At 38.5% G+C, this 72089-nt stretch overlaps 2 protein-coding genes and 1 pseudogene across 6 annotated transcripts; 1 reads left to right on the top strand and 2 right to left on the bottom strand.

Moving 5' to 3' along the window:
* The window catches only part of LOC130216848 (FERM domain-containing protein 4B-like), a 30158-nt pseudogene extending 13816 nt beyond the window's left edge, over positions 1-16342 (top strand).
* Positions 16343-23006: 6664 nt separating this feature from the next.
* Positions 23007-56948, bottom strand: rbm10 (RNA binding motif protein 10). 5 transcript variants are annotated; one of them, XM_056449442.1, is made up of 23 exons: positions 56871-56948; positions 55165-55232; positions 54140-54632; positions 52475-52645; positions 49600-49669; positions 48074-48147; positions 42792-42878; positions 41704-41764; positions 40422-40580; positions 39556-39716; positions 37240-37337; positions 35263-35350; positions 34037-34184; positions 30963-31051; positions 29940-30027; positions 29755-29846; positions 27734-27901; positions 26219-26386; positions 26067-26129; positions 24693-24875; positions 24408-24473; positions 23553-23641; positions 23007-23218 (listed from the first exon to the last, which is right to left on the bottom strand). In XM_056449442.1, the coding sequence occupies exons 2-23, from the start codon at positions 55179-55181 to the stop codon at positions 23143-23145; spliced, it is 2709 nt and encodes a 902-aa protein (XP_056305417.1). In that variant the 5' UTR covers positions 55182-55232; positions 56871-56948; the 3' UTR covers positions 23007-23142. The 5 variants fall into 5 exon arrangements, with proteins under 5 accessions (XP_056305417.1, XP_056305418.1, XP_056305419.1 ...); XM_056449443.1 differs by having other exon boundaries at positions 23007-23215; XM_056449444.1 differs by having other exon boundaries at positions 30963-31048.
* A 3474-nt stretch (positions 56949-60422) lies between these two features.
* rhoac (ras homolog gene family, member Ac) lies at positions 60423-70134 on the bottom strand. The gene is made up of 5 exons (XM_056448939.1): positions 70034-70134; positions 68164-68319; positions 64350-64470; positions 62409-62539; positions 60423-61283 (listed from the first exon to the last, which is right to left on the bottom strand). Exons 2-5 carry the CDS (start codon positions 68317-68319, stop codon positions 61110-61112), a joined length of 582 nt encoding a protein of 193 aa, XP_056304914.1. The 5' UTR covers positions 70034-70134; the 3' UTR covers positions 60423-61109.
* Between the last annotated feature and the right edge of the window lie 1955 nt (positions 70135-72089).

Genomic DNA, 72089 nt, shown 5'->3' with positions numbered 1-72089 from the left:
CGAAAGAGTATCCGCTTATTAAAGGAGAAACCCCTCCTCATGTGCGCAGGAGAGTCGGGACGGCCTTTAAACTGGACGACCTTTTCCCATATAATGAGGTGAGCCTGAAACACACAGCAACGCTTCCTGAACTGAGAAATACATCAGACCCTGAGGCTTTGGCTGAATTACTGAGACACTGCAGCTCATCTGACTGACGGACTGAATAAACAAATAAGAAATGAAGGAATAAACAAATCAATGAAGGAATAAATAAACGAGTGAAGGAATAAATTAATAAACAAAGGAATGAATAAATTAAATGAACGAACAAAAGAAAAGTAAAAACTAATGAATGAGCAAATGAATGAATAAACAAATAAACAGACGAATATATGAATAAATAAAGAAACAAACGAATGAACAAATTAATGACTAAAGAAAATGAATGAATGAATAAACAAACAAAAAACTAATGAACAACTGAGTGAATGGAAAACATTTTAAATAAACAAATAAATAAACAAACGAGTGAGCAAATAAATAAATGAACAAACAAAAGAAAAAACAAACAAATGAATGAATTAAAAAATTATAAATAAATAAACAAATGAACAAATGCATGAATAAATAAACAAATAGGGGCAACGCAGTGGTGCAGTAGGTAGTGCTGTGGCCTCACTGCAAGAAGGTCGCTGGTTCGACCCTCGGCTGGGTCAGTTGGTGTTTCTGTGTGGAGTTTGCATGTTCTCCCTGTGTTGGTGTGGGTTTCCTCCGGGTGCTCCGGTTTCCCCAACAGTCCAAACACATGCGCTATAGGTGAATTGGGTAGGCTAAATTGTCTGTAGTGTATGTGTGTGAATGTGTATGGATGTTTCCCAGAGATGGGTTGCAGCTGAAAGGGCATAAGTTGGCGGTTCATTCCGCTGTGGCGACCCCAAATTAATAAAGGGACTAAGCCGAAAAGAAAATTAATGACTGAATAAAGGATGAATGAATGAATAATTAAACAACTGAACAAATGAATAAAATAAACCAATAAACAAAGAAAAAATAAATAAATAACTAAACAAATGAATGAATAAATAAACAAATGAATGAATGAATAAATACATGAATAAACAAATAAACAAACAAATAAATAAGCAAATGAATGAACAGATAAAGGATGAATGAACGAATAAATGAACAAATTAATGTTTGAATGAAAACAAACAATAAACAAACGAATAAATAAACAAACAAACAAATGAATGAATAAACAAATAAATGAATGAAAAAATAAACAAACAAATGACTGAATAAATACATGAATAAACAAAAAAATAAACAAACAAATGAATGAATGAATAAATAAAAGAATGAATAAATAAACAAATGAATGACTGAATAAATACATGAATAAACAAATAAATAAATGAACAAATAAATAAATAAATAAACAAACAAATGAATGAATGAATAAACACATGAATAAACAAATAAATAAACAAACAAACTCTAGCATGTGTCCTTGCATTGGAGACCAGTCTTGCTAATATTTCTGTAGATTTCTGCTAATTTATTGGGTGGGAAAACAAACCCTGATCTGTTTGTAATGGTTTATGGCTTGAAAGACACCACAGTGAGAGTTATATCATGTGTCTTATGTCACAGTGTGATGAAGCCTATTACCATACACAGCAAAAAATGCTAATAATTCAGGAGGGCTAATAATTCTGAGTTCCGCTGTACATATTAACATGTTTGGACATGTTTATGAATAAAACACATATAAATGACTGACTGATTGGCATTTCTTCTTCTTCCTCCAGGACCCGTATCTCAGAAATCTGGAGAGCCGCTTTGCATTGCAGCAGAAAATCGTGGAGGCGGCCAAGAAGCTGGCGGCGGAGCCTGACATCTCCAAATTAGTGCGGAAAAAAAGACGGAGGAACTGTCTGGACGCCATGCAGAAACTGCAGGAGATCGAAGATGAAATGAACCAATACAGGCTGAAGAAGGGACAAAAACCCACGCAGAGAGCCTCTGTGATCATCGCCGGTGAGAGAGAATTCATCATATCTTTATCTGCAGGCTGTCTCTTAGTCGTATCATCAAGGCCGTGTCTGTATTTCCAACACCAAGAGAAATGTGCATGTAGTGTATTCTGATCAAAAGTTTGCTATAAAGTACCTGCTGTGTGTTCATGATGAATCGCAGAACATTTTTGCTGCTGTTGAGGTTAAATTTAAGGACAAATTTAGAAGCGTATGAGTTGGTTAAAGCATAGAGCAATGCCATTTTCAACAACTCTCAGCTTTGCGAATCTGCAAAAAAAAGTACTTTAACATACATTTGACTGCAGTTTCTGGGTGAAATGAACACTAGGGGGCAGTGTGGCGGCAACTACTTTTGTTGCTTTTCACACTACAGATATTTACAGGGGGATATTGTTGATGAATAAAGGATTATTTTCATCCAGCTGTTTGCACAACATTGAGTAAATAACCAGAAACACCTTCGGTCTATGATTTGTAGTTGAATATGTTTGTATCCCCAATCTGTCTCCTTTTGGACACTTTTCTGGCATGGTCAGTTTGTTCATAGCTCATTTTTCATTTCATTGCACAGTGTTTGTGCTGCAGAGCGCTCGGGTTCGAGTAAAACTGTGATTGCAGTGCACTGTTCTGTTACGTCTGCTTATGTAAACACTATAGGGTTTAGGTTAGGGCTTTGGTCAGTGGTTCGCTAGCTGATCTGTATGACTAGCGCCGCATTCTCCTGGACGTGTACAAGGATGTGTGTCTGAATCGTACAACTAAATGTACACTAAGGTACTTCAGATTAAAATGTAGACCGTGCCCTCTAGTGGATCTGTGATCTGAAATGTGCAATACAAACTACCCTAAGTAATGTATCTCACATTCGCAAAAATGTTAACAATGCTCTCCAGTGGATTTGTCATCTGAAACGTACAACAAAATGTACTGCAAGTAAAGGATTTCTGATTTGCAAAATGTATACAGTGCCCTCTTGGGGATTTGCTATCTTAAACGTACAAAAAACGTACCCTAAGTAACATACCTCACATTCAAAAATATGTAGACAGTGCCGTCTGGTGGAGTTTTCATCTGAAATGTACAATAAAAAGTACCCTAAGTAGTGTATGTTAGATTCATTAAATGTAGACAGCGCCCTCTAGTGGATTTGTCATCTGAAATGTACAATAAAAAGTACCCTAAGTAGTGTATGTTAGACTTATTAAATGTAGCCAGCGCCCTCTAGTGGATTTGTCATCTGAAATGTACATTAAAAGTACCCCAAGTAATGTATGTTAGACTCATTAAATGTAGACAGCACCCTCTAGTGGATTTGTCATCTGAAATGTGCAATACAAATTACCTAAGTAACGTATTTCATTTGCAAAAATGTAAACAGTGCCCTCTAGAGGATTTGTCATCTTAAATGTACAACATAATGTACCCTAAGTAAAGTATTTCTGATTTGCAAAATGTAGACAGTGCCCTCTTTGGAATTTGCCAATTTATACATACAAAAAACTACCCTAAGTGTCGTATTTCACATTCACAAAAAGTAGACACTGCCCTCTGGTGGATTTGTCATCTTAAACGTACAATAAAAAGTACCTTAAGTAACATATTTCAGACTCATTAAAATGTAAACAGTGCCCTCTAGTGGATTTGTCATCTGAAATGTACAACAAAACATTCACTAAGTAACGTATTCCACATTCACAAACATATAGACAGCGCCCTCTAGTGGATTTGTCATCTGAAATGTACAACAAAACATTTGCTAAGTAACGTATTCCACATTCACAAACATATAGACAGCGCCCTCTAGTGGATTTGTCATCTCAGTCTTACAACAAAACGCAATCTTAATAACAAATTTCAAATGAGCAAATATGTAAACAGCGCCCTCTAATGGATTTGCCATCTGAAATGTACAACAAAACGCACCGTGAGTAACGCATTTCAGACGTATAAAAAATACAGACAGCGCCCTCTAATGGGCATCTGAAACAATAAAAAAAAAATTCAAACCTTCATGCGATTCTTTCTCCTGTTAGGCACAAAAGAAGATATTCTGAAGAATGCTGAAAACCTGGTAACCATTGACTTTCATTGTATTTGTTTTCCTACTATGGAAGTCAATGGTTACAGATTTCCAACATTCTTCGAAATATCTTCTTTTGAAACTCAAAGGTTTGGAATCACCTGAAGGTGAGTAAATAATAAGTAAATTATATATTTAAAAAACTATGATGTTTTGTTTGTTTAATTGCATTTAGCTTGCTGTTAAGTGCAGTTTTACTCTGATATTGAATGTGGCTTATACTGTACAATATTTCATATATACATCAACACATTTTACATGTGGTTGTGGATTTAGTGTGTTACTTTTAAGTGCCTAAAGGGATGGTTCACCCAAAAATGACAATTACCTCACCATTACCTCTCCCTTATATGGTTATAAACCTTTATGAGTTTCTTTCTTCAGTTGAACACTAAAGAAGATATTTTGAAGAAAGCTGAAAGCTGGTAACCATTGACTCCTATAGTAGGAAAAACAAATACACTGGAAGTCAATGGGTGCCAACCTCCAGCATTCTTCAAAATATCTTCTTTTGTGTTCAACAGAAGAAACTCAAATAGCTTTTAACCAAGTGAAGTCTGGGTTAGATGATGCTACTCTTTCAGTTTTGAGTGAACTATCCCCTTAAGAAAAAGGGAAATGTTAAAAACAAAAAGGGGATGTTCTCCTGTGTTGGTGTGGGTTTCCTACAGGTGCTCCGGTTTCCCCCACAGCCTAAAGACCTGCACTATAGGGGAATTGATTAACTAAATAGTGTGAATGAGTGTGTATGGGTGTTTCCCAGTACTGGGTTGCAGCTGGAAGGGCATCCGCTGCATAAAACATATGTTGGAATAGTTGGTGGTTCATTCCACTGTGGTGATCTCTGAAATAGAATAAGACTAAGCTGAAGGAAAATGTCATCAACGAAAAGGGCTTAATAGATTTACTAACTATAAATGCAATTATTTTGATTAATCTTGTCATGCTGTTAAATCAGTTAAGCATTTGACTGACGTTGCTTTAACTTCTTGCTCATGTTTTGTGGTTTTCCTCCATAGATGAACTGGCTCAGTCCGAGTGCAGCTCTCTGTGCGATAGTCTTCCTCTCGATGACGGTAATGATATCAATTATCAAACCACTATCAGCTCTCTGTGCGATGTAATTAAGATTTATTACAACACATTACCTCACTTCCAGTGCTTCTCCATCAGCAGTGTTCCCCGCTGAAGGCACTGAGACGTGCTCATTAACACAGTCATAACAGATCATTGATCATGCAAAAGCAACCATTTAAAGGGACAGTTCACCCAAAAAACGAAAATTCTGTCATCCTTTATTTTTTAAACATTTCTGACTTTTTTTATCCTATTACTACTTTATCCTATTACTACTTGTGTTTATTACTAAACACAAATTATTAAGAATGACTGAATGACATAGCATTTGTTTTTAGTAAATATTGAAGTCAATGGTTACCGGTTTTCAGCATTTTTAAAAATATCTTCTTTTCTGTTTCTAACCGAAGAAAGAAAGGCATAGATGTTTGAAAACACTTGAAGAGAGAGTGATTAGCGAGTAAAAATACATTTTTGCATGAACTGTCCCTTGTTTTGGTGACTGTCGCTTTAAATTCAAATGAGATCGTGCTCTTTTTAATAAACGCAGGTTGAAACAGGACTATCAGGACTAGTGTTATCTGTGCTGACATTATCTTCAGCAGCTCAAACACTCTAATGGCTAATGGACAGACGGCTGCTTCTCACTCAGGGCTGCTGTTTATGCTAATAAGGGAGAGATGGGCACTAGTGGGCGGGGCTTTCCCCCTATGATGACACGTACAAAGGGAGAATGTCAATCAAAGTGTTTCTGCATCAAGTCTGATTAGAACAAACACACTTCATTACTGTTCACCATTAGAGACTGCTGGAGACACACACACTGCTGACACACAACTGGGGTTAAACCCCTTGCATAATAGGTGCCCTTTAACTTGTATTTGTAAACCAAATGCAGCAGAGTCAGTCACTAACTGTAATCTGTGTGTTCAGATGATGAAGGTCAGAGGCCGCGTTCTCGGTCAGTGCAGTGTTCGCCATGTCTCAGTCCTCCTCTGTCCTCATCTGGGCTGGATTTCGACCCCGAGAGACGATCTTCATCCAGCGACACACACCACGACAGAGCTCTGAACAGGTGCGAATACTCACAGTAATACCTGCACTTACTGTATCAACAACACAAATGTCAAGAACGAGCGCTGGGGACCCATTTATAAACGTGGCGTATGCACTAAACAGGGGCGGAAATGTGCATACACCATGTGTATAAATCCAAAACATCTATATCCACTTCCTACACAAGTTCATTCATTTTCCTTTGGCTTAGTCCCTTTATTCATCAGGGGTCGCCACAGCGGAATGAACCGCCAACTTATCCTGCATATGTTTTACACAGCGGATGGCCTTCCAGCCGCAACCCAACACTGGGAAACACCCATACATTTATCTTATTCAATTCCCCTATAGCACATGTGTTTGGACTGTGAGGGGAAACCGGAGCACCCGGAGGAAACCCACCCCAACACAGAAATGCCAACTGACCCAGCTGGGGCTCAAACCAGTGACCTTTTTGCTGTGAGGCGACAGTGCTAACCACTGAGCCACCCTACCACCATTATTCAGATTATTTTGAAGTATTTATCAGACCTGGTAGCACTTGCGTAACATTTAATTTATCCAAAAAGAATGATTGTATTCAGATATTATTATTATTATTATTATTGCTCTAGTATATTTTTGGCATGGTTCATCTCAAGGGCCTATCCCAGTCAATAAACTCAAACTCAAATTAATGTAAAATATAAGGCATAATTGTCCTCATACACAAAACATTCTCGCTCCTTTGTCTTTTGATTTTGGTCTGAAATGTTATATCAACTCTCATTGTTTGAGCTCTTGGTTTAGTAACCACTGGACATTTCTCTTTCAGATTAGATCATGAGGTCCAAGGGCCTGGACATTATTATACCCCTCGAGAGGTTTTCTCTGCCCAGAGCAGTCCCTGCAAAACTTTATCCAGAATGCCGAAGGACCCTCGCAGTTTACCACAAACCCCAGTCCTGCCCCGTAATGCCTATAGCAGCAGCCAACTTCGGTAAGTTCAGTAAGATCCCGCTAACAGCCACTCAGAAACCATCTGCAAATTCAGCACAACCACTTACTGCACCCTAGAATTGTGGTGCAGTTCTACAGTTTCTTCATGTCCAAGTCTGGTCCTGGAGAATCACAGTTGTGCAGAGTTTTGAGAAATACCTTGAGAAACGTGAGAGAATCTCACCCACCTAGCGTTCTAGCACCTTAACAAGGTTTTTTAAATGTCTTTGATTATGGTTGGAGCAAAACTCTGCAGGACTGTGGCTCCTCAAGGTTAAGGCCAACTTAAGGCGAAGTTATACTTATTGATCGAGTGGACAGAGTAGGTCCGCGGTCGCACAGTCGCATAACCCGTGATTGGTGATTTGGAGGGGTAAGAGCTGTGGGAGCAGTGCGAAGCAGGTGGGACGAGTCTTTAACAAGTGTTGAGTCCTGTAGGATACTTATTGTTATTCTTATTATATACTCCAGTAGTAACAAACCTGTATTTTGTGTTTATTTTATGATTAAAGTTGTTCAAAGTTGTCAACTCTTTCTTCCTGGAATTAGTGTAAGTTTAAGCTACCTCTACTGTAGCATTGCATGCATTTTCAGCATGAACCAGCACACTGGTGAATGAACTTGACACAGTGGAACACAGAAACCCCACTGCCTGCTAGCGTTTCAGAACTGTTATTGTCAGAGCAATTACAGAATGCAAAAGTTTAAAGGCTCACAACAGCTTGTAATAACATTCGTAATTACACTGGTGACCTCCTTTACACCTTAACCCACCCTTAAACCTACCCATACCACCAAATTTGCCCTTAACCTGACCTTTATCCACCTCAAGAGCACCATAAGTGTTCTGCAATACATTAGGAACACTGTACATTGTATTTATTTGTGTATGCCAAGTAATCAAAGAAAAAGTGAAGCAAAAAATAAATATAAATTGGGACCCAAATAGCTTATTCAGTCTCCTTTAAGAACGGTAAATATTTTCCCCACCTTTTCTGATAAACTTCCAATTCATCAAGTAGTCTGTATGTCAGTCTTTCATATGCTGCCACTTTCCCTAATTCCGTTACCCAATCTTGAAAAGATGGTGAAACTGCTGACCGCCTTCCCTTTATAATGATTTGTCTCCAAATCATGACACTTCTTTGGATCTACTCCATCATTTTCACATCAGCCCTTAATTATAGCGGGTCACCCATTGTGTTTTTTGTGTAAGACTGTCAATGCAAGTAGTGAAGGTCAAGAATGCTAAATCCTAAAGATCAGCCTTCCTGCGAAGTTTAGCTTCAACTTTGATTCAGCACACACAAACCATCTCAATAAGATCTTCAGGAGCCCTTGATGAATACAGACCAGTGTGTTGGAGTGAGGCTGAATTGGTATATTACCGGGGACAGGACTAGGCACCTCTTATTTTGGTTAGTCAGTGCACTCTCTTTCGCCAAACAAACAAGACATATTTTTTTCTGAGGTTTCCAGCATTGCATCGACAGTTTGGAGCCCCAGTCACAGTTCTGCAGAGTTTTGAGAAAAATTCCTGAAGCTCTCTAGCACCTTTACTAGCTTGTATAAGTGTATTTGATTAGGGTTGGAGCAAAACTCGACTGTGACTCTTCAGAACCAAATTTACACTTCACAATCTAGGCTGCAAGTAGATTAGGTCAAGAGTGCTTAATCCTATTCCTTTTAGATCTGCCTTCCTGCAAACTTTAGCTCCAATCTTGATTTAACAAACCCAAACTAGCTCATTAAGATCACCAGGAGGATGAGTGGTCACCACAGGTTTAAGTTAGTCAGTGAACTCTTAAACAAACAAGGCATTTTTGTCTATCCTGTAGGTCGGAAGGTCACGTCCGAGGTTTTCAGCATCGCAGGGACAGTTTGGAGCCTCAGTCACAGTTCTACAGAGTTTTGAGAAAGATACCTGTAATTCTCTAGCACCTTTACTAGCTTGTTCAAGTGTATTTGATTAGGGTTGGAGCAAAACTCCGCAAGACTGCGACTCTTCGGAACCAGATTTACCCTTCCCTATCTAGACTGCAAGTAGATTAGGTCAAGAGTGCTTAATCCTATTCCTTTAAGAACTGCATTCCTGCAAACTTTAGCTCTAATCTTGATTTAACAAACCCAAACTAGCTCATTAAGATCACCAGGAGGATGAGTGGTCACCACAGGTTTAAGTTAGTCAGTGAACTCTTAAACAAACAAGGCATTTTTATTTCTCCTGTAGGTCGGAAGGTCACGTCCGAGGTTTTCAGCATCGCAGGGACAGTTTGGAGCCCCAGACACAGTTCTACAGAGTTTTGAGAAAGATACCTGTAATTCTCTAGCCCCTTTACTAGCTTGTTCAAGTGTATTTGATTAGGGTTGGAGCAAAACTCTGCAATGCTGCGACTCCTCGGAACCAAATTTACCCTTCCCGATCTAGACTGCAAGTAGATTAGGTCAAGAGTGCTTAATCTTATTCTTTTGAGATCTGCCTTCCTGCAAACTTTAGCTCCAATCTTGATTTAACAAACCCAAACTAGCTCATTAAGATCACCAGGAGGATGAGTGGTCACCACTCATTTAGCTTAGTCAGTGCACTCTCTTTCACCCAAATAAACAAGACATATTTATTTCTCCTGTAGGTCGGAAGGTCACATCCGAGGTTTCCGGCATCGCAGCGGCAGTTTGGAGTCTCAGTCACAACTTTTCCATTCTCACTGTGCAAACAAGTCCGTCTTCCCGCTGTCTCCCTCCCGCCACAGCAACAGCACTGAGGTGTTGGACGACTGCTCCTCCTATACCAGCATGTCCAGCATGGACTTCTGCCTCCCCTGCTCGGCCACTCCTCCTTACCGCACCCTGGACTCACACTCCCACGACTACCGGCTCCACCGCAAAGTGGAGATCTATGGCAATACAGGCAGCATGCCTAACCTGGTCCCTCAAAACTCCAGTTGCTACCAGCAGAACCACTACGGACCAACTGCTTACTACGTCGCTGGGTATCCTGGCTTCGATTATGAGCCTTGTTCTAATGGAGCTTATGTTTACGAGAGCGAACTGGAGGGTCACTATAACATCAATCCCACTTACCCTTCACATGGCTACCAGGGCCGTGGTCGCAACAGGCATTATGGAACAGAGGGCTCAGATAATTTGTCACAGAATCCATACGCCACCGTGAGGCCCCCTAGAGGAAGGCAGGGACCCTTGAATGAGGTGCTGACGAAGAACATGTACAGGGCTTTGGTGGCAGAGCATTTGAAGGGATGGTACAACCGCAGCGCTGGGCACAAGGACCCGGGCACCTATCAGCTGGTGTACACCTACAAGTATGACCGCGGTTCCCAGCACAGCTTGGGCTACCAGACGCTGCCCGCACCCTTCAGCCACTCCAGTCGAACCAACTCCTTCTCCTCAGGTGAGTACACTTCTTAATATCAAACATACATACTGTAGACTAGCGCAGGGTGCCCATCCACTGGGTTGAAGGTCATGAAAGAGTTTCTACTGGACTGCAAGAACACAAAACTACTCTATTCTTAGACGATAATTACTCTAAACTAGTCTAGTTTTGTAGTATTAGTATTAGATTTTCACCTTGTTTTAGCCAAGATGTCTGTGTTTAGATGTGTATTAGACATCTATTAGACTGATTGTTCATCGAAGCCTCTTTTTCTTGAGCTGTGTGTCATTTGAGCTAGCCGTCCAACTACAGAACTGTCAACAAATAATCTGCTAAAGACTTAAACTTGTAACGGTACAGCAGGGATACTCTGTAGCGGAGAGTTTTTAGAAAAGCGTTTGCATTTCTGCAGTGCAAAGACACTTCGGTGGACACACAGCCTAAAGTTATTCTTTTGCTATCAGAAAGTTGGAAGCGTCTTTCATTTCATTTTCTGGCACTCTTAATTCCATTTTCAATCCTATAACGCGTGCTGCTTTCAATCCCATAATGCACTGCATGGCTGTTTATGCTCAACTTCCTTATAAAGGAACTGAAAATGCTTGCTGGGATTGTAACCGTATACCAAAGCTCTACTGACCAAACTCAGCACAATATCATTGCATTCTTCTGATGTAACTGAACATTGTTTAACACATCACACCTCTGTTTCTCACTAGTGTCGTCGACTGCCAGCGGAGGAGGAAACTGGCAGAATCATTTAGCCGTGGGTCTGGCTGATGGAGAACTGCCGGACGGTCCCTTGAGCGCTGGGGCTTATAGTCCTGCATACAGCCGCAGTCCAACACACAGCAGGTGAGAAGAAGCCTGGAGACACACGTGTGCGAGGCTGGCTATGCATCAGCTCTACAAAATGTTCATTAAGGGTTTAGATGTACAGCTGAAGTCAGAATTAATGTGAAGTTTTTAAATATTTCACAAATAATGTTTAACAGAGCAAGGATTTTTTGTGTTTCCTATAATATTTATTATTATTATTATTATTTCCTATAGTTTTTCTAATGTTGGGGTCATTTTAGAAAATGTCACCAAATCTCAAGATAAAAAACAAACATTCGTTTCGTTTTTCTGTTGTTAAAATGCCGGCCGGGTGATTTTTGGCCTGTAAGTCAACAGAAGGGTTAATGTTTGTGTTTTCTTACAGCCGGTTTCCATCAGAAGGAGCGGCGTCTCACACTTCAGAGCCGCTGGAGGTGTTTGGAGCTGTGGCCAGCTGCTCCGACACAGAAAACTGAAGAGCACACTGGACAGGTCAAGTATTGCTCATTAATATCACCTTATAGAGACCAGCCTTATAAACCTTGAGGCATACATATAAACACATAATGACTGACATTTATGATCTCTGACCACAGCTTCTGTTATGTTCTACATAAATACTTACATGATGTAACTACAGAAGAGTCCAGCTTTTTTTCTTGAGCGAGATGCTAATGGTCTAATTCGATTCAATGATCTGTGCTAAGCTAAACTAGGCTAATAGTACAGTATGCCCACCAGAAGCAGAGAACAGTTGAATGGATTCAGAAATGATAAAACTCAACTGTTTGACTCTGTAAAATTAACCTATTTCCAAATAAAACTTGCGGCGTTTTTTAAATTTTAAAACAAAATGCTAAAGGTCTAATTGAGTTTGATCTATGCTAAGCTCAGCTAAAAGTGCTCCCGCCAGACCCGGAGATTGGTTGATTGGATTCGGAAATAATAAGACACAGCTGATTTACTCTGTAAAATGAGCTTATCTTCAAAAAATAAAACATTAGTGTTTCTTATATTTTAGAGCAAAATGCCGATGGTCTAATCCGATTCAATGATTTATGCTAAGCTAAAAGTGCTCCAGCCAGACCCAGAGACTGGTTGAATGGATTCAGAAATAATAAAACAACACTGTTTAACTCTGTAAAATGAACTTATTTCCAAAAGGAATATGCTATGTTTTTTACATTTTTGAGCAAAATGTTAATGGTCTAATCTGATTCAATGATTTATGTTAGGCTAAGCTAAGCTAAAAGTGATCCCACCAGCACTGGAGATTGGTTGAATGGATTCAGAAGTAATAAAGCTCAGCTGTTCAACTCAGTAAAATGAGCTCATTTTCAAAAAATAAAACATGCAGTGTATTGCATACAGTGTGTTCTTATGTTTTTGATCAAAAGGCAAATGGTCTAATCTGATTCAATGATCTATGCTAAGCTAAAGGTGCTCCCGCCAGACCCAGAGATCAGCTGAATGGTTTCAAACAGGGTCAAACTCAACAGTTTAAATCTGTAAAATGAGCTTATTTTCCAAAAAAAATGCAGTGTTTCTTAAAATTTGCAACAATATGCTAATGGTCTAATTGAATACCATGATCTATGCTAAGCTAAAAGTGCTCTCACCAGACCCGGAGATTGGTTTAATGGATTCAGAAATAATAAAACTCTGATTAACTCTGTAAAATGAGCATATTTTCAAAAAACATGCAGTGTTTCTTACATTTTTGAGCAAAAGGCTAATGGTCTAATTCGAGTCAATGATTTATGCTAAGCTAAGCTAAAGGTGCTCCTGCCGGACCCAGAGATCAGTTGAATAGATTCAGAAATAATCAAACTCAACTGTTTAAATGAGCCCATTTCCAAAAATATATATATTTTTTAAAGTTTTGAATGAAATGCTGATGGTCTAATCTGATTCAATGATCTATGCTAAGCTAAGCCAAAAGTGCTCCCGCCAGACCCTGATTTTGGTTGAATGGATTCAGAAATAATCAAACTCAACTGTTTAAATGAGCCCATTTCCAAAAATATATATATTTTTTTACAGTTTTGAGTGAAATGCTAATGGTCTAATCTGATTCAATGATCTATGCTAAGCTAAGCCAAAAGTGCTCCCGCCAGACCCTGATTTTGGTTGAATGGATTCAGAAATAATCAAACTCAACTGTTTAACTCTGTAAACATGTTTTATCTGTTATGTTTCTTTAAATTTGAAATGAACTGCTGCCCTGCTGGGTTTTAGCTGGTCAACCAGCCTGGTTTTAGAGGGGTTTTGGCCATTTCCAGGCTGGTTTCCAGCCATTTCGAGCCTGGTCTTAGCCGGTCAGGCTGGAAAATGACCAGCTAAAACCAGCCTGACCAGCCTGGCTTAAGCTGGACATAGCTGGTTTTAGCTGGTCATCTTCCAGCCTAAGACCAGGCTGGAAACCAGCCTGGAAATGGCCAAAATCCCTCTAAAACCAGCCTGGTCTACCAGCTAAGACCAGCCAAGGCTGGTTTAAGCTGTTTTTTTCAGTAGAGTGTGCTCTTAAGAGTTTTGTTCAAAGTTCACCAACGTATTAAGAAGTGTGTTCTACATTGACAAAAGCTGTAGTTTGATTCTAACTAGCTAACTCATTTATATCTTGGTCTAATTTACAGTGCAATCACAGAGCACACGCTGAAACAGCAGCTAATCGACTGCAGTGTTTGCCGACTTCTGGAGGACTAAAAGACAGAAAGCAGAAAAGAAGCACCTTAAGGACAGATGTGGAGGACATGGACATAACTCAGAGATGTCTTTCAGTTCCAGAGAAACAGTGACCACAAATACAAGTGGATTACCGACCTCAAAAAACTGTCTGCATCACTATTATTGTGCCGAAAACGGACAAAATGAAAGCAAGCAAACGAGACGCGCGCACATAAACTGAATGTCATTTCATAGTTTCCGAATGTCAAGGAAACTAGCCATTTTTTACATCATTAATAGGGAACATGCAAAACACAGAATAATGTAAATATTATTATGACTGTTGTTTTTAAATAGCTTTTTTAATTTATTGAGAGCTGTAGAAGTGCGTCATTTGCACTCGGATCAGAACAGGCGAGCTATCTGCTGTACATATCCTGCACAAACTCTGTTAGAATAGCACTTGACTGAAGTAAACTGCCAATACCTGAAGATCCAGACTTAATCATTCTGCTTTAAGAGAGTAAAAATAGAGGTCGGCCTGATATTTTGAGCCTGTTTTTGCTGTAATAATGTTGTCAGTGATACTAAAGCAATGTTTCAGCTCAGCACAAGGGAAGATTGAGGTTGGCATCTGAAACGTGCTGTTGATTAACACACAGATTAATTCAGAAAATTAGCATATATGATATAATATAATAAGAGGTCGCACGGTGGCTCAGTGGTGTCACACTGTGGACTCACAGCAGGAAGGTCACTTGTTCGAGTCCTGGCTGGACCAGCTGGCATTTCTGTGTGGAGTTTGCATGCTCTCACGTGTTGACAGAATGCCTAAACTTGCCGCGTGTGAGGAGAAAATGAAAAAGCACATGAGGAAAAATCAGATGCTCTACACATAATCTTTAAAATGATGACATATTAAAAAATTAGCAAATACATAACTGAGATTTGTGATACAATCACACTGAAGCAATTACTAAGCGAAGTTGATTTATAAACTAATTTGGAGAGGATCACGTGCTTATGATTGCTAGCGGCTGGATCTGCATTATCCAATTCTCAATGCACCAATCAGACGACTCCTAAGCTACTACAAATACCCTGGGTTACGTACCACCGCTATCTTCGTTTTGAAGAATGCCCCCATCCACCCCTACTCCTCCTTCTTCCTAGATGGGTGACACGGTGGCCCAGTGCTTAGCACTGTTGCCTCACAGCAAGAATGTCTCTGGTTCTAGGCTTTACCAAACCAGCAGACATTTCTGTGTGGAGTTTGCATTTTCTCCCCGTGCTCACGTGGGTTTCCCCCGGGTTCCCTGGTTTCCTCCCACCGTCCAAAAAACATGCAACATAAGTTAATTGACTAATCCAAACCGGCACCATAGACATGCTCCTAGTAAATGGTTATCTCTCAAGAGCATTCACTGGCTGTTCATTGGTTATTACAGCGGGGGAGTTCTCCAGATCTACCTGAGCTCAAACTCCCCTCTCGCCTTGCAACGGGAGGGAGCCCCGTGCACATTCACACCCACGTGACGGAACTCGTCATGAAGAACGAGAAAAAATTAAACATGTTAGACTTTCTGCGATGGTGTCGTGAGCCGTCGCAGGCATGGTATCGGTTTGCATTAACTATGCCACATTACACGAGAAGAAACTATTGAATCTTGAGTCACGACACCCACTTGCCGTTTACGAATCCCTGCAACACCCTACATCAAGGAAATCCTGCTGAAATTATGACACACTCGTGTGATTGACTGAGGCTTAACGCAGCCTTATTGTACAGTGTAGATTGTTATCCTACTAGTTTCATTTTTCAAACTGTAATATAATTGATCATAACTTTAACGTTTAATTTAACGTCGTCTCGTATACAGATTCTTTTATTTCTCAGACAGATGATTTTAAATGTCAACACTCTAACTTGTGTTGAGCTTGGAACATTGCTTTAAGCCTCATCAACAAGATGCCCATGTGCCATGATGGAAACCCCAGATCTCTGAAGGTGTGGGTCTGATCATGTACAGATTGTATTTTCCTGCTTTGTCTGTGTTTGTGGCTTAGAAGCATGTGATGTAAAAGCACACGTTTTAGAAAGATGTTTGGTGTTTTTTAAAGTGTATCTGGTTTGAATGTGACCAACACACACCGCTGACTGGAAACCATCAGCTGTTCATTCCTGGAATAAGTGAACTCTTCTTTACCAGAAGGATGTGAATAAAAAAAACAAGGTGTGTATTCAGTGTATATTATTATTACTGTATTGCTTAATATGTCACCTCAATATACTCACAGTACAGATCTGGTCTAGCTTTAAACCCTCCCATGAGGAAACATAACAATTTTACATATTGTCAAAAAGTGGCTATTATTAGTACGAATTAATATGAATTCGTTTGTATGAATATGTATGATTTTAAAAGGAGGCGTGGCCCTAAACTCAACCTCTAAACACGACCCTCATTGAGGGATGAGCAAAATGTACAAACGAGATGGTACAAATTTATACGAATTAACCACTAAATCAAAAAGTTACGAAATGGCTTGAGGTTGTGTTGGTCGTAATGAACTGAACAGAAGAAATGGAGATACTATAAATCAAAGAAGGTGGAGCTTCAGAGCCACACCCATCGGTTACATCATCACCATGAACCAATGGTAGTTTAGAGGTGTGTTAACCAGCTTTTCTGTGGGGTTTATGTTGAAGATTTGTCTCCAAAAAAATTCACTCGTTTGTTCATCCACCTTTTTCCGAAAGCTCATGATGCTCTGCAAGAATTAAATTGGGTCCAATGAGGTGATATTATTCTCCTCACAGTTCATTCATCAAATATTAAAATGCAACTTGTCATCAGAATTAATAAATGAATTCCAGAGGACCGTGAATGACTCAAAAAACTTGAAACAACACATACTACAATTAAATACAATTGTACTGTAGGAATACAACAAGAAAATTAGCTGAAGGAACAAAACATACAGATATACTTCTGATGCAGTATGTGTGTTAAATTGCCAACCGTTATAGTATAGTTACAAATCAAAATAAAGCACAATGCCAAGCATACCTTTCATTCAGTTCTCAGCAGTGTTGCCAAGCCATGTGAACAGCCTCCATAGTAACAGTGTATGGGGTTTTCGCCAAATAAAAACTTAAACAGCAGGCCTGTAGCCATGGGGGGGGGAGTCCAGAATTTGTCCAGAATTTGTCCCATACTTGATCTCATTTCTGCTATTTTGACTGCTATGTCATAATAATTTGCGAAAATAACTATCGAAGAAGGCTTTGAGACCAAGCAGAATCCTCTTTTGGCTGTTGCTTCAGCGTGACTGAGGAAAGTTGAATGTGCTGGCCAGTTTGTGTCTTGTGTTTGCCTAATAAATGACAATAGGCTAGTTTTTAATTTAAAACTTAAACAGCATCCATTTTTCTAATGATATATGATGTGATAAATGTTTTTGAATGTTAAATGTCTTCTAAATCTTTAGGAAATGTTTTTGGTACATCAAAAAATGTGGTTGATGACCATCTGACAAGCTAATCCAGCAAAAATAGTGCTTCAAAAGTTTTTAAGCCTCAAAATTAAATAGAAAATGAGGCTAATAACTGCAAAAGGGTCCATATTTTAAGAAAAAAGAACCACCCATTCACCAGGCTGGCTTACGGGCCTGAACGGTATATTTAATTGAACCTTTATAGCTAATACAAAAAAGGTTTTAAATGAATAGTGATGCAAAATATATTCAAACAACAACTAAACATAGCATCACCACAAGCTGGAGGATTGAGTTCATCGGATGTCAATCTGATAGTTTGAATGTTTACTGAATGTTTAGCATTACCAACATACAGTCATTCAAAATGAGAGAGAGAGAAACTGTATAATGCATTTCGTGATGTAAAATATTCATTTTTACTTACAAGAATGGCATATTTTGAGTTTAGGGCTGGTTCTGGCCATTCGGAGCGACCTTTGTTGTGAAAACCTGGCAACCCTGATCAGCGGTATACGTGGGCAGCGCGACCGCGAGCACAATATGCATAAAGAAGATAGTTTTTTGGGTGAACTAACCCTTTTAAAGCAGCTCACGATCAGCAAGAATCATCTTAAATCAGCAACCAAGTGTCAAAACCTACCTTTCCAGAATATGTTGTTTTCTTCAACAGGTGAACAGGCGAACGTTGTGTTGTTGTGATGCTGTTTGTGTTTATATGCTTTATATTGTGTTGTACTCCCTCCAGGACAGGGAGGAAAACTGAATGAGAAATGACAGCCAGGTGTGTTTCTCCGTGAACACAATCCAACAGCCAGTTTCAACTTCATTGTTTGAGCAAGACTAACACGCTAACAAGAACTCGCTTGCTAGTTTATGTTGCCATGCGGGTAAAGCCTAGAAGGGATACAGCTGCGGAAACTCCCATCAATCTAGCATAATTTGTGTGACACTGTACAACAATAATTAATATTTTACATTACTGTGAGGCGTAGACGTTAATAAAATACAATAATAATGGGTAATTTAATAAATAATAGGAATAATTGTATAATTACAGGTTTCACATTACGGTGAGGGTTGGGTTTAGAGATAGAGTAGGGTAGACTAATACAATACAATTTAATGGGTAATTTAATAAATAACATGAATAATACTCGGTATAATTACTGTTCTTACATTACTGTGAGTGTTGGGTTTGGGTGGACGTTAATAAATTATAATTAATGGATAATTTAATATATAAAATAAATAATTCTCGTTAACTTCCGGCCGCAGCTGTATTTCTTCTAGCAACATCCGCGAATTCGTTTGCTGAATGACGGGTAACATAATTCTCTCAAGTCTTTCTGGATTCAACAGTCCTGCCTCAACAAGAATCTTTCCCATGTTAGCTCTTAAACACTTGCCCTGTGTTGTGGTACAAGGCCCAGTTTATGAGGTGAACGCATTCCTGAGATTTAATCGAGTAATAAAACTAATCAACAGCCGCACCACAAACATCTCTGACATGCAGCGCTATTAAAATGAATGAGTACTTCAGCCGTGTATCACTCCGCCCACAGCAGTTTATATAGCTGGGTCTGTATGCATGTAGACCCTACACTATATTAAATGCTGTATGAAAACTCGGCCCTTGTTCTTTTAAGCTTGTCTTCAGAAAGCCTATAGTTTGATGAATGAATGAAATACTTTCATGCTATATGTGTTTATAAATGTCTAAACTTGTCAATTTAGATCAATCTTAAGGGATAGTTCACTTGTTTTTTCTGCTGAAGACAAAAGAAGATATTTTGAAGAAAGCAGAACAGTAACCATGACCTTCATACTTGTTTTTCCTACTATGGAAGTTATGGTTAGGCTAACTGGTTTTCAGGACTCCTCAAAAATAGCCTATCTTCTGACTTTAACAGAAAGTCTTAAAGGTTTAAAACCACTTGAGGGTGTGTAAACTATTTTTGGGTGAACGGTCCCTTTAAATACACACTTATATACACTCACCAGCCACTTTATTAGGTACACCTTACTAGAACCAGGTTGGACCTCCTTTTGCTTTCAGAACTGCTTTAATCCTTCATGGCAGAGATTCAACAAGCTACTGGAAATATTCCTCAGAGATTTTGCTCCATATTGACATGATAGCATCACGCACACACAAAGCTCTATTGTGCAAATGCATTCTCTCAACACACAAAATCTGCAGGAAACAGGTTGCAAAAATAGTTTCACAATAATCTGTATTGGTAATTAAATCTCACAAAAATCATATTTTACAATTTAAAAAATGACATTACGGTACTGAGAAAGGCTTTAATGAAATGAACGAGCCAATACAATAGAAAAAAAAATCATAGTGCTCCTAAAACAAAGATATATTTTCTTAATTAAGTGAATGACATTAGATTTTCCTCCGCTTTTCATCTGTAGTGAAATAAGACTTGAGTTTTGTTAAGATTCTCTCTCTGCAGCAAGGCATCTTATATATAAAAATCTCTTTCAAAACTTCATTCATTCATATATAGATATATTCTATAATCCAATAAAATAAAAAGGGAAAAAGCATAGCTCATTTCCTTGTAGAAACCATATTAACACCAAACTAAATAGTCTTTCTGCCTTTTCTGATAACATTTAAGACAAATTACCATTTGCAAATCAGATCTGATTGTGTAGAGGTATAAACAACAACAAAAAGAAACAACGGCACATAGTGCTCACAAAAACAAACTCACAAACTCTCTCTGTCCACTTTAAATTCACATTAAAAAAAGCTTATATAATCTAGCACAGCTTAGATAGTCATATGACACATACAGCTGTGCTCATAAATTTACACCCCCACTTGAAACATCTGTTAAAATGACAAACAAAATAAGAAAGATCATACTAAATGAGTGTGTTTTTTTTTGTTAGTACTGTCCAGAGGAAGATATTTTACATGAACCATGCTCACATACAGTTCACAAAAACAAAACGTAAACGAAATCATTAAATTAACTCTGTGCAAAAGTTTACACACCCCTAGTGTGTGTGTTTTCCGAGTGTTATTCTGCTTCATGATGGCTGTTGATGAGTCTGGTTTGTTCCGAATAGTAAAACTTTTGCCGTTCTTCAGAAAAATCCTCCATTTCCTGCAGATTCTCCAGTTTTCCAGCATCTTCTGCTGATTTTAGCCTTTTCTATCAGCGAATCTATGATTGTAGATTCATTTTTTCACTCTGAGGATGATCGAGGGACTCAAACATAACTATTAAAATGGGATAAAACCCTCACTGATGCTCCAAAATAAGAAACAAAGCATTAACTCTGTCATTAACACTATGACAATCAAGGGATATTGCATTCATGAAACATGCAGGTACCTTCTGATATTTCCCAAGGGCAGTCCTAAACTGAAAACAATGATATTTCTACAAAATTAAAACAAGAAGTGGACGCCTTCATTGTGTGTAAAAGTTTTCACCCCCGGGGGTCTTAATGTCTTGTTTCTACTTCTGGAGCATCAGCAAGTTTTTAAAACTTACTTAATAGTCATATGTGATCATCTTCAGAGTGAAACCATGAATCTACAATCACATTTCAGCTGGAAAAGGCTAAAATTAGCACAAGATGCTGGAAAACTGGAGAAGCTGCATGACATTGAGGATTTTTCTGAAGAACGGTGGATGTTTAACTGTTCAGAACAAACCAGAGACGTGTGAACAACCATCACAAAAGCAAAAAACACTTGTAAAACACATACATTATTAAAACCCTGGGGTGTGTAAACTTTTGCACGAGGTTATTTTAATATTTAAGCTATGTTTTTGTCTTTGTGCACTATATGTGAATGCCTTTTATGTAAAACGTCTTACACTGCAAAAAACGCCTAGTTTTCTGTCTCGTTTCTAGTCTAAATGTCTAAATATTCTTAAAACAAAAAGCATTTTCTAGATAAGCAATAAATATTGTCTTGTTTTAAGAAATAATGAGCCCAAATCAAGCGAGTTTTTCCTTAAAACAAGCTAAATAATGGGGAAAGCAGAATAAGACTGTGTTTCCTTTTGACATAAGATTATTCCACTTACCACACTGGCAGATTATTGTACTTGTTTTAATGAAAAACTCACTTACCTTTGACACTTTATTTCTTAAAACAAGACTATATTTTGTGCTCGTCAAAAAATGCTTCTTTGTTTAAGAATTTCTAGACATTTAGACTAGAAACAAGACTAAAAATGCAAGTAAAAAACGTAACTCTCTCATCTTCATACCTTCAAGGGGTGTGTAAACTTTTGAGCACAACAATGTACACTAATAATTCAAAAGCGTAAACCATAATCTGTGCCTGTTCTTCAAGAGGATAGTTTAATCTACTGTGCAAGTTCAGTTCTGCATAGACTCTCGTGTCAGAAATATCCGACATGCTAAATATGCATAGCACACTGTACAATGAGCCTTCTGTACCACCAATGGCTGTACTCAGATCAGATTTAAAGGGACCAACAGATATTTACACTGCATTAAATGCTTAATACTATGAGTTTTAGTCTTGTTTCTAGTCCAAATATCTACAAATTCTTAAATCAAGAAGCATTTTTGAGACAAGTAATAAAATATTGTCTTGTTTTCAGAAATAATGAGTCAAAAATTAAGTGATTTTACCCTTAAAACAAGCACAATAGTCTTACTTCAGAGCGAAAACATGATTATTTTACTTGTTTTAGGGATAAACTCACTTCATATTCACTCATTATGTCTAAAAACAAGATCAGATTTTATTATTCGTCTAGAAAATGCTTCTAGATTTAAGAATTTGCAGATATTTGGACTAAAAACGAGACAGAAAACTAAGTGTAAAAGCATTTAATGCAGCGTATCTCCGTTTTCAATCCTGACATCATTTTCTTCCCAGAATTATTTTGCATAACTTCACGCCATCTACAAATGTGGACAATGTTTCTGGGAAGCGGACGACGGGCTACACAACAATAATGCTAATAATTACAGTAACTGTGTGCTAGCAATAGCTTTTTCGTTTATGTCTCAGAGTCCTGAGGGGGTTTCTTAAAGGAATAGTCACCCAATAATGACAATTATGTCAATATTTACTCATATTCCACTTGTTTCAAACCTTTAAGAGTCTCTTTATTCTGTTAAAACACAAAAGAAGATATTCTGTAGAATGCTGAAAACCGGTAACCATTGACTTCCATTGTATTTTTTTCTACCATGCAAGTCAATGGTTACCGGTTTCCAGCATTCTTCAGAATATCTTCATTCGTGTTCAACAGAACTCATAAAGATTTAAAACCACTTGAAAGTGAGTAAATAGTGAGTACATTTTCATTATTAAGTGAACTCTCCCTTTAAATCAACCTGAATATAAACATATATATATATATATATATATATATATATATATATATATATATATATATATATATATATAACTGAATATGTGTAAATGTCCTGATGAGGGTCTCTCTGCTGTATTGTTGCTGTTTTGCACCATATTAGTAAATCTGCTTGATTTGTTAGTGAAGACGGTCCAGATATGATGATGATCTCCATTATTCCACCGGGACGTTACGGATGAAAAAGCCTTTTTCGGTCCTTCCGGGAAGCATCTGAAATCCAGCGGCGCTGCTGATCACAGGCAAGAGCAAAACACAACACGTTATTATTATTATACACTGAAAACAAAAAAGATTTTCTTTCATTCATTTTCCTTCAGCTCAGTCCCTTATTTAGCAGGGGTCGCCACAGCGGAATGAACCGACAACTATTCCAGCATATGTTTTACACAGTGGATGCCCTTCCAGCTGCAACCCAGTACTGGGAAAACACCCATACACACTCATTCACACACACACACTCATACACTACGGCCAATTTAGATCATCAATTCGCCTATAGCGCATGTGTTTGGACTGTGGGGGGAAACCGGAGCACCTGGAGGAAACCTGGAGGACTGACTCACACAGGGCTGATCCTCCTCTTTTTTGCATCTGGTTGTTGTGGGACGATCCCTTTCTCTCTCCTCTCTGCTGCTCGATCCCTGTATTTCAGCTGAAAGAAAGAAAGAAAGAAAGAGCGCCATCCAGAGGTCAATACTTAAAGTGTCAAATATGTATTTATATTGTCTGGTTCGGGAGGAAAAACTCAGCGTGAATTTCAAACTACAGCTGATCAAATCATTATTAAACAGGTAAGTGACACTCTAAGTCGATCTCTCTCTCTTTGTATGATGTAGTGCTGTTTTTATACCACAGTAATCTGCTAGTGTTTGCTTTGGCTTTTTCAGGGTTAATTATTGTGATCTCCTGATTGCAGCAGAGAAACACTGGAAAATCTCTGTAGACTGATGGCATTTCATGCTGTTCAGCCTTATAATCTTAAAATGTGAGCAGAATCAGCTGTTCTGTCATCACTTTAGACATTACGCTAGAGTATCATTCAACACAAGCTCTAAAGCGACGTTTCGTGAAGTAGCAATGATGTCTGCTGTTCTGACGTCAGCTGCAGATGTGAATGAATGGTGTAAGAAAGTAGATCCTCATACAAAAGGATTTTTGAGACTCTCCACATTTGATTTTCTTTGTATACACATGATTATGCCGTCGAACTGTTGTATAAACACAATATTACACTCGTAGTAGTGCAATATGGCTGTATATCAGAACTGGTGGTTACACTAAAGCACTCAGCCTGCTGCCTCGAGTCAACACACACAGTACACACACTTATTTTATGATTAATCTTTGCCCAGCACTAAAACACACACATGAGCTTTCCTCTAGTCTTTGATCACGTGTTGAAGAGCTAGCTCGATCACCTCAGTTTCTGATCCCTCTTGTGTGTTTGACGCTGACGGTCTGGATCTCCTCTGCTCCAGGTTTTGCTGCACGTACATAAACACAGATAACAATAGGAATATACTGTATTATTATTATGTGACGTCAGTTTAGTACATCCTACACAGCATACACAAACCAAGAGCAAAGTTAATAATCAGGATAGAGAAACGCTGAGCTCATTTATCAAACACTGAAAAAGATCATCAATGTTGGTGGATGTGCCAGAGGTCAGATGTTGAGCAGATGTGAGAATCTTCACTCACTCTGTGCAGCTCAGACAGCTGCTGGTGTCGGATCAGAGCCTCTTTACTGGGGAACTGTCTCCGGCACAGCAGACAGGCCAGTTTACACCAGTCTGTCAGACGCTCCTGCTTCTCTGAGCACTCGTCCTCACTGTCCGTCTCTATACTGCAGCCTGTCAGCACAGTCTGAGCCTGTGGGGGACTCTAGAGGAGCACACACACACACACACACACACACACACACGCACTGTCAGACAACACTGACCAGACAATAACTCACATCAATAACGTTTTTCTTTTGTTTTGTTACCTTCAAACTTTTTTTAGACATAGTAATTTTATTTGTAATAGTTTTTTTTGTGCATTTTACATTGACATTTAGCAGACGCTTTTGTCCAAAGCGACTTACAACTGAGGAGGCATTCAGCGATTCACCAAGAAGAGGCAATACACACATATACATACATATATGTGTATATATATAATAATTCTTCATTTTATTTTCGGCATTTTTTTTATTAATCTGGGGTCACCACAGTGGAATGAACCGCCAACTTATCCAGCATGTTTTACGCAACGGATGCCCTTGCAACCCAGTAGTGTGAAACACCCATCCACACTCTTTTCACACACATTCACTACGGCCAATTTAGTTCATTCAACTCACATATAGCGCATGTGTTTGGACTGTGGGGAAAACTGGAGCACCCAGAGGAAACCCACGCCAACACGGGGAGAGCATGCAAACTCCACATAGAAATGCCAACTGATCCAGCCGGGGCTCGAACCAGCGACCTTCTTGCTGTGAGGCGATCGAGCTAACCACTGAGATTTTATATAAATATAAATACACACACACACACACACACACACACACACACACACACACACACACACACACACACACACACAACCCAAAATTTGAAAAAGTTGGGACAGTATGGAAAACGGAAGCCCTATGTTAACAGTGTCCAGAAGCCCAGTCGACTTCTCTTGGCTCGGAGGCATCTGGGATGGACCATCACACAGTGGAAATGTGTACCGTGCTCAAATGAATCAGTGTTTCAGCTATTTTTTGGGAGAAATGGACGCTGTGTGCTCCGGACAAGAGAAGAAAAGGATCTTCCAGACTGTTACCAGCAAGTCTAAAAGGTTTTGGAAAGTGACTTACAGCCTTTCTGTGTGTTTTACCATCACACACACTGCTTTAATATAAGCTAAAGTAGCAACCCAGTGTTTCATGGTAAAATACACATACAAAACTAAGATGAAATAAAGTATTAAATAAATAAGCATAGCAGAACAACACAACAGACAGCAAAAGCAAATGCGAAATAAAATTAAAAACAAGCGCATACTTTAAAGGAGACCCGTTATGCAAAAACAACAACACACTTCTCTGTCTTCAGGATGTTTGATCTGCTCCATCAGGATCTGTGGTCTCTCCAACAACGCGCCCTGTGAAGATCGCACCATCACTTTAGACATATGGAAATCATGTGTTGTTTCCCAGAGCCGGACATTAGTCAGAGGTGTAACACACCAACCTTCATCTCCAGGACGGCGTAGCCTGCGTCTGCACTGGCAGATTCCCGCCGGTCATCAGTTCTGCTGTGGGTCATCAGTCGAGGGTTTGTGTTTACGATGGAGGACGAGCGCCCGTTCTCCTTCTGCCGGTTCAGACTCTTGGCCCAGCGCTCCATGTCTTTGGCTATCTGAAAAAAAACCCAGAGATATGGCATATTTACAAATCCTCTCAGTATCAGTGCTTGGTATGAGCAAAGTTGTAGTTCATAGTGAGTGATTTTATTTAAAGATACAAGAGGACAGTCATTAATAATTAATATTATTCATAAATTAATGTTTTTTTTTAATCTTCTAAAATACTCATAACTCATTTGTGTTTTGTAATATATAAAATAACGATGTTGGATAAAAACACACACACAATTAGGAAATGTAATGCTATTATAGACGTGGGTATTATTTCAACAATGTTATTATATTACAAGTGTGAAATATTACAAGTCTATTATCACAAGCATGGCCAAAACGCTAGTCAATATCAAATCTATGCACATTATATTAACCCTTGTGCACTGTTGGGTCGTTTTCATCCACTCGGGGGTGATTTTGAGTCTTAATTTGGTCACAACTTTCTCTGTGTTTCAGTTTTGTTGATCAAACACATATTTTGGTAAAATGCTTTGAACATTTTCATATCCTCAACAATACACCCAAATGAATGCCCCTTTGGTTATGTTGGTGCCCCATTGACTTCCATTATAAGCACATTTTTTGATTGCAAAGCCATGATGGCATATAGTCATGCCTTCTTGATTTCTGCTGGTTTTTGCTGTTGGAAAGAGGTAACATTAGTCATTTTTACTGTTGAACATCAGCTTTCAGTATTAACCCTTTAGATCGGCCTGTGCTGAAGAGTTTCTGGCTTTTATATTAAGTTCAGTGGGGTAAAACAGCAGATTATAGTGTGCAGAAATACACACACTGTGTTTACCGTGTTCTGGGAGGCTTTGATTTACTCACACATATCAAGAGAAGTGTGCAAAGGTTTCTCACTCGCTCTCTTTCTCACACACACACTTTACTCCATACAAAGCCAGAAACTAACCATTTTTACACTGCTCTTGAACTGATAATCAACAGTAAAAAGTACAAATGTTCCCTCTTCCCAACAGGGAAAACCAGCAGCAATCAACAATGCATGATTATATGCTGTCATGGCTTTACAATCAAAGAATGTGATTATAATGGAAGTCAATGGGGCAAAAACAGCCCCTAACATAATGAGTGTAGTAAACTTGCCCAGAGTGTATTGCTGAGTTGAAGTTCCAAAGCATTTTGCCACCTAACAACATCCAATTTGCTGAAACACAGAAAGCTGTGGCCAAACTAAAGCTCAAAAATCATCCCAGAGTGGATGAAAATGACCCAACAGCACACTAGGGCTCCACTGACACCCTGTAGTATGCACACCTCAACATGCAAGCATTCCTGCGGCTTTACTAAACACCTTTACTTTGAATGGGGTGTGAATGTACCTGCTGTGCGCTCTTGTTCTTGGGCTTGTCCTTCTTGTCTTTGCTGCTGTTTGGAGCTCCTGAAAGCTCATTGCCTGCAGAATCCTCAGACTGTGATGAGGCAGGAACATACGTGCGCTTTTCCCCATCCCAATACATGTACTGCTGCGTATGGGGATTAAAGTAGTACTGGAGGAACAGACAGAAAACATTAGCAGCGTCTGGATGTTTATAGAAGAAGCTTGTGAAAATGTACAAAGCTGGACAATTGTTTCCAACCCTTTTTGAACAGGACAATGACACGTTCAGCTTAAATGAATGTTAAATGCTTTGGTGCACAGATTTAAGCTTGGTTTCATGTCAGATTGTAGCTCAAATAGATAAATAAAACTAAAGTTGTGTGGCGCGCCTTTATGTTTATGAATATAATAAAACAATAAATGCAGATTTTATTATATTACGTAGAATATGCAGTTTACAAAACCTGTTTTAACCTAATATTGACATCAAATCAAAGCTAATTATCTGAACAAATTATATTCCCAAATTTGAAGTTAAAAAAAAACAAGCTTTCAGTAAGATTTAGTTTGGCTGCAGTACCAGACATGACCACACTCATTTTACATTGGTGACCATACAAGAGCGCCCCCAACATTTTGAGAAATATAAACCATATTTCAGGCCCATAGCCAGGAGTGGGGTTCCTCACTGACAAAGGTTCAGAATTTGTCCCATAGATGAGCTCATTTGTGCTATTTTTACTGCTATACCATCGTAAATAGTGAAAATAACTCATCCAAAAAGGTTTTAAGACCAAGTGGAATCCTCCGTTGGGTGTTGCTTCAGCGTGACTTCAGCTATTTAGTTTTGGCCAATGCTAACAATTATTTTTCATGAGTTCAACATCCAGCTGTGCAAGAAAACCTACAACTGGATATAAGTGAAGTCTTCTGTTGCTACTGTATTATTTTTACATATAGAAACTATTGTACAAGGGACTTTTATTCTAAATCTTGGACTTTATTATTGAACAACTCAAAACTGGCTCGAATAACAACAACAATCAAGGTTTGAGCCGAACATATGAAAGACACAGACGATTGAATTAATAAATTGACGTTCCTTCAATACTCTTTAATTTTCATAAATGATATGTTTAAAAGAAACAAAACATTAACAAAAAATCAAGCAGACAGGTAGGGCAGCTAAGGAAAGCCGGTCTCTGACTATACTGTTTTTAAATGGACAGATCTTACCTACAACTCCCGTGAAAGGAATAAAAAACAGGTGAGTCTTCCGCACCACTGCTTACCTTCACTAAACTAAATAAATAACAAAACGTGACTATGAAAAATAATCCACTACCTGCTATCAAAGTAAACACACTAGTAACACATTAAGAATACTAAATAATCTTAAATTGACAATATTAAATGAATTTGAATACTATTTTAGCTGTTGTTGTCATCCATGAATTATTTAAAAGTACTTTATTTTTTTGTTATGATTACCATCCGACGATCTATTTCAGCTAAATAGTGCTTAAAATGTCACTAAAATGCAGTATTTAAATCTCATCATTAAATAGTAGCCTAAATAAGGCCTATAATCACAAAAAGGGTCACTTCTTGAGAAAAAAAAGAACCACCCCTTTCACCAGGCTGGCTATGGGGTCTACATTTGTTCATACTTTTGACAATAATTGTAAAGTAGACATTAAATTCTGAAGTAGTTCGAGCAGTTTTGGGGGTGTTTGATTTGTGTTTAGCCTCTAAAGACATCTACAAAAATGTACATGTGGATTGCTGTAGCAAAGTAATAGTAATTAAAGCAATCCTTCTTGTTAATTAGAAAAATAACAGTTGCTCAGTGTTAACTATCACATGTTTATAGACATGTTAAGCTTTTAAATGGTGCATAGTTGGCTCAGCACGGTGGCTCAGACGTCATATACACCCAAGAAGTCTTGAGCGTGCGCAAATGATGGGCTAATTTTCATTTTTGGCTGAACTAACCCTTTAACTCTTCTCGTTTTACATTACCTGTGAATTTGGGTCATAGTAAAGGCCGGTAAAAGGGTCGTAGTAATAACCAGAGCTCTCGTCATACTGGTATGTGGACACGTCAGGATCCGCTACAGCAATGAGGAAAAACAGTTGATGCAGTTTAATTCAATGAAGCTGAAGACTCATTAATATGCATGAGGTCAGCTGAACGTGGAGCTTACGGTACTGCTGGCACTCCAGAGCGGTTCCAGGTGTGGCTGGCTGGATACAAGCTGCAGGCTGAGGCTTCCCAATGATCTCCACGGGGGCCTTTACACACACACACACACGCACGCACGCACGCACACACACACGTAAACTATGTTTACACTGTCCCCCCTGTCCAATATTGAAGATATTGTCTGTCCATCCATCCATCTATCTGTTTGTCCATCCATTCAATTATCCATCCACCATCTGTCCATCTGTCCATACATCCATCTTTCTATCCACCTATCTGTTCATCCAACCATCCATACCGCCATCCATTTGTCTATCCATCCATCCATCTAGCCATTCATCTGTTCGTCTATCCGTCAATTGATCCATGCATTCATCCATCCATCTGTTCATCTATCCTTCCGTCTATCCATCGGTCTTTCCGTTCATCCATCCATCCATCTATATAACCATCTACACGTCCATACATTCATCCATCTCATCAATCGATCATCCGTCCATCATTTCATCCACCTATCTGTCCATCTATACACTCATCCATCTGTCCATCCATCCATTGATCCGTTCATCTATACATCCATCCTTTCACACATCCACCTGTTCATCCATCCATCCAACTGTCCATCTGTCCGTCCATCAATATACATCGATCCCTCATCTATATATTCATCCATCCCTCCATCCATCTGTCTCTCCATCCATCCATCTGTCCTGCTATCTGTCCATCCATATATCCCTCTATCGGTCCATCCATCCATCCATCCATAAGCCCATCTACATATCATTCTACACATCCATCCCTCTATCCACCCATCCGTCCATCTATCTATCTGTCCATCCATCCGTCCGTCCATCTATATGTCCATCCTTCCATCTATCTGTCCCATCCATCCATCTATGTCCCATCCATCCATCTATCTATCCGTCCATCCATCTATACATCTATACAATAGATTTCATACAGCAGAAATTGTGCTAAGTATAGTAAATAAGCTTCTGAATACAGAGTAAATCCAGAAGTGTACCTGACGGTCCAGTGTAGAGGGTGCAGAGGAGACAAGCTGGATTTGGGAAGCTGTAAGCGTCAGTATGGAGGCAGCAGTAGTCTCTCCTGCTATTAAACACACATTTACTACAGTAAGAACACTGACAACGCTAGCAGGAGATCTTATTCAGGGTATATATAGAAATCAGAGAGTGAAATTCACTACCTTTTAAGATCTTTAAGACTCTTTCCATACACTACCTTAAAAAAGTCTTTTGGTCCTGCAAGAAGGCTTTCTTTGCCATTCCAGATGACTTTATTAATCAGTGATTTGAGTCATGTCAGAGATGTATGGATGCAGTCCTCCAAGCTCATGATGGAGTCAGACACAATATTCATTCTGTTTCCACTGCAGCATGAGCACATATTCTATACTGGACATTATTGAAGGTTCAGTGAGCAGACTTTAGTCTAAGCAGAGTCAGACCTTACTGTCCTAATCAAATCATTCATAATCAAGACATGATCAGATTTTATTGTGCTCAAATAAGTGTAATCTAGAGGCCTTTACCTTTCATATAAGACACTTATGACACCAAATCATCAACTAGAAGTCCAGTTATTATTTGCTGTTCCTAAAACTTGGATAGGCCACAAGACTTTCGTCAGGGAGTGTAAAACCACATTGTTACTTTAAACCGGTAACACTGGCCACATTTTAACAGTATAATGAAACACAAGAGAATTTATTTATCGGACTACCCATATGATCGGTTCAGAAGAAAGAGATCTACAAAACAATAATTAGACCAGTCAAAAAAAAATAAAATAAAAAAAATAAAAATTATATATATATATATATATATATATATATATATATATATATATATATATATATATATATATATATATATATATATATATATATATATATATATATATATATATATATATATATATATATATATATATATATATTATATGTGGGGCTTTAGCAAACTCTATTTTTTTGTATCTGCTCTATCACAAGCTGAAGAAATAATTGCACTTTCGAATACTCAACATACATTAGTAGACGGTGATCTAAAATAGACTGAATAATAAAACATTTGTGATTTAAAGCAAACAATTTTTGTGTAATGACGCTACAAAAACAAGCCTGTGCCTAAACTAAAACATTATTAATACAGTTGAAGTCAGAATTATTAAACCCTCTGAATTATTAGCCCCCCTGTTTATTTTTTCCCCAATTTCTGTTTAACGGAGAGATTTTCTCAACACACTTATAATCATAATAGTTTTAATAACTCTAATAACTGATTTCTTCATCTTTGCCATGATGACAGCACATAATATTAGACTAGATATTCTTCAAGACACTAGTCTTCAGCTTAAAGTGACATTTAAAGGCTTCACTAGGGTAATTAGGGTAAAGTTAGGGTAATTAGGCAAGTCACTGTATAACAGTGGTTTATTCTGGAGACAATCCAACACTAATATTGCTGAAGGGGGCTAATAATATTGAGCTTAAAATGACTTTAAAACTATTAAAAACTGCTTTTATTCTAGCTGAAATAAAACAAATAAGACTTTCTCCAGAAGAACAAATATTAGAGGAAATACTGTGAGAAATTCCTGAATCTGTTCAACATCATCTGGGAAATATTGAAAAAAAAAAAAAAACAATTCAATGAGGGGTTAATAATGCTGATTTCAACTGTATATGAGATCAAATCCCCACGTAAAGTATTGGCTAGAGGAGCAACTGTCAATCACAAGTAATGGACCATTGATGGCGTTGAAGCCCACCGGTGATTTAAACGAAACTCGCATTGCATCTTTTGGAAACGCAAGCACGAAATGTGGGAACAAGAGCGAAGGGGGAAAGACCGCAAGCACATGAAACACTTTGTCCAGTGCTGGTCAAACATTTTGTCCAAACACGTTTTCATTTTTGATTGACGCTCATTATCTTTCGGTACGCGACCTCATTGTTTCTTATTCTGCGTTTAGTAGGGATGCTCCAATCAGGATTTTTGGAGCTGATACTGAGTACCAACTCCTCGTCATGGTGATCAACTAATACAGAGTCCTGATTCTGATGCTTCAAGCTTTATATTGCATAAAGCACATGTTTCCTCCAAGTATGAGTGGAGATCTCTCCTTTCCTAAGAGAATAAACGAAGGATGTCGCATATAATCCCTTAAACACGTCTCTTATAACCATTTAGTGAGGACACGGTCAGAAGTAGTTTGGTAAGAGAAATTTGGTAAGAAAAATGAATAATAGAATTTGGAAACATTGCAAATTATGAAGGAAGAACTCATCGTGTCTCAAGGAAGAAAAATTTTGGGGTGCATATTTGATGCATAAGATGTTAAAATGGATCTTCCTCAGCTTGTAAACCCATAAACGAACGCTTGCGATTGGGTCATGTGAGCGGCCAGATTATTGATGACATTGTGATGTCAAATATAGCAGGACTTTTATCAATTTCATGAGCATGCCAATACTCACAGACTGAATTCAGGCAAACTTTAGACCAAATTTAATACCTTTTAAAATAGCATTTAAAGGTCCTGTGATATCAAAATAAAACATCTTACATGTTAGTATCAGTGTGTTAGTTTTGAGGATATCTATAATCTAGTGTCTCCGAAACATTTGGATTTGGAAGATGTAAAACTGATATAAACATCTAAAGCTTGTAGTTCTTCTCCTCCGTCTAAATGAATCAATGACTTATTTTTTTGCTGTCACCTCATACTTCAGCTTCTCATCAGTTCTGACCAATCAAATGCTCTCTAGAGTCTGACATGCCCCGCCACCTTCTTCTCATTGGCTGCTCATTTGATACCTCTGAGCTCAACCACTCTCACTGGCAGAGTGGTGATAAAAACAAACACTATTGGCTGTTTTTTTAAAGGGGGAGGAGCTACTATATGCCTATTTATGTTTCAGTTGAGATTATGTCAAAAATCCAATAAAAATATACACATTTCGAAGCACTTCATGGCTCCTTTAAGGCTTTTTAAGGGCCTTCAATTTCTCTAAATTGATTAATCAACTGTTAACTCTCTTTAAGACACCCTGTTATTGCGCTGTAATCATACCTGCTCCATCAGCAGCAGTCAGTAATGCAGTCACTGGCCCTTTAAAAGCTTGTGTTTCTGCATTGCCGCTCTGAGAGCCATCTTGGCTGAATGTTGCCGCCCCCTGCTGGAGAACACTTAAATCACCACTCTGAGCTCCACCCGCCGTCTGGAAAAACAATCACACATTCAATTCATCTGTTAATTAATTTAATTAAAAAACACACACATTTGACAGCATGTGTTAAAGGAGAAATGAGAACATCTCAGCATTGTGCAGCAGCCGTCAGAACATACACTGAACGTTCATTAGTTATCTAAAGAAGAAAAACTGAAATAGCGATTGACCAAATATTTACTACATCATGCTATTTCATATTGAATTTAGTGCGGTCAAACAAGATAAACGGTATTATTTACATAATATATATCACATGTACTGTGTCTATTTATGTACAAACATACTGTATATAGAATACAAAAACATACAAATGAACTGTATTTATATATACACATGACTGGTGTGCTTTGTATTATATGGTATATATACTGCTATATATTATTTATAGTGCTTTGCATTATATATAAATACGTAGATATAAATATAAACAAGCTTTTTTTACAATATAGTTTTATATGCATTTATGTACACAAAAATATACACAGCTCGCACATTTTGTAAATATGAACTTATATTTTGGATGCGATTAACCGTGATTATCTTTTGACAGCACTAATTATATTATATTACATTACATTACATTATATTATATTATATTATATTATATTATATTATATTATATTATATGTAATTATATTTTATTATATTTATTAGATTATATTATTATATTATATATTTTTTATTATATTATATTAGATTAGATTATACATTATATTTATTATATTATATTATATTATATTTATTAAATTATATTATATTATATTATATATTTTTTATTATATTATATATTTTTATTATATTATATTATATTATATTATATTATATTATATTATATTTATTAAATTATATTATATTAGATATTTTTTATTATATTAGATATTTTTATTATATTATATTATATTACATCATATTATATTATTTTATATTTATTAAATTATATTACATTATATTTATTATATTAAATTACATTATATTATATTATATTATATTATACTGTATTATATTATATTACATTACTTTACATTATATTATATTATATTATACTATATTATATGTCACACTGTACCTGAGAAACCGCCCACTGAGCTGCTGCTATAGCTGTACTCGCTACTGTGGCCACACTCACACGACTGCCATCTGTCAGAAACACATCACTGAGAGAGAGACAAAGAGATTATATATTAATATTAGATATTATTTCATTATTATTACAATATTAGGCAATATTACACAATATTATACAATATTTTTAGATTTAATCCAGAGCCAGGTCAAACAGATATCGGCGCCGACTGTTAGGGTTGGGTCAATAGATGATAGAATATCACGATGCTGAGCCTGTATTACAATCTTCCGCCCCGTCCTGGTCGCAGCAGCTACCCACTCATGAAAAATACACACTGAGGCCCCGTTTACATGAATTCGTCTTAGTTTTCAAATGGCATTTTAGAATGGACACCATTATAACGACACAGATCACTCTGCCTATTCATGCCATTTATTTATGATTTGGTTATGGGTAGTTGAAACAGTAGGCTACAAATAATTAATTCATTATGAATTAATTAATTATTCATAAATAATTAATTTACCGTCACCTACGACGATGATGCCATCGTCCATCGCAATGTTTCACATCAGACATCGTGCGATGCCAAACTGGTCGACATCGCCCAACCCTAACGACTTTAGTCCGATTTCAAAGAAAATATTGCAATTTAGAAGTTTTTAGATATCTTCTGAAGAATAAAAACACCAGCAGGTTTACTAAACTGCTAAAGAGAAGAACAAAGTAAGACTTTGGAGTGGCCTAGTCAAAGTCCTGATATGAATCCAATTGAGATGCTGTGGCATGACCTTAAAAAAGGAGGTTCAGGTTAGAAAATGCTTTAAATGTGGCTGAATTACAGCAATTCTGCAAAGATGAGAGGGCAAAATTTCTCCAACGCGCTGTTACAGACTCAAGTTATCGAAATCTATTGAAAAGAGATGCTTTTGTGTTGTTTAAAAATAAATATAAACTCATCTGAGAATGTGTCATATTCTTTGTTATTATTTTGATTTTATATTTGGAAGAAATGTCATCAGTGGTTCACAAAATAAATAAAAAATCACGACACATAACTATAAACCATAAATCTAGAGGAACTGAGAATTTTCCAAGTCGTCTCTTAAAGGGACAGTTCACCCAAAATTGAAATTTAATCATTATTTTCTCTCACTCTGGAGGTTCCAAACCTTCATAAGTTTCTTTATTCTGTTGAACAGTAACAGAAGATATTTCGAAGAAAGCTGAAAATAGAAAAAACAAATAGTATGGAGGTCAATGGCTACAGGTTTACAGCTTTTAGGCTTTGATCCAAATTGTGGCGTTTTGGTGACTGTCTCTTTAAATTCAACTGAGACGTGATCTTTTTCGAAAGAGGGAGGAGCTACAAATGCCTGTGTGCCAGCATAGTAGTAGATGTAAAACAGGACTAGCTGTATTAGTGCTGGTCAGGTGTGCTTCAGTGTGAGTGTGTGTTCAGTCTTCTGTCAGTCTATGTCGCTCCCGTCGCTATTCATCTAAAACTCCACATCTAGAATCCTCTTAGTCTATGCTGACATTATCTTCAGCAGTTCAAACACTCTAATGGCTAATGGACAGACGGCTGCTTCTCACTCAGGGCTGCTGTTAATGCTAATGAGGGAGAGATGGGCACTAGTGGGCGGGGCTTTCCCCCTATGATGGCACGTACAAAGGTAGAATGTCAATCAGAGTGTTTCTGCAGACTGTTTATATCAAGTCTGATTATAAATTATACAATTAATGGCTATAAAAATAGTTTAAAATATAATGTGCTTGTTCTAACAGATTTAGAACAATTAAGGGTGAGTAAATGATGGCAGAATCTTCAGTTTTGGGTGAACTGTCCCTTTAATTTCTCCGCATCAACAGTTCAATGTGTTCTCGAAGCTTTCTCTCACATCTGTGGCTCTGCTATATTTTCCCGTCACACAACCGTGACGTCAGGATCAGGATCTGAAAAGCTTAAACTCGTACCGTTTGGAGCCCTTGGCGAACTCCACAGAGATGAGCTTTCCATCGATAGACAGCGGCGGCTGCAGGGCCTGGAGGATCTGCAGCAGCTGTGAAGCCTCCTAAAAGATACAGATCAAGTCAAAATGATTCACCCTCCTGTGAACTTTGTCAAATATTTCCCAAATGATGTTGAACAGATTCAGGAATTTCTCACAGTATTTCCTCTAATATTTGTTCTTCTGGAGAAAGTCTTATTTGTTTTATTTGGGCTAGAATAAAAGCAGTTTTTAATAGTTTTAAAGCCATTTTAAGCTCAATATTATTAGCCCCCTTCAGCAATATTAGTGTTGGATTGTCTCCAGAATAAACCACTGTTATACAATGACTTGCCTAATTACCCTAACTTTACCCTAATTACCCTAGTGAAGCCTTTAAATGTGACTTTAAGCTGAATACTAGTGTCTTGAAGAATATCTAGTCTAATATTATGTGCTGTCATCATGATGAAGAGAAAAGACATCAGTTATTAGAGATGAGTTATTAAAACTATTATGACAAAATCGTCTTTCCTTTAAACAGAAACTGAGGGGGGAAATATACAGGGGGGCTAATAATTCTGACCAACTGTATATTAAAACACAATTGCATCTGTCATCCTCAAAGCCCTATACATTCTCAAATGAATAAGCAGTGGTGGAAAGAGTACAGAAAAATCACACTTGGCCAAAATTGCAGTGCAAGTAAAATGATCTGTTGTAAATATTACTCAAAGTATGAGTAAAAAGTAGCCCTTATAAAAGTACTCCAGCGTATAAAAGTACTCCAGCGTATAAAAGTACTCCAGTGTATAAAAGTACTCCAGTGTATAAAAGTACTCCAGTGTATAAAAGTACTCCAGAGTATAAAAGTACTCCAGAGTAGTGAGCATTAAACAGGGGAATGTTGATGGTTTACATGCAGTTTGTGCAGGAATGTGTGAAGGTAACATTCATATAGTGCATTTAGTTATTATTTAAGAATATCAGGTGATTTCAGTCATCAAACAGTAGGAATCCTTCACTTTCTCATCAGTGACATGCAGTCTGTAAACAGTCTTTGTGTCAATGCATGTAAAGAATTTAGGGTGCACTCATACTTTGCTATCCTAACAGTGCCCGGATGCGTTTCCTGGTTCGTTTGACAAGTGTGAGTGCTCAGAATTGGGATCAGGAGCGGTTTAGTTGGCTGGCCCTGGCCCTGATTGCCTGAGCACGATTCAGGCTTTGGCATGGTACGCTTGTACTGTGAGTGCAAAGTGCGTCTGAGCCCGAAACTGAAGAAAAGACATCACTTTTAAGGGACTGTTTCATACAGATTTATTAATCATTCTTACTTTTTAATGAACATGAACTGTAGTAGTTTATTAAAGACACAAACCCCTCACTGCACGACAGCTGCACCTTCAGCAAACCTAATACCTGCAGCACGATGACTTCATGAACATGTGCGAGTGTCAAAAGTGCTGGATCAGCAAAAGATCTGACTGTGTGTCACTGCATCACAAACAACCTAAAGTAATGCAAACCGATATAACTGCAGCAATGTCCACTGCGCTGAGCGGGAGCGCTTCTCTTCTGTTAAACTCAACAGTCGCATCATCGATGACGGAAGCGCGCTCCGGCTCGGAAGGTAAAACACAGTGTGAGTGCAGGCCGAGGAGGAGAAGGGAGGTGGAACAAGCACACTTCGGCATGGTTTAAGGTGACCATGTCTAGTGTGAGTACACCCTTAGACACCTTCTTGGACACCTTCAGTGCTTCCAAACGGTTTGCTGGATTTATAAAGTGCCCACGCCTTGAGGTTGTTCAGTATGATGCGATTTACTTTCTATGAGTGATTTGATTGGACGGAAATCACAGGACTTAACTACTGAGCCAATCACAGACATAAAAAAAGTAATGACTGCAGGTTGAAGGAACTGTTGAATTGTTTGTAATTTGTTAATTTACACCATTGTGGCATCACGGTGGCTCAGTGGGTAGCACAATCGCCTCACAGCAAGAAGGTTGCTGGTTCGAGCCTTGGCTGGGTCAGTTGGCGTTTCTGTGTGGAGTTTGCATGTTCTTCCCGTGTTGGCGTGTGGCCGCCCCACAGTCCGGTACAGGTGAATTGGGTATGCTAAAGTGTCCATAGTGTGTGTATGGGTGTTTTCCATTGATGGGTTGCAGCTGAAAGGGCATCCGCTGCGTAAAACATATGATGGATAAGTTGGCGGTTCATTCCGCTGCGGTGACCCCAGATTAATAATGGGACTAAGCTGAAAATGAATGACACCACTGTGAATGAGCCGTTTCTTACCACGATAGTCGTGAGCTGCAGGAAAGCGAAGCCTCGGTTGAGCTGCGTCTGTTTGTCTTTAATGAGTCGAACGTTTGATGGCGAGAGGGTTGCAAACGGAGCCAGAGCCGATAAAATGGCCTCGAGTGTGGTATGGGGTCCCAGATTCCTCAGTATGAGCGCTGAAAAACAGTGTCAACAGCGTCTGAGAAATGGCAAACTCCCTGACTTATCCCTGATGGTGATCATGTTTATGACAGATTTATGACAAGTTTTGTTGTCTTGGTAACGAATGACACTTAATAACTGTTGTTATAAGCATGCATACAATCTCCCTCATGTTCCTGTGCCATGCTATGATTATAAAGGTTTCATGACAGTCTTAGATACCACCCCTTTAAGTAAGTGTTACCAAACTGTGTTATCTGAACGGGGCTTAAAGTACAGATGAAATCAAATCTAGCCATGTTGATGTTGTTAGCTCACATTGCTAATCTAGTAATTAATTTATCAGTGCATGTCATTAAGAACAAAAACAATAGTTTTCTCTTTTACTCTTTAAATGAAATCTGAAAATGCACGTCCTGTTTGTTTTCAGTTAATTCCTCAGATTAGGTCAGTCTGAGGTATTGGGCGGGGCTAACACACATAACCACGCCCCTGCAGCTGTCAGTTTTGACAACAAACAGAAATGGTGAGAAGGAGGAGTCTGTTAGGCTGTAATAACTCTCCCCAAACCCTTTTCACCATCTTTCTGAATGACACGCCTACTTTACTACATCCAATCAGCTCACGGTAGATATAAACAAGCCACGCCCACTGTTTTCTCATTTAACATTCCGTTTCTCTAGGAACTGCAGCACAATACAAAACAGTTACTGACTTACTGTCATTGGCCGCCTCAGAGGGCTGGGGGGAGGGGCTTAAGTTGAGGATGGGCGTGGCCGTTTGGAATATGGCTGGAAGAGGCAGTAAACCCTGAGTTGAGTCCTTCAGCTGACACAGAGGTAAAATCTTTGGCACCAGAGGCAGTTTCAGCTCCGCCTCTGCAGATAGAGAGAGAAAAAGAGCCATGAGACAGATTATTAACTTTAAAGCAATAGTTTATAAATGAAAATGACCCCATTAATTACTCCGGTCCCACTTTATATTAAGTGTCCTTAACTACTATGTATTTGCAACAAAAAAAGTAAATACAATGTGTTCATAATGTTATGAATATAATGTATATAATGTATATATATTATTCATACACACACACACTGTGACTGTGGGGGAAACCGGAGCACCCGGAGGAAACCCACACCAACACAGGGAGAACATGCAAACTCCACACAGAAATGCCAACTGGCCCAGCCGAGGCTCAAACCAGCAACCTTCTTGCTGTGAGACCACAGTGCTAACCACTGAGCCATCGTGCCGCCCCATGAATGTATATAATAAATGATGTATGTCAATAATAAAGCTCTTGAGGTGGGATTGAGGGTAAGGTTAGAGACAGGTATGGCTAGGTTAAGGTGTAAGGGATGATCAACAGTCTAATTATAAATGTAATTACAGGAGTGATTACATGCATGTTTTTAATCAATCATAAGTACAATGAAAAACAGGTGTTTACACAATAAGTACACTGTGACAAATGATTAATTTAATAAAAGTGGGACCTTTACTCCTCCTCAAGACATCATTGGTGTATATGACTTCTTTACTATCAAGCAAACACAGTAGGAGTAGTTTTACATTTAAACCTGGCTCATCTATGCTATATTATGGTATAAATCTGTCGAAAATTCAACCCAAATTACGTGTCTTATATACAGTATGACAAAAAGATTTCTAATTTTTAAAGTATTAACTCAAATCACTAGCCCCTTTCACAGTGATACCAGTAAACATCCAGAAAATGTGGTTGTCATTGGTCATATGTGGAGTCAAAGATATTTATTATTTAACTCCAATATTTAACATTTGTTACTACCACACACCTTCACACTATGGAAGAGCCTTAATAAAATGTAAAGCTACTCCGACTGTGTTCGCCTGACAGAAGAAAGTCATATACACTGAAGACGGCTTGAGGGGGGATTAAATTATGGGGTCATTTTCATTTTTTGGGTGAGCTCTTCCTTTAACATCAATGTTTTAGTGTTTGTATGTTTACATTCGCACCTGACTTTGGAACTCCGCATTTGAAGCACTTTTCTCTTCGTTTGAAGTTCTGCACTCCACACTGCCGAAGAAAGCACAGATTCACTATGGTTCTGAACCTCACCTCAAGTTAAGAAAACACATGCAAAATAGAAACATGCCTAACTAACAGAGAAAACTCCTTTATTTCAACACACACACATACACACAACACACGCAAATACACAAACGCACTGCGAATAACAGTTGGCTTCATCAATTTTCGGGATGTTATTTGCGGTGTGTTTCTCTATTTGCGTGTGTTGAGAGGGAGTGCATGCAGATATTTGTTAGGCTGCATTTACACTGCAGATCTTGATGGTCGATTCTGATTTTGTGACTATATTCGAGGTTTTTTTTGACGACCCGCTTGCAACATCTTTTAAAAGTGACTTGCATTTACACAAACACGCAATGACCTGGAAAAAAAGTGTGGACGTTGACTGACAGCTACATTATTAATGAGCGCTCTTTTCTCCATTGCTGTATATAATCTGTTTGCAGGGTTTCATTGCGTTTGTGACAAGTTGTTTGGCTTTAGTTTATGCCAGTTCTCATCTAACCACCTTCTTTTAATCTACACTAGAAGGCAATTTAATGTCATGTCCAAGGTGTGATTTATGACATTTAATTGATGCACTGGGTGTTTATCCAAATTTGACCAATCAGATGGGGCCTTGCTGTGTTTTATCCCCACCTCCCCAGTAGCTGCTGTTCTGCTATTGGCTAGAGGCTGAACACAAAGCTAAAAATAAACACTAATGGGCGGAGCCAAGACGGGAAAAGAAAATGACAACAGCCAATCAGAGGCAGAATATCTGCATATCAGGTTTTCAGTCATTCATAGTGTTTAAAGACTACATGTTTGAGCCTCCAGTTTTAAGTCCGAATTAGACTTAGATCCAAAGAATATATCTTACCTGATCAATTTTAATATCATTACACAAATAAACGATTTAATAAAAACAGCATTTTTCTAGGAATTCGTAAGAAATACGGCATATTTTGTTTTGCAGTATTGTGCAGCGCTTCTTTAAAAGCACACTCATCATTAAATAACTTAAAGTTACTTTATTGCAGAGCCAGTCTTCATTAGCGCGTGGCTTTGGGTCACTGTAGTGCATAGAAACTCGCTGTCCCAGTATAGTGAGCACTTTCTGAAAATGAGACACAGAGGAAGACAAAAGAAGACAGCAGTAAATATCACTTTCAGGATGAATTTGGCACACTTCAGGAGCTCATCTCACAAAAGGGCGGACGAGAAGACTTGGTAAAAGAGAGAAGGAGGACAGATGTTACCATCCGCTTGAGGGGACTCAGAAAGATGTGCGTTTTTGAGAGGGTTTTTCGGACGAAAAAATAAAAAATCCGGCCAGAAGCCTCAACCTCCCCCATTCAGGGGAACAATAAGAGTCCTGCCCACTCATATTGGGCCACAAAATATAGCAAAACACCCAGACAGAAGCCTCACAGAAGCAAATATTCACACAACCAACACATGACGCATGAAATAAAGAGACAAAAATAGCCTTCAGATCCTCAGTGCGTGCAAATTAATCCATCCCGATGATCTGAGCTGTATTTATGCTGCATTTAAAGGGATAGTTCACGCAAAAATGAGAATATGCTCACTTTTTCCTCATTCAAATGTTGTTGAGTTCATTTCTTCGGTTATAAAAACACAAACATTTTGAAGAAAGCTGAAACCATTGACTTTAGTAGTAGAAAAAAACAAATATAATGGAAGTCAATGGTTACCGGTTTTCAGCATTCTTCAAAATATCTCCATTTGTGTTTCTAACAGAGGAAAGAAACATTTGGAACCACTTGTGGTTGAGAAATGGTGAGTAAATTGTCGTTTTTGGGTTAACTATCGCTTTAACAGGATTTTTTCTTCAATAATTAACTAGAACTATCCGATTTTAAGCACTTCGGAGACTTAAAAACACATGGCGTACGTAATTAAGATACAAAAATAGCCTTCAGATCCTCAGTGCTTGAAAATAAATCCATCCCGATGATCTGAGCTGTATTCATGCTGCATTAACAGGAATAGTTGACGCAAAAATTTGATTTAATGTGTTCACTTTTTCCTCATTTAAACATTGAGTTGATTTCTTCTGTTATAAATACACAAACATACATGAAACCATTGACTTCAGTAGTAGGAAAAACAAATACTATGAAAGTCAATGGTTACCGGTTTTCAGCATTCTTCAAAATATCTCCTTTCTGTTTCTAACAGAAGGAAGATAATTATAAAGGTTTGGAAGCACTTGTGGGTGAGAAATGGTAAGTAAATTCTCAGTTTTGTATGAACTATGACTTTAACAGGACTTTCTTCTTGAATATTTAACTAGAACTATCTGATTACTTGATTTTAAGAACTTCAGAGACTTAAAAACCTGACCTGAGCTTGGGGGAATAAAATATTTACACCTAGATATCCTTTGACGTGCAACTGTTTGGTACAACACTTCCTCAATGCTTTGTTGTAAAATCCATATGCATAACATTAGCTAAAATAACCCCTTCTGACTGGCCGGCTGCTAGACAAAAACCAGAAATCCAGATGCACAAACTTTCAGGAAGAACCAATCAGCAGATTTTGCCACATCTGCAAGGCTTATGAAATCAGAATCAATAGCAAATACACTGACTGTCCATAAGAAGAACAGTTTAACTCATGCTTTATATGTAAAATAATAGGCACTTCCTATTATTCATTCATTCATTTTTCTTCAGCTTAGTCCCTTATTTATCAGGGGTCACCACAGTGGAAGGAACCGCCGACTATTCCAGCATTTGTTTTACACAGTGGATGCTGCAACCCAGTAGTGGGAAACACCCAAACACACTCATTCTTTCTCTCTCTCACACACACACACACTCATACACAAAGGCTAATTTAGTTGATCAGTTCCCCTATAGCGCATGTGTTTGGACTGTGGGGGAAATCGGAGCACCTGGAGGAAACCAACACGGGGAGAACATGGAAACTCCACAGAGAAATGCCAACTGACCCAGCTGGGACTCGAACCAGCGACCTTCTTGCTGTGAGGCACTGTGGACTAAGCTGAAGGAAAATGAATGAAGTTAAATCATAAATAAAGGAAATATTTAGATCACTGATGTTTTGATAAAATTTCAGTTTTGCTTGCAGGAGATGCTGGTTATTTCCCACCTTTGACAATTAAATAATCAATGATTTGAATGATTAGGGGTGGTAGAGATTATATTAAGTTATATTGAGAGCTATACTGACTTCAAGTATTAGCAAATTGTGCTTTGACTTCAGTTTATCATAGATAACCATAATGAGTTGGTTTCCTTCATTTTAATATCATAATAAACAGCTGCTCTTTCATTAGACCTATCACAGTTATATTTACAGTCCAAATGCTAATATAAATGAACTATGAAGATTTTTTTAAAGTATGTAAACAATTACACAAAATAAAACAATCCTTCAATATATCGAAATCAAGGTAAAGTGCTCAATAATTAATTTAAGGTCATATATTCACATATGCTTTTTTCTCCTGCTTCCACTTTGACTTCAGTACATATTTTCCATGAGTTTAATACTGTTACTCTGATAGATCTTTTATGCGCTGCATTATTACTCATTACTAGGAGTGTCCAAAATGATTGATATGGGTTCAGTAATCGATCATAACCTGATTATTATGTACTGAGGTCATTTATCTCCTATGCCTGATGTCGCAGTAGATACTATGGTGAAGGAGGCGAGGGCGAGTAAATAACTGTTGTACACAATTCAACTGCTTGTGAGTTTGCTGGACAGTCTTTCATTGACAATGAAGGCGCCACAGCACTCGAGCCGCTATTTCACTACTATGTAGAAATGCTGTAAAACTCCATCTTTACCTCTCTCTCTCTCTCTAACCTTGGACATTTGACCCGCTGGTTTGTTCGTGAGGTAACTTTTCCTCTCCTCTTGGCTGTTAAAGCGATACTTGTGGATCCTGACACGAGCGTGCCTGAGGTGTGAGTTTTCTCCACGGTGTCTATAACGGATTACCTGTGATAACAGCGTATTATGCGCATATACAGTAGACTGTAACCACGGCTGTTCTTCCTGCCATCTGTGAACAGCGCTTTCATTTCTAAAGCCGATCGCAGCCCTTTCTGTTGAGAAGGTGAAGACAATAACTAATCAAAGGGGTGTTAGACCTCACCTGTCAGCACTCAAAAAGCAAGCGGGATAATATTTACATGAGTTTATTTGCTCTAAATGCTCATGTGGTCTTCTGTGCATGTGTTGGAGTTTTGTTTGATACATTCAGAAAGAGGGGTTACCGTTTATATATCTTACTGTTGTGTTAAAGAACAAACTATAATAATAATAATAAATGTATGTATATATATATATATATATATATATATATATATATATATATATATATATATATATATATATATATATATATATATATATATATATATATATATATATATATATATATATGTATGTATATATATATATATATGTATATATATATATATATATATGTATATATATATATATATATATATATGTATATGTATATGTATATATATATATATATATGTATGTATATGTATATGTATATATATATATATATATATATATATATATATATATATATATATATATACATATATATATATATATATATATATATATATATATATATATATATATATATATATTTATTTATTTATTTTTTTTTTTTTTTTTTAATAGATTTTAATGAAAAAAAATTCTTGTGTTGTGAAGAAAAAATCTAATTATGTATGGAAAGCATCGTCAATGCACCCAATTGATAGCGTGGTAATCGTAACTGGACTGAACCGTGAGACCAGTGTAGATTCACACCCCTACTCATTACAACTATAGATGTTTTTCGTGGCTGCTGCATGGAGGGCGCTATAGCTACCAGCGTCTCCTGTTAGAATGCTTAGAACCTCCATTTACAGCTTTTACAACCGGTAACTAGCGATCCGAAAATGGGCTTCAATAGCCTTTTGAGTGGATTACGGAGTGTTTTTGTGACACACAACTGTGAAAGGTGTGTGTTAAAGCCGTTATAATCTGTCAGATCTGTGATTCAAGCGCGAGAGAAAAACGTTCTCCTAGTTCATGTAAATCGATGCATAAACAATGTGATGCCTTTTGACTGCTTTCTTTAATAACTACATTACACAATACTTCTACTTTTACTTTCAGTACTCGAGTAGTACATTTTAAAATAAACTACTTGCAATACTTAAGTACAAAAAATGTTGAATACTTCAGTACTTCCACTTAAGTATGGTGCTTAAAGAGCACTTCAACTTCTACTCAAGACAGAGCACTTACTCAAGTCTGGGTCTCTAGTACTTTATACATCTCTGTGTTCATCCCAAACCTTTTCTTGCCACTTTTCTGGGTTTTCTATGACCTGCATGTGAACTGACACTCAGAAACACAGGTCAACTCATCTACGGCCCCGTCTGTTATCATTTAATCCTCTAATTAAGACACATTAGAGGAGCGCTGACTGAATTCTCCTGCCATTTGAAGCCATTTAGTGATGAATTTCCAAGCCATGTGGATTCAACTAGAGAGACATGAGAAATACAGGCCAGGTCTCACACTAGAGGCTCGCAGCTGCCAAGACAAGACACTTTGGCTGAAATACAAAGATAATAGCACGCACGCAAACACACACACACGCACACACACACACAACAGGGGCAGAAAACCAAATAGAACAGCTTTGCTACACACACTGCATTTAAGAACAGACCTCATTCCTTAAGAGATGGCAAAAACCCTTAAAGTACACATGAAATCAAAACTAGCCATATTGATGTCGTTAGCTCACATTGCTAGTTTAGTGTTGAACAATTCATCTGCGCATGTCATTAAGACAAAAACAATAGTGTGCCCTCGTAATCTTTAATTGATATCTTAAAATGCACGTCCTGTTTGTGTTCAGTTAAATTCTCAGATTAGGTCAGTCTGAGGTATTGGGCGGGGCTAACACACCTAACCACGCCCCTGCAGCTGTCAGATTTGACGACAAACAAAAATGGGAAGGAGGAGGAGTCTGTTAGGCTGTAATAACTCTCCCCATCTTTCTGAATGACACGCCTACTTTACTACATCCAATCAGCTCGCAGTTGATAAAACAAGCCACGCCCACTGTTTTCTCATATAATATTCAGTTTCTCTAGGAACTGCAGCACAATACTGAAAAAACGGTAGCAGCTTCCAGTTCATGCAGACTTTAGGAGCCTATATGTCCAAACACCTGAGGACTTGTAGTGTGTGTGTGTGTGTGTGTGTGCAGTGTGAAGTGACCTGGTTGGTCTCCATCCAGCGGCTGGCCTCCTGCAAGTGATTAAACTCGACGAAGGCGAATCCTCTGCTCTGACCTGGAGAAACAGCCAGCGCCGGCCACAATGACAGAACAACAACAACAACAACGCAGTGAGGGGTTAGTGCTCATAATATCCACAGATACAGAGAGAAGAGAGAGAGAGAGAGAGAGAGAGAGAGAGAGAGAGAGAGAGAGAGAGAGAGAGAGAGAGAGAGCGCTATAGCTGTATTCTAACCAATAATCTCACACACACACACACACACACACTGCAGACTGTAAAGGCAGCTTTCTGTGCATCTGTTTCACCAGTCATTAAATCACAAAGGAAATGCACTGTGAAACGTGGAAAACATGATAAACACACAGACTAATTCTTCACCAACAGCATCTAGCATCGAAAAAAGTTAGCATACGCTACTGTTCAAACATTTGGGGTCGTATATACAGTACAACTGTGTTTAAACCCCTTATAAAAGCTATCTTTGCATAATAGTTCCCCCTTAGGGCGACGCAGTGGCGCAGTAGGTAGTGCTTTCGCCTCACAGCAAGAAGGTCGCTGGGTCAGTTGGCGTTTCTGTGTGGAGTTTGCATGTTCTCCCTGCGTTCGCGTTTCCTCCGGGTGCTCCGGTTTCCCCCACAGTCCAAACACATGGGGTACAAGTGAATTGGGTAGGCTAAATTGTCCGTAGTGTGTGTGAATGAGTGTGTGTGTGTTTCCCAGTGATGGCTTGCAGCTGGAAGGGCTGCATAAAACACATGCTGGATAAGTTGGCGGTTCATTCCGCTGTGGCGACCCCAGATTAATAAAGGGACTAAGCCGAAAAGAAAATGAATGAATGAGTTCCCCCTTAAACTATACAGTGAAACCGCAATATTTTCAAGAGATGATTATCATGCCGTGAAAATCTAATATCATTAAAACCCTATGCATGTCTGCTTCTGACTGATGAAAATTAATATTAGTCACAAACAGCGGCTGTGTGGCACTTCTTAAACAGTGTTCACCTTATTTTGCCCACCCTTTTAGCTGAAGATACAATAACAATAAATAAATGTCAGAAATAGCGACACGCATCTTCTCAACACGCAAGATCTTCACACGTCAAGAGCAATAAACGTGTGATGAGGGATAAGGGCTTGGAACTTGGAGTAAGTGTGCTTGTGTGCATTTCTATAATTCCCATGCTTGTGTGAATGCCTCGTGTGTGCGTGTGTGTGTGTCACAGTTGTTGCTTAAGATGACTCTGACAAGGAAGAAAATGCCAATACACACGTAATTAAAGATGTTGTGGCATTATAAACAGGATGTGCAGGGGATTAAAGAAACACACTTTTCAAAAGCACCAGCACAAAACTACACTCGACTCAATACAGCAGGAGGAAAGCGAGGATGAAGAAAGAGACTGGAACAGCAAGAGTGCGGAAAGGCTTGATATGAAAGCCAGAAGAAGAGAGATTTGGAGTATTTCTGAGGTATAAAGGAGACCCCCTGATGGAGAAAGCTTACCTGAAGATTTGTTCCTCATCAGGCGAACTTCTCTAGGCTGGATGCCCTGCTCCTGCAGCCGAGCACGAATCTACAGAGCAAACAAAGAACAGTTAATTACAGCAAACCCCAATGGACCGATGCTAAATGGGTATGCTAATTGTAAACAACATCAAATACAGTCAATGACATCAATATTCAATTGATTCTGAAAAATACTACATTGAAAACAAATGACAACTGCCACACAGAATGTTATTGCGCTGCATTTGAGTTTTGTTTTTGTTTTGTCTTCTGTTGTCATGATTAAAGTGCCCCTGTTGTGCTTTTTCTGATTGTTTTTTAAATGTGCTTCAAGACTATATGATAACTTGCTGGACCATTTGACCAATCAGAGCAAAGTAGAGTCCTCTGACCAGTCAAAATAGATCCATAAGACCAATCAGAGTCAAAAGACTAACCAGAGTAGAGTTATCTGACCAATGTAGATCCATATGACCAATCAGAGAAGAGGAGTAGAGTCAGCTGATCAGTCATAGCAAAGTAGAGTCATCTGACCAGTCAAAGTAGATCCATGTGACCAATTAGAGAAGAGGAGTAGAGTCAGCTGATCAGTCATAGGAAAATAGAGTCCTCTGACCAGTCAAAGTAGATCCAGAAGACCAATCAGAGTCAAAAGACTAATCAGAGTAGAGTTATCTGACCAATGTAGATGCATATGACCAATCAGAGAAGAGGAGTAGAGTCAGTTGACCAATCAGAGCAAAGTAGAGTCCTCTGACCAGTCAAAGTAGATCCATAAGACCAATCAGAGAAGAGGAGTTGAATAATCTGATCAATCATAGCAAAGTAGAGTCCATTGGCCAGTCAAAGTAGATCCATGGGACCAATTAGAGGAAAGGAAAGACAAAAGACCAATCAGAGAAGAGTCATCTGACCAATGTAGATCCATATGACCAATCAGAGAAGAGGAGTAGAGTCCGCTGATCATTCATAGCAAAGTAGAGTCATCGGACCAGTCAAAGTCGATCCATAAGACCAATCAGCGCTAAGTCAAAAGAACAATCAGAGTAGAGTCATCTGACCAATGTAGATCCATATGACCAATCAGAGAAGAGGAGTAGAGTCAGTTGATCAATCAGAGCAAAGTAGAGTCCTCTGACCAGTCAAAGTAGATCCATAAGACCAATCAGCGCTAAGTAAAAAGACCAATCAGAGTAGAGTCATCTGACCAATGTAGATCCATGACCAATCAGAGAAGAGGAGTAGAGTCAGCTGATCAGTCATAGCAAAGTAGTCATCTGACCAGTCAAAGTAGATCCATAAGACCAATCAGAGCTAAGTCAAAAGACCAATCAGAGTAGAGTCATCTGACCAATGTAAATCCATATGACCAATCAGAGAAGAGGAGTAGAGTCAGTTGATCAATCAGAGCAAAGTAGAGTCCTCTGACCAATCAAAGTAGAAATATATGACCAATCATAGCATAGTAATGTAAGCAAGCCTAATGCTCCATTCACACGGGGTGTCAGCGTCAACACTCCACATTCACTCTGAATGGGAACGTCAAGAATTGCCGAATTGAATTGAGAATCGCTGCAGAAATTGGGAAGTTCTGAACTTTTCAGGCGTCAATGGAAGCGTCAGCCAATCAGATTGCTTTATGCTAATACCCCAGCTTAGGCAGAAGCCGATTGCGGATTATGTTCATTAATAGACTAGACACACCCTCAGTCAAGCCTCGACACTGAAGCCCTGTGTGAATCGGGTGTGATCTGAACAACCGTGATCTTCGATCTCTCACTGCATCAAGAATCCTCATACATCTATAAGCCCTATCACCACATGAGCTCAGGACTACTGCGGCAAAGCTATGTCAAGTACCACAATACAGAGTTACATCCACAAATGCCAGTGAAAACTGTACTGTGCCAAAAGGAAGCCCTATGTTAACAGTGTCCAGAAGCGCCTTCAACTTCTCTGGGTTCGGATGCATCTGGGATGGACCATCACACAGTGGAAGTGTGTACTGTGGTCAGATAAATCAGTATTTCAGATATTTTTTGGGAGAAATGGATGCCGTGTGCTCCGGACCAAAGAAGAAAAGGATCGTCCAGACTGTTACCAGCAACAAGTCCAAAAGCCAGGATCTGTCATGGTATGGGGTTGTGTCAGTGCCCTTGGAAAGGGTAACCTGTACTTCTGTGTTGCTCCCTTAATGCTGAAAAGCACAGAGAGATTCTGGAGCACGATATGCTGCCTTCTCCTCCAGGGACGCCCGTGCATATTTCAGCAAGACAATGCTAAACCAAATTCTGCACACATTACAGAGTCCTGCTGCAGAGGAGGAAGAGGATACAGGTACTGGACTGGCCTGCCTACAGTCCTGACCGGTCTCCAATAGAGAATGTGTGGAGCAAAATGCAACAATGAAGACCCCGTAATGTTGCCCATTTAAGACTTGTTTGCAGGAAGAACGGGACAAAATGACACCTTAAACTCTTCATCACTTGGTGTCTTCAGTCCCTAAACGTCTTTTAAGTGTTGTGGAAAGGAACGGCAACACTACAAAGTGGGAAATGCTTTACTGATAAAACCTTTTCTTGAAATGTGTTGCAAGAACCGAAATTTTAATGTGTGTTTACTTGAAAACAAACAATAACAATCATGAGGAACACATTAAATAATGTTTGTTGTATTGTCTGCAATGAAACACAAGTCCAAGTCAATTTGGAAATCACTCATTTCTTTTTTATTAGCGTTTTTCATACTGTCCCTACTTATTCTGGTTTGGGGTTGTGTTATATGAGATCTTCAAAACAAATTTACAGCATAACAGGGGCCCTTCAACAGAACGGCTGTCGTATTCATGTCAATAAATGAAAAGAAGTCAAACCTCGTTCACCGTCGCGTTCAGAGGAAGCATTCTCAGCATCACAATGTTGCTGGGTTTCTGGAGCGCATCTGCTTCAGATCTGTAGTCCTGATCGTGGGCTTCTGCCTCCTCAGGGTCAAAACTTACATCCTTCATTTTGCTCTTAGTTGATTGGACCTGGTCAGGAAAACGCTAAAATCAAGAAGACACACTGTAAAAAAAATGATGTTACACACAATCGATTTGTGTTGGGCAAAATGAAGAAATTAACTTATATTTTTCAGCAAATTTAAGTGGATTGAACATAAAACAATTAAGTTGTCCCAAAAAAACTCAAGAAATGTGTTGTTTCAGTTCATTTTACTGCAAAAACACATCTCAATTGAACAAACAAGAGAAATGTTTAGAGTGTGAAATATAGGGAGGTTGTTTAAGATATTATAGTCCCTTTAAAGTATTTTTTTGATGTTAGTTTCAGTCTGTTAGTCTTAAGGATATCTATAATCTAGTGCAGTGTTTCCCAACCCTGTTCCTGGAGGCACACCAACAGTACATATTTTGTATGTCTCCCTTATCTGACCAACTCGTGTCAGGTTTTGGGTTCTTTTCTAATGTTCTGATGAGTTGATTCAGGTGTGTTTGATTAGGGAGAGGTTGAAAATGTGTACTGTTGGTGTGCCTACAGGAACAGGGTTGGGATACACTGATCTAGTGTGCTCCAAAACACTGACAAAATTCACATTTAGAAGATATAAACATTCAAAGTTTGCAGTTTGTCTCTTCCGCCTAAAAGGATCAATTCATTATTTTTTTGACGTCTCCTCTTACTTTATTTTCTCATCGAATCGCTTGACCAATCAAATGCTCTCTAGTGTCTGGCATGCTCGGCCCCCTTCATCTCATTGGCTGTTCATTTGAAGCCCTTGAGATCAACCTCTCTCACTGGCAGAGCTGTGAGAAAACTAAACACTATTGGCTGTTTATTTTTAAAGGGGAGGGGCTAATGTATGCCCCGCCCTCTCTTCATATTTTAGTTGAGATTACGTCAAACATCGAATTAAAACACTTTTCAAAGCAACTGAAATAAATTAACCAATACTTTATACTGCAATCATGATTCATACTAAGACTGCACATTATAGCGCAAAATCATTGATAGCATCATCTCACAGACATGCGTGGTGTCTGATGGGGGCCCTACTATCTTTAGCCCCGCCTCCCCAGTATTTGCTGTTCTGCTATAGGCCAGTGTGTGTTTCTCCGCAGCAGAAGTGCTCATAGTTGGTAAGCTCAGAGAGCAGTGAATAGGAGAGTACAACAAACACTTGTTTATATTCCTATTGGCTGAAATAATGACAGAGAAACTCCAGGATGGTGTTATCAAGACTTTCAGAAAGAGGAAAACAATAGTGTGAGGCTGATAACGGCAGCCAGAAGAGAGAATCATGGCAGATTTACTGTCCCACTTCCATAAACACTGCATTGCACACACCTCACACAAGTAGTCATTCGTTTTCTGATATAATTGATATAATTATGTGATATAATTCATACATAAATACATGCATGTTTCTTTGTAAAATCTAAATAGTAAAACTTTAAGATGCTGATCAGTGTTAACCATGTCATAACAGTCTTGTGAAAAGGGTCCATTGGCTAAAGTTCAGTAAAGATAACAGTACTCACTTGTTTGTGCCTGAGATTTCGGTTTAATTTGTCTCCCTCGGCTCTCCATTCTGCATTGTATTCTCCCTGAGAGTTTTGCCGTCCTCTTAATCTGCCCCAAACGTTGTCCTCAGTTTCTTCCTCTTCTTCTGGTGTTTGTTGGTCCTTCATTCTCGATCTTGTTAACTGCGCGTCTCTCCTGCGTGCCTCAGATTCTGCTCCAAACTCATAATCCTTTCCATCATGCTGAAATCTTGAGTGGATGTTCTGATTCGGGGGACTTTCGGATGCACGATCGTCCTTTTGTCTGAATCCGGGTCGATTATTTGAGAAGTTACCTGAGGCGAAGTCTTTTGGGCCATCAGAACTGCCCTCCCGCTCATGCTGCCTTGTATTTGCTAAGCTGCCAGTTAACCCCAAGCCATTTTCCTGTCCATATCCGCGATAGTCCATGTCTCTGTAGTCGTGATCATCCGACGCTTTCCCATAGCGACCCATTCGGTCACCACGACCCCTAAAATATTGTGAAAAATACAAATGTTTGTCCGACTGCTTGATAGACAACATTTAACAGGAGCTCTACTGTGCACGTTTGAGTGAAATCAAAAAAAGTTGTTTTCCTTTAAATGCAAATGAGCTGCTGAACCCCGCCCATTTTTTTAAACAGGGCGGAGCCTTTACAGCCTGTGCCTCAGTTACTCGACAACAATATCTGCATGTGTTGTGTTTTGAAGTGTGAGTTCACCCAAAAAGGACAATCATTTAATTTACTACTCACCCTCATGCTGTTTAAAGTTGTTTCATCTGAACACAACTGAAGATATTTTAGGTGAAATCTGAGAGCCATGGAATGTGAATAATATAAAGCCAACTTTTACAACTTGTTACATAAAGTTAGTGTGTTTGTTAGCATGTTTTGACACTTGCATTTTAAGGTTGCATATAATAAGGTCAGTATATTAATGCATGACTCCATGCAGTGGTTACATGCAAAGTGATATTAAAAAGAGAAGATGACACAGCAGGCTGAGCGACTCTTGACCTACCTGCGCTCATAATCCATGCTTCAGTCCACTCAAACGCCCACTTTTTTCTCTTTCTGCTTCATTTACAACTGTTAACAAGATATATAACCATCAACCCTTACATTCACAAAGTAACTGCATTAAAACGAGAAGAACTACCACTTTAACCCAAAGAAAAATGCATAATAACACATGCATATGATAATATGGGTTGATCAGAGCCTAAATACATAAATTAGTGCTTATTAAAAAAATAATCGCATCCAAAACAAATGTTTGTTTTGACATAATACACTCCCTGACAAAAGACTTGTTGCCTATCCAAGTTTTAGAAGCAGCAAATAATAACTTGACTTCTAGTTGATGATTTGGTATCAGAAGTGGCTTATATGAAAGGAAAAAGCCTCTAGATGACGCTTATTTTACTAAAATAAAATCTGATCATGTCTTGATTATTAATGATTTGATTAGGACAGTAAGGTCTGACTCTGCTTAGACTAAAGTCTGCTCACTGAACCTTCAATAATGTCCAGTATAGAATATGTGCTCATGCTGCAGTGGAAACAGAATGAATATTGTGTCTGACTCTGGAATGGCAAAGAAAGCCTTCTTGCAGGACTCCCAGAGTTCATCAAGATTCTTTGTGTTCATCTACAACACCTCCTCCTTCATCTTACCCCAGACGTGCTCAATAATGTTCATGTCTGGTGACTGGGCTGGCCAATCCTGGAGCACCTTTGCTTTCAGGAGCTTTGATGTGGAGGCTGAAGTATGAGAAGGAGCGCTATCCTGCTGGAGAATTCGCCCTCTCCTGTGGTTTGTAATGTAATGGGCAGCACAAATGTCTTGATACCTCAGGCTGTTGATGTTGATCATCCACTCTGCAGATCTCTCGCTCGCCCCCATACTGAATGTAACCCCAAACCATGATTTCTCCTTCACCAAACTTGACTGATTTCTGTGAGAATCTTGGTCCATGTGGGTTCCAGTAGGTCTTCTGCAGTATTGGTGATGATTGAGATGCAGATCAACAGATGATTCATGGAGAAATCCACCTTCTGACACTTTTATACATGATCAACTAGAAGTCGAGTTATTATTTGGTGTGTGTGTGTGTGTGTGTGTGTGTGTGTGTGTGTGTGTATCTCATGTACATAACAAATATATAGCTATAATTCACACACACACACACATACACACATATACATATATATATATATATATATATATATATATATATATATATATATATATATATACCTATATATATATATATATATATATATATATATATATATATATATTGGATGCGATTATTCTTTGTTCAGCACTAAAATGAACAACTAAATAAATCGTTTCCAAAACCATTTGCGCCATTTGGGAAAACTCCAAATGTCGCTGTCATTTATGACACCCAATACTTTCTGCTGGGCTGTTCAGTGCTGCAAACGCTAAACTAAGCCTGACACAACTCTAAAGATCAATAAACACATCTAAATGCACATTAACAACCCTCAATGAAAGTTCTACCCCTGTATTTCCGAATAAACAGCATTCTGCAGAACATATCCCTCATAAATCTGCGTGCATGACAGTTGAGAGTGAAGGACGCGCACTCTGAGCCAGCGCGCGCGCAAAAGACCACCGCGCCAAATATGCAGATAAGCTGAACTTTTATCATGCGATGTTTTAAATGCACATTATTAATAACAACGTGCGGTATTTACCTGTGTTAATGCAGCACCGTCACAAGCTCTGAAACTGATCCAGCGTGAACGCGTGACGTCAACACAGCTCAGCGTAAGATGGCCTCAGCACGGTGGGCGGGGACTCAATTCGCGCGGTGATTGGCTGAGAGCGCGCTGCCATTCGAGTCAATTTAAATATGTTAGATAAGATAAACATTGCTGGAGGTAAACATGACGTGTTGTTCGTTACACACAGAGTTTCACACATTTGTATGCGATTAAATATTGAAAAACCAAGACTACTAGTGGAAATGTTTCACAGAGAGTCCATATTGTCTTCACCAGTTGGGTAAGCTGCTTAATTACTTCATTACATCATTAAAATTGTATTTAAATTACTTATTGAGTAACTAAGTAACATTAGAGACAGAGAAGCTAAAACAAAGTATGAAGCATTATGTAAATTATATTTGGTTAATTACTTTTTTAAATTATTTTATATACATTTATATTTTACCCCGGCAACTGTTTATACTTTGATTGTATACTTTTAATATACTTTTGTCTCATATTTTATTTTGTTTTATTTTTTAGATTGTTGTTAGATGTATATGTTTGTAAGTTTGTGCATATTACACAATAAAAAAATTTAATATAATGAATATATTGAGTAACCAAGTAACTTTTCAGACTAGAAAAGCAATTAAATTACTTTACTCAATGCTAATTATAATCCAAATTGTAACTTTTAATTCTTTTAATTTCGAGTCAAACGGTACCTCTTCATTTTATTTAAAAATAACACTTAAAATGTATTTAATAGCCTCACTGTCAGGATCAAGAAACCCACTTCAGATGATCTGAGTGGTCATAAAGCAATGGACATGGATGCTCACCAATGTTAAAGTGGATTGTGGGATTTAAACAGTGCTCAGAGAATACTGAGAGGCGAGATTGGAGTAAAGTTGGTTTTATATTTGCACATTCACACGTTCACCTTCTTGATATAATGTCAGAAAGGTATTATTTACAAACTAAATAGGAAAATCATATCACTTACATGTGATTTCAGACACAATATTGAAAGTAGTGTGGTAATTATAATTAATCTGTATTAGCCTTTTTAAATTCTGCTTCACTGTTTTATTGAACGCCAACATCTGAATGTGTAAATATAAAACCAACTTTACCTCAATAAACGAGTGGATATTTGAGCTTCTGCTGTCTATCAGCTGAAATAAGGCTTCATTCTTGACATTTTCACCCACAGAACTGACACTAACTGGACTCAGACTATCCTTTGTAAACTCTAGAGGTGGTTGTGTGTGAAAACCTGAGTAGATCAGCAGTTTCTGAAATACCATAGACAAGACTGGCACTAACAGCCATGCCATGGTCTAAGTCAAGTTTTGACCAAGTCAACTTGACGGCATCAAATGTTTTAAAAGATTAGTTCAGTTCCAAGATGAACATTTCCCTCATGATCTCCTCACCCGCTTGTCATCCAATATGTTGAATAATGCAGAATAATGTTATTAAGGGCAGCACGGTGGTGCAGTGGGTAGCACGTTTGCCTCGTCTGGGTCAGTTGGCGTTTCTGTGTGGAGTTTGCATGTTCTCCCCGTGTTGGTGTGGGTTTCCTCTGGGTGCTCCGGTTTCTCCCACAAGTCCAAAGACACGCGGTATTGGGGAATTGGGTATGCTAAATTGCCTGTAGTGTTTGTGTGTGAATGAGTGTGTATGGATGTTTCCCAGTGATAGGTTGCAGCTGGAAAGGCATCCGCTGTGTAAAACATGTGCTGGATAAATTGGTGGTTCAGTCTGCTGTGGTGACCCCAGAATAATAAAGGGACTAAGCTGAAAAGAAAGTGAATGAATGAATATTATTGAGTCTAAAAGGTCTTACTGATTCCTTTAGGGCAGGACTATTAGTCATTTGGGGCGGTGCTATCAGTCCTTTAGGGTGGAGCTATCAGTCATTTAGGGCGGGACAATCAGTTATTTCGAGCGGGACTATCAGTCCTTTAGGGTGGGCCTATCAGTCCTTTGGGGCGGTGCTATTAGTCATTTAGGGCAGGACTATCAATCCTTTAGGGTGGGGCTATCAGTCCTTTAGGGTGGGGCTATCAGTCCTTTAGGGTGGGACCATCAGACATTTAGAGCGGGACTATCAGTCATTTAGGGTGGGGCTATCAGTCCTTTAGGGTAGGGCTATCAGTCCTTTGGGGTGGTACAATCAGTCCTTTGGGGTGGAGCTATCAGTCCTTTAAGGTGGGACCATCAGTCATTTAGAGTGGGACTAAGAGTCCTTTAGGGTGGGGCTATCAATCCTTTGGGGCAGGACTGTCAGTCATTTAAGGTGGGGCTATTAGTTATTAGGGCAAGGATCAGTCCTTTAGGGAGGGGCTATCAGTCCTTTGGGGTGCAGCTATCAGTCCTTTAGGGCAGGACTATCAGTGCTTTAGGGCAGGACTATCAATGCTTTAGGGCAGGACTATCAATGCTTTAGGGCGGGATTATCAGTCATTTAGGGGGGCTATCAGTCCTTAGAGGGCAAAGCAATCAGTTCTTTTGGGCGGGGCTATCACTCTTTTAGGGTGGAACTATCAGTCATTTAGGGTGGGGCTGTCATTCCTTTGGGGCGGCGCTATCAGTTCTTTAGGGTGGAGCTATCAGTCATTTAGGGCAAGGATCAGTCCTTTAGGGTGGGGCTGTCAGTGTGTGTTTTGTTTCTGCTCTGAATTAGTCCATTCGTTAATTTTCCTTAATTTTGTTTGCAACGCCAGTCTTTCAACAATCCGTTTACAAAGTATGAAATCCTGCACCGCCCTACTTTTGTTTCTCATTTCAGGATTGTTTCATGTGGATGTACAATTTTAGTATAGAAAAGGACAATCCTAACTTCTGCAACTTTAAACTACAAAAGCTTGTGTCAGTAGGACCAATGCAAGATGAGCATCTTCATTTAAATATATTAGAAAATCATTTTACCCTTAATTCTCTAACTGGGGTTGTTTAGGGCTCTTTGAAGCTGCATTTAATCTGCAATATTGAAGCTCAAACCCCTGTGAGACACAGAAGTCCAAGATATATTTTCCTAAAAATACTTGGTATATTAAAATCGAATGACAAGGGGGTGATCAGATTATCAGGACATTTTTAATATGTGACCTAATCCTTTACTGCATTCAATTACTGTCATCCTCTTGTCTGATTAACAAATCAAAGTTAACAAGCAGCTTTAGGAGTACATCTCATGTGTGTGCATATAAACAACTGAAACTATTGCTGCCATTACTGCTCGGATTCAGGTCCTGTCTGAAATGGTGCATTTGACGCATACTTGCATAAGCACTAGTGTGTGTGTGTGTGTGTGTGTGTGTGTGTGTATGTGTGTGAAGTAGGGTGACCCAATTTACCATCTCAGGTTGTACACCACTGCCTTACTACATGTAGACAGTATATGCTCTGTACGGAGTATGTAGTACTCATTTATAATACACCAGTACATCAGATGAATAATTGATCTGTAAACCCATTATAAACGGTTGCATCATGAGACAAAAACAACATCAGCATGAACATTTCAAATCAGGTTTTCTGTAAGTTTTATTTCTAAATGCAAATGATTAAAAAAACAGACTGTATGCTTTAAATAAACCAGTATCGCTAAATGGTTTGGATCCCTAATGTACAGCCCAGAATCCTTTGAGACATCAGCTATAAAAAAGGAAGAAGAAAAAGCCTGAAGCGGGAGGTTAAACACAATACAGCCCCCTTCAGAGATCAGTGTGTGCTTTAGCGGAGCCGGGCAGATACTACACGCATTTACAATGAAAACACACACACACACACGCTCATTTGACACAAACATTCATATTCTCACATATACAAACATACATGCCATCTGTCCAAGACACAAAACAGTCGCTGTAAGAAGAGACGCTCAGAGAACCTTTCAGTCTGGGTGTTTAAAAATGATACCGATAATAATTATAATAAAAAAGTGGCGGGCGAGGATGAGAAACATCACATTTCCTATCTATAAAGTCCATTTATAAATTCAATTATCAATTTATTTTTGCTTTACGTGACCAGAAAACTCTTTTTGTGATGACGAGAGCTGACATCATCTCATTTCTGCAGTCTTTTTTTTTCCCCCCATTGGTCTCTGGTGTTTTTTTCTGGCGCGTCGCTCTATATCGTGACTGCACTGGGACACAAATGCTTGGCTCGTCCCGTCCAAGTCTCCTGGGCTTTTGACTGACATCTTTAATCTTATAACAGCAGGCAGCCGCTCTTTTTACCACGTTTCCTGGCTTGCAGCGCAGCCCTGGTGGCCATTTCAAAGACATCCCTCACGCCATCTTTTGTTTTGGCCGAACACTCTAGATAACCAAAGGCATTGATTCGGTTGGCCATGTCTCGCCCTTCCTCTGGCTTCACAGGCTCCTGCATGTAGAAATATTACAAGGCTGTTATTACAAGCATAACTAGTCAATATCAAACCAATGCACATCATATATAACATATATATAACCCTAGTGTGCTGTTGGGGATGTTTTCATCCACTCTGGGCTGATTTTGAGTCTTAATTTGGCCACAGCTTTGTCTGTGTTTCAGCAAATGGGATGGTTTTTGCTGACAAATTTTATTTTGACACATATTTGGGGAAAATACACTCCATTGGCTTCCATTATAATCACAATTTTTGATTGTAAAGCCATGACAGCATATAATCATGCATTCTTGATTGCTGCTGGTTTTCCCTGTTGGAAAGAGGGAACAATTGTAGTATTTTTACTATTGCAGTGCAGCTGCAGTGCAAAAAACCCCTAGTTTCTGCCTTCTACATGCGTGTGTGTGAGAAATATTACAAGGCTAATATTACAAGCAGGGCCAAAACACTAGTCAATATCAAATCTATGCATGTTATATTGATCCTTGTGCACTGTTGGGTTGTTTTCATCCACTCTGGGGTGATTTTGAGATTTAATTTGATAATTTAATCATTTCAAATCTTATTTTAACACATATTTTGGGAAAATGCTTTAAAAATTTTCAGAACCTTCACAATACACCCAAATGTACGGCCTTTTGGTTATGTTGGTGGCTGTTTTTACCCCATTGCCATCCATTATAGTCAAAAAACAAATTTATTGCAAAGCCGTGACAGCATATGATTGTTGGTGGTTTTTCTTGTTGGGAAGAGTTAACATTTGTCATTTTTACTGTTGATCATCGGTTACAGTGCAAAAAAAGGCCATCTATATATATGTGTGTGTGTGTGTGTGTGTGTGTGAAATATTACAAGGTTATTAACACAAGCATGGCCAAAAGACTAGTCAAAATCAAATCAATGCACATTATAATAAAGTCATAGTAATTGTGGTCACTAGGGGGAGTTCATTCACAACAAACAAAAGTGTAGTTTGATGCAGGGTTTCTGCAGGTTTCACAAAGTCAAATTTCAGATTTTAAGACATGTTCAGACTTATACAGGGCCAAACACTGTAGAATGTAGTAAAGAATATAGTAAAGGCAAAAATAAATAAAACAAGAAGTGAAATTCCTTGCCTGTTTCATTTTGGCAAGTTCTCTTCGTGTGTGCTCATCGTTTCGGAGATCCTTTTTGTTACCCACAAGGATGATGGGAACATTCGGACAGAAATGCTTCACCTCTGGTGTCCATTTTTCTGGAATATTTTCTGTGAGACAATGAAAAAGATGGATGGGGAGCATTTTCATTATTCACATTTCAATAAACTCATCAACCTTATTTTAAGATTATGTCAATGCATCATTTAAGCACAGAGTAAAACATTTCACATTGCTTAATTTACTGTACAATCTTAATGGTGCACTTCTTCAGTTTCTCAATATTCAAATGAAGCATTTTAATTTTTCAGTGTTTGTGTGTGTTTTGAAGAAGAGACCTGAGGCCTGTTGCACAAAATGAGTTGAATAAACTTCGGTTGCAGAGTAAATATTAGGGATGACAAAACCAAACTGGTTAATATCAGGATAAGTGGTTTTACAATGCTTCATACAAACATTCTCTGTTAACTCTGGGTTTAATATAGTGTAGTTCCTCCTCAATACAGCTTCAGTTGGATTTGGGAATGACAGACACAAGTCCTGCACAGTGGCCAGAGGGATTCATGAGCCGTTCTTCTTCAGAATAGTGTTCAGGTCACTACGTGATGCTGCTGGAGGAAAACATTTCCTGACTCGCTCCTCCAAAACACCCCAAAGTGCCTAATAATGTTTGGATCTGGGTACTGTGCAGGCCATGGTAGATGTCTTCACTTTCATGTTCATCAAACCACTCTGTTTCCAGTCTTGCTGTGTGTGTATTGCTGTAGTATCATCCTGGTACACGGCACCGCCTTCAGGATACAATGTTTGACCCATTGGGACATATGGTCCAGAATGGTTGGGTAGTCCTTGGCAGTGACCCACTTCCCATCTAGCACAAGTATTGACCTAGGGAACGCCATGATATTGCAGCCCAAACCATCACTGCTCCACCCCCATGCTTCACTCTGGGCATAAAGGGTGGTGGGATGATCCTTTGGGGCTTCTCCACACTGTATCTCTCCTGGATGTGGGAAAGACAGTGAAGGTGGACTCATCAGATTACAATACATCTTTCACATTGTCCACAGCTCAAGATTTTCACCGCTGGCACCTCTGAATCCGGTATTTGGCATTGGCACGAGTGAGCAGAGGTTTGTCTACAGCAGCCGGTCATGCATATTGACCCTGTGGAACTCCAGACCAACAGTTTTGGTGGAAACAGACACATTTAATCCTGCAGCGAGTTGGGCAGCTGTGGTCTGATGTTTTTTGGACACAATCGGAGTTAGCGATGGCTTTCAGACAGCTTCCTCTTCCATCCACAGTTACTCCTGTTGGACATGGTTCTTCTTCTTGGTGGTTTGCTGACATTACTCTGGATACCGTGGCTCTTGATCATCACCAAGACTTGCTGTCTTGCTCACAGATGCACCAGTGAGACGCGTACTAATTTATCCTTGTGTGCATTGCAATATTCCAAGCAATACTGTGGCATTACACTAAATTGGCCAGTGTTACAGTTTCATTGTCCAAACCCTGTATGCCAGTGTTCTCACATCTGATTGGTCCAGTTTGGGTTTGCGGTCTCTAATGATGTGTTCACACAGGGCGTCAGCTTTAAAGCTTCACTGCCGTTATGGTGACAACAGCCAATCATATCCAGCTTGGACCGTAACACAAAATAGCACAGAAATAGTTATAGTGTTTAAAGATGTATATAAAGATTAGCCATAGCACTAAATGATTACCTTTTTCCAGTTTATGGTGATTATCATCCATGATAAGCTTTTCCCAACCCACCTTGATGTGCCAGAGTCTGCTCAAACTAAACTAGCTTCCCGAATGAACCAAACAGATTGGATTTGTCTGGATTTTTCACCTCTAAATAATTTCTTCAGTTCGTCATGTAAAATGGAGGTGTTTATGTTGAAGTCTCACCCAAGCTATCAGGACTGTCGATGGAAAAGCACATGAGAATGACATCTGTGTCAGGATAGGAGAGGGGTCTTAACCGATCATAGTCCTCCTGTCCAGCAGTATCCCATAAGGCAAGCTCTACCTGAATGAAGAAAGACGAATTATTTGATTAGTTCAACAACATTCTAAACTCTTCACAACATATGTGGCACAAGTACATATCGTGAACCATAGATTTGTGTCTCATCTGTGCATTTAAGCTCATATCCATACTAACTGGGCTTTGACACCGAAAGTGGCGAGAGCATCAAAGTCACTCCTTTTCAATGGGTGATAAGTGGCGAGGAGTGGCGCGGTGTGTATTCGCTAGTGTGGGCATCGAGGAGAGTTGAAATCAAGTCAGCTTTATGGTAATGAGCTATGATGTGGTTCAGCGGCAACCAATCGGAATGAAGAAGTCCACAGCTTGGGAGGATTCCAGAGAACACAGTTCTGTGAGCTTTATGGCCCGTTTCAACTGAGTGGTACGGTACAGTTCGGTTTGGTGCGCTTTTATGGCCGTTTGCACTGTCAAAATTCGTACCGAACCAAACCGTACCGTACCACTTTTACGGCACCCTTTCCAAAGGGTACCAAACACGAGAAAGGGTACCAAAAGGCGGAGCCACACGCACAGCTGAACGTCATTGGTTTACAGAGATACGTCATTCGCTTACGCAACAAGCCAGAATGAAAACAAAAAACCCGCCATGTTTATAATACACAGCCGAGAAGATTACAGCGGAATTATAAATACATATAATAACGAGCCATGGTCGATCTGGGCTCAAACAAACCTTGTCGTCGTCTGGATGAACAGCCACAAAGCCAAGAAGAAGAGCAGATTTACCCTGTGCCCCGTAGTTTTTTACGAGTCAGCATATTTTGTGTTGTTTTGAACCTAAATACGAGCGAAATGTCTGCTATATGTAGTTCTTCTGTAGTTGGTAACATATCGGAGACTGTAAGGGGCTGTATGTGTTTATGTATGTTCATTTATTTCGTTATTTTATTTAATTACAGACATTACAGTAGGCTGTTTTGCACAGTCATTGATTTGCAGTTATAATCAACTCATGTTCCTAGAAAAGTTAGTAATAAACATTTCTACACAAGTATTTGTGTGTATAAAGCATCTGTTTCGAGAGAAGTGCTTCTCATATGATATGTGAATGACCCGTACAGCTTTATTGTAGACATTTCCTCGAGTGAGAATGACGTCAACTGAAATTTTCTGTCATACACCACACCCACCAAAAGGGTACCCTTGTTAGTGGAAACGCAAGCCTGATAAAGGTGATCCGTACCGACCCGAACCGTACCGTACCGCAGTGGTTCCCAAACTGGGGGTCGCGACCCCTGCGGGGGTCGCAGAATAATTTCAAGGGGTCGCGAGAGTTATTTCAAAATTGTGTAATTTTCAGTGATTATAATAAATATTTTTCAGTATTACAAGTGAAAGCTAATATTTTCAGATTTTTAAAAAGATATTACTGATTCATAAAGTATTTAGGACACATTCGGGCAGAATGCATCTTTGTACTTGGAACGCAGCGCTCAGGAACAGTTTAAAACTGTTGTCATGTCAACTTGCCGCAGTAAACAAAGCCTTCAACGCTTGCCCCGCCTTCGCGCTCTTCTTATTAGCCCACTGCTCTAAGAACTGAACACGAATGATTGGTTAAAATCAGCTGTCAATCACTCAGTCAACGCCTCCTGTCTTCAGATGACAGGAGCTACAACCGCCAAAATGTAAAGCGCTGAAGACGAGAGAATGAAAACAACACTGACAGATTTTGTCTTAGAAACACCTAAAGCTACAAATATTGGCACATCTGATTACTGATCATGTGCTGAATGTTAATCCACCAGCTATACTTATTGAAGAGTGGATAAAAGACCTCAATTGGCTTCAAGTCTGCTATGAAAATAACTAGCATTCACTGTAAAGTCTGTGGGATATCTTTTGGGATATCCGTCCGTGTATCTTTTGGTCACTCAATTATGTTATAAAAATGTCTTTTCTTGTGATAACGGGATTTCATTAAGACATATTTTCCTCACACATGCATATTTATTTTTTTGCTTGTTAGTTTTGATTAGTGTTGATTTTCAAATGCAATAAATCTGTTTATAAAACTTGTAACAGTGCGATAATTGGTGGGAGCCACTATATTTTGGCTGGTGCGTCTACATTTTTAAAGTTAGGAGCACCAGTACTACCAAGCAAAAATGTTAATTTCGAGCCCTGTAATCTATAGTAAATATAGTTAAAATATTGTGAACAGCTTAAAAAAAAAGCTATTTTTATTGTTTGTATATGCTTTGGTAGTGGGGGGTCGCGAGTTCTTGACGATCTTACAATGGGGGTCGCGGGTTTAAAAGTTTGAGAACCACTGCCGTACCGTACCAGTCAGTGGAAACGAGCCATAAGTTCCCACCACAGTCGTTTCCAAGGGGTTGATTATTGCGGCTGTCGGATTAACAATTATGTACAATGTTTTCTTACAGGGACATACATTTAAAGTTAGCCATGAGCATTAATGTTTTAAATTTTTTTCTTAAAAAAAAGTGGAAATCTCATGCTAACTATAACAACCACAATATTTCAGACATATGGACACATATTGGATAAAATGGAGCAGACAACTTGATCTTCCATTGAATTTGATAAAAAGGGCGCCACATTATCACAGTAGAAAGCATGTTTTTAAGCGGGAATGTAACCAATTTGCGAGATCGATGCAGCGTGTTTTGATGCTCTCTCCATGAAGCTGTGAAGGCAGACAGGGTTTTCGCCAGGGCAGCCAGAGCAAACACATTTTCTTACCACCTTTAGTGTGAACACACAGTAATACATTTTCAATTAAAAATACATATCTTTCATGTCCTTGCTCAATGTAAATGTTGTGCACAAAACAATCAGAACCTCCTAGGTGCTGGTGCTTTATTCATCCTAAGTACGCTACATCTCGTATCCACCTTCTTTGTGAACAGGCTGCTTCCTTTAAGTCCCGTCTTGATTTTCTGGTTGTTATACTATAGCCAGGGGCGTAGCGGACATTTTAAAAGTAGGGGGGGGGGGGGGCTGTATGAGATCATATGTTCATATAGTTATTAATCACCTGTTTCTAAATGGTCTGTCTCTAAAAGCGAGGGGGACGGATCCTCCCCGTCCCCCCTGGTTGCTACGCCCCTGACTATAGCCATCTATCAGAATTGCTTTATATTGTAACATATTTAGTCCACTACATAGACTGCAAGTACAACTAAATGTATTAATCCATGTGCATAATTTAGCTAGAACCAGAATTAGAACAAAAACTAAATCAATATTTCCAGGCTCATTGTGAGAGTGTGTTTATGTTAAGCCTTTAATTGTATTTTAAGGTGACACAGACATTTTGATGGTCTCAAGTTTAATAATCAATAATTTAAGTTTAGCATGTGTGCAATTCATTGGAGTAAAGTTGGCTTTATAGTCGCACATTCAGACCTTCTCCTTAATATTGTAATGTTAGAAAAGTAATGTTTGCAAACTCTAAACAGGTAAATCATATGATCAGCGAAAGACCACCAACGTACAACGTTGCTGACAGTCAGTGAACTAGTGCTAATGTAGTCTTGAAGTCATTCTTACATGTGATTTCAGACACAATATTCAAAGTAGCAGTAAACAATATATAGGGACTGTGTCGTCACTGTTAGTAAACGAATGAATGCGCGAATATAAAGCCAACTTTACCCCAGAGCGCCAGTGTCCCAAAAACACACATGGAAAATCAACATTTCATACCTGTTTTGAATCAACCTCAATATCTGCAACATAGTTCTCGAAAACTGTGGGCACGTAGACTTCAGGAAACTGGTCTTTACTGAAAACTATGAGCAAACAGGTCTTTCCACAGGCTCCATCACCAACTATGACAAGCTTCTTTCGAATGGCAGCCATCTGAAGAGGACGGAGAGAACAAACATCATGAGTTAAAAAAGGGATAACATATGGATGAGGCATTCTGAGTAACAAACATCAATGTGTTTACAAGATAGATAGATAGATAGATAGATAGATAGATAGATAGATAGATAGATAGATAGATAGATAGATAGATAGATAGATAGATAGATAGATAGACAGAGACAAATATACAGATAGACAGACAGACAGATAGATAGATAGACAGATATACAGACAGACAGATAGATAGATAGATAGATAGATAGATAGATAGATAGATAGATAGATAGATAGATAGATAGATAGATAGATAGATAGATAGATAGATAGACAAATATACAGATATACAGACAGATAGATAGACAGATATACAGACAGACAGACAGATAGATAGATAGACAAATATACAGACAGACAGACAGATAGACAAATATATAGATATACAGACAGACAGACAGACAGACAGACAGACAGACAGATAGATAGATAGATAGATAGATAGATAGATAGATAGATAGATAGATAGATAGATAGATAGATACACAAATATACAGACAGACAGACAAATATACAGATATACAGATAGATAGATATACAGATAGATAGATAGATAGACAGACAGACAGACAGACAATTTTTGAAGTGCTCTGTGAATCATTTCTACAGTAAACATGAACCGGAAACACATCTGCGGAAGTATCTTTTAACCGGAAGTTGCAGTGTGTCTGTGTCGCTATGTGAGGGGAAAAGAGAAATAAAAACAAAACTTTACGCAAATATTCACCTGACGATAAAGGACATAACAACAAAACACCACATAAGCGATCGTTTAAGTGCACTGTTGCGTGTAAAGGTCGATATATTGATGATTAAAAAACCCGTCATGTCGAGAGGCCTGTGCCACCGCGCCCCACCATCAAAACATTCACACAAATAACATCAAAATACGACAAAAAACATCATCAACGGGCAAACTTTCTGATCGAAAACTGGAAATAGCTTTTAGGAGAATGTATTAAATACATTCAAAGGCAAATATTGTTAATACATCTAATTAAAAAAAAATCACAACAGGGACAGCTGGTTAGCAATTTGCGTTAACGTTAGCCTACGTGTATCACAAAGAAACTCTTTTAAATAAACTTTACATTAAGTAAACCCGCAAAACTAACATATACAAGTACAAAAGATTTCAGTGCACAGCTAGAGATCTGTCTCACTATAACACTTGTGGAAAACTAAACGCGAAGCACAATCTTTGCGAACAAATTAAGACTAACGTAACGTTAAACTGAATAAAAAGAAAAATAATATGCGCTTTATCGACTGAAATACCGAGTTTAACACATGTCAGAAGACTTTAAAGACTGGATTAATCTAAATCTGTTTATATTTTCGACTTAAATCATCTTATTAAACTATAGGGCAGTTTAAACGCATGTAAAAGCCGTTTTAAGTCATATTAACTTAAATCGTGATCATATTAAGTAGTTGTTCTAACTATCTATCCCGAATCATCAACATAAATGGTGAAACTCGTGTGATAAAAACACATATTTACAGTCACTGTGAGTTTCAGGCCGTTAAACACGGAGGAAATAGTACAATCACTGAAAATAAACGCGATCTCGGGGTTTTGTCAGCAAACATGATATTTCATTTAGTTTCTGGGGTTCATATATTTACAGAAAACATCTGAAATAGTTACCGTTGTCTTTTTGTTGTGCTGCAGGGCAGTAGCGGCTTTCCTGTCTTTTCCTGACTGGTTTTAAAGTCCGCCCATCTTCAGTTCTGCCACGAAACAACACCCGCCCATATCATATACAGTAAACCACTATTCTGACCATATTATTATTATCATCACTAGACTTACTGTAAGATTATTTACTGACCCAACTCATACTTTCATTACCAGTCCAGCTGTATGATTCATTATAGAGCAGCTATACGAGAATGCGGACTTTATTAATTAATTTATTTATTTATTCATTCATTATTCTTTGTATTTATTCTTTTATTTATTTATTCGATTTGATTCATTTATCTTTTTATTTATACTATTTTATTTATTCGTTTTTTTATTAATATTATATTTATTATATTAGATTTATTCATTTATTGGTTTATTTATTTATTATTTTATTCTATTTGATTTGATTTATTCGTTTAATATTTTATTAATTTATTTGTATTTTTTTGCATTAGATTGATATTTTTTCTTTTCTTAATTTTTAATCTTTTATTATTCTATTTGGTTTATTCATTTAATATTTTATTTATTTACTCTTGTATTTATTTAATTAATTAATTATTTATTCTGTTTGTATTTAAACATGATTAACTTTATCCTTTCGTGAATTAAAAAGGTTGGTGTACACACACACACACACACACACGCACACACACACACACACACACTTACAATATGTTTAATTTAATATTCAAATACATCATAATATGTACGGAAATTATGGTTAAAAGACAAAAAAAGGGTTTGAAACAACAAAAGGGACTATTTTAGTGTTTGAATTTTAAGAAAATTAAGCAAAGATGATGATTATAGACTGCTACGATTTACAGAATACACACTAAAGTTTCATTCAGTGCAACAACAGTTCATATAGGCTAGTAACACTTGAGGTAATAAAGATTTCAGATGATCATTTTAGTAATTCCTTTTATCCTTACTAATTATTATATTTTGGGAGAGGCCTGTGTCATTTGTGGTCTTGTTAAAACTTGCTGGTTGAATGAAGTTTACACTTTAAGTCAGAATTTGCCAGGGGTTTGAATCATTTCAGGTTTGACTGAGTGTGTACACCTACCGGCCACTTTATTAGGTACACCTGTCCAACTGCTCGTTAATTTCTTATCAGCCAATCACATGGCAGCAGCTCACTGCATTTAGGCATGTAGACATTATCAAGACGATCTGCTGCAGGTCAAAGCGAGCATCAGAATGGAGAAGAAAGGGGATTTAAGAGACTTTAAACGTGGCATGGTTGTTGGTGCCAGACGGGCTGCTCAGAAACTGCTGATCTACTGGGATTTTCACGCACAACCATCTCTAGGGTTTACAGAGAATGGTCCGACAAAGAGGAAATATCCAGTGAGCGGCAGTTCTGTGGGCGCAAATGCCTTGTTGATGCCAGAGGTCAGAGGAGAATGGCCAGACTGGTTCCAGCTGATAGAAAAACAACAGTAACTCAAATAAGCACTCGTTACAACCGAGGTCTGCAGAAGAGCATCTCTGAACACACAACACGTCCAAGCTTGAGGCGGATGGGCTACAGCAGCAGAAGACCACACCGGGTGCCGCTCCTGTCAGCTAAGAACAGGAAACTGAGGCTACAATTCACACAGGCTCACCAAAACTGGACAATAGAAGATTGGAGAAACGTTGCCTGGTCTGATGAGTCTCCATTTCTGCTGACACATTCAGATGCTCGGCTCAGAATTTGGCCTCAACAACATGAAAGCATGGATCCATCCTGCCTTGTATCAGCGGTTCAGGCTGGTGGTGGTGGTGTAATGGTGTGGGGGAGATTTTCTTTGGGTTCATTAGTACCAATTGAGCATGGTGTCAACGCCACAGCCTAGCTGAGTATTGTTCTGACCATGTCCATCCCTTTATGAGCACAGTGTCTGCATCTTCTGATGGCTACTTCCAGCAGGATAACGCACCATGTCATAAAGCACCAATCATCTCAGACTGGTTTCTTGAACATGACAATGAGTTCACTGTACTCAAATGGCCTCCATAG

This window comes from Danio aesculapii, chromosome 23, assembly GCF_903798145.1.
Source record: "Danio aesculapii chromosome 23, fDanAes4.1, whole genome shotgun sequence".
Lineage (NCBI taxonomy): Eukaryota > Metazoa > Chordata > Actinopteri > Cypriniformes > Danionidae > Danio > Danio aesculapii.
Note: the sequence above shows the minus strand (reverse complement) of the source record. Positions and strands in the feature narration are given on the sequence as shown.

What these genes read in the sequence shown, in the direction of transcription:
- rbm10 (XM_056449442.1), bottom strand. An exon ending in TGCAGCTCACGACTATCGTG is followed by an intron (nt 37,338 to 39,555) that starts GTAAGAAACGGC and finishes TGTATCTTTTAG; the next exon opens with GAGGCTTCACAGCTGCTGCA. An exon ending in AAGAGGGATCAGAAACTGAG is followed by an intron (nt 23,642 to 24,407) that starts GTGATCGAGCTA and finishes TCTTTCTTTCAG; the next exon opens with CTGAAATACAGGGATCGAGC.
- rhoac (XM_056448939.1), bottom strand. Translation starts at nt 68,319, where the DNA reads ATGGCTGCCATTCGAAAGAAGCTTGTCATAGTTGGTGATGGAGCCTGT. An exon ending in CGACAGTCCTGATAGCTTGG is followed by an intron (nt 62,540 to 64,349) that starts GTGAGACTTCAA and finishes ATTGTCTCACAG; the next exon opens with AAAATATTCCAGAAAAATGG. An exon ending in AACTTGCCAAAATGAAACAG is followed by an intron (nt 61,284 to 62,408) that starts GCAAGGAATTTC and finishes TTCTACATGCAG; the next exon opens with GAGCCTGTGAAGCCAGAGGA.